The sequence below is a fragment of the Elaeis guineensis genome, chromosome 5, assembly GCF_000442705.2.
Source record: "Elaeis guineensis isolate ETL-2024a chromosome 5, EG11, whole genome shotgun sequence".
NCBI classification, from domain to species: Eukaryota; Viridiplantae; Streptophyta; class Magnoliopsida; order Arecales; family Arecaceae; genus Elaeis; species Elaeis guineensis.
In genome coordinates, this window is record NC_025997.2 from 29,920,364 (window position 1) to 29,992,452 (window position 72,089).

Consider the following 72,089-nt stretch of genomic DNA (forward strand, 5'->3'; position numbering starts at 1 on the left):
GTCGACAATGAGTGACTAATTACTACAGCACCCGCACCAAAGCCAACACCTCCTAACTTGAAGAACCCATGCTTGAACAAACTGAAGCATCCAAATCCACCGAACACGATAGGCGAACTCCGAATTGGGAAGTATCATGTCAACTAGCAAAAGTAACCGAACCTAGGACTCTGAAAGACTTCAGCTACACTACCAATGTATCATGCAACTTCTTACACCTTCATCATCAATAAGATCGTTCCTTCTACTGGAAAGCCTGATTGTAAGATTCGGCTAAATCGAGCACAGTCATCGGAACAATATCGAAGACCTTTAAAGGCCTCACAAACTTCTTGTGCATGGGTAAGTCGAGCAGGGGTCAGAGATAGCTTTAGATCGATACTAAATGATGTCTCAAAAGTCTCTCACAACAATACCGAGATGAGCACACAAGACATGAAAAGAGAATGAAGGAGCATTTTATTAAGAAAAAAAGTTTCACTATAAGATAACTTCAACTAGATGAAGTCTATTATAATAAAACAAAGAGACCTACAAGCATGGCCTCCGTTTGAATGCAACATAGGGTTGATGAGATATGAAAGCTGAGAAGCTCGACGATGCTAGCCTCTCGGCTCTTGGAGGCATGATTGTTGGATAGGATCTGGTACCGCTTGTTGCAACAAGAAGAAAAAAGAGATACAATAAGAAACACAATCAAATATATGAACTAGATCAAGATCTACCTCCACGAGGCATGCAAGCTTCACTATGAAAAAGAAACAAGTACAAGAGAAGACCACACACTCTCAACTCTCATACATCAACCCTCTCTCTTAACAAAAAGTACTCACCCTCACAAAAGCTCTCACAAAATCTTTCAAGAAGATCCTCTCACTCATAGACCTACCATACCAGGGTCCTCGACGACCCTGGCTGCTTCCTGTAATGTAAGCCACTACATCATACTGCAGTCTCTACCCCTACACCCACCCACGGTCACTTCCATGATAGTTTCGAGATAGTCTTGACTGGTCTGCCTACTGCTCACATCAAGCTACTTTTCTATCGCTGTTGTTGATGCCCTGGACGTTCTCAACCACTCACAGTCTCTCTTAGATGCACTGAGATGCGCTCACAAATCTTCTTTGCCGTCGGACATACTTTATAAGCCCCAAAACCCAGTACAGATTGAAGACACACTTCTGATAGAACTCCAAAAATCCAGCTACTGTCTGATCGTGCCTGTGAATCACCGCCACCGTCGGATTGCACACAGATTATCCCCAGGACCACTAGATCGCACAAATCAGGACGTATGCCATGATTTTTGATCCCTGCACCACTTCGATCCATGGTTGGCTCATAAACTATGAGAAACAGACATGAAACACCCTAAACCACGACAGTCGTGGGGACCACGAAATCCTGTGTGGTCCACCGTGGACTGCATCACACCATGCGCACAGGCCCCCACTGGCCGCACTCGCACCTGGGCTGTGGGCTTGCACCTAACGTTCGTGTTGGGCCTAGGTCATGCGCCTATGGGCCTTGCACACCCGTGGACCAGCCTGCGGGTCTCGTTGGCCCGCACGCTATTGGCCCCATTGTGTTGCATGCTTTTGGGCTCCTCGCGATGTGCTCTTCAAGCTGGACTTCTTCGTATCTAAATTTTCGCTGCTGTAGATTGAATTCGAGACGTCAAATTCTAACAATCTCTAACTTGACTCGACATTCAGCCTCCACTTGACTTTAAGAGTTTCTAGATGATCTTGCCCCCATACCCTGGGGTAAATACCTGCTACTTATGGATGGACAAATATGAGAGTCGAGCCAGGTCACTCCCTTCTCCGTTTCACATAACCTGATCAGACTGGCTTGGGATAGCCTCCTGACGACGTCATGTATCATCCTCTCGAGTCTTCTGTCTCGTATCTGATCTACCTCCATCTATAGCTCCACCTCACATTGGGCTTTCGCTGGCATCTTCTATTGTAGATGCCTCCTTGTACAAGAGAGCATCAATTAACCCTTCACAGTTGATCTCTAGCTTGATTGCGCTTATCTTCTCCATCTTCTTTAATCTTGATCACCACCGCCGCAACCTGGATAACTGCATGCTCTGGTACTAACTCCACTCTGATATCATTTGTTGGAGATCTGGTATCACCTTATTGTGACAAAAAGAAAGAAGAGCTGTCAGAAAGCTACACCTTTGGAGAGGTCTGAACTAGCCTCGGAAGGATCCAAAACCCTCCCATGGAGTGACATCCCAGAACTGCCCCAGCGATCACCACTGCAACTCAACGAGTGAAGTCGTAGAAATTTTCAACACCTCCCATGTCAAATAAAGACACCACCTGATGTGATCCCCTCCAGTGTGCTCCCTTGAGGTGAACTTTGGCTATGTACAGGCACAAGAAGGCTACATCAGGTGGAATCAGGCGACAACGACACTTAGGCACTTGGAAAGATGGCATCTTGGAGAGAAGCTTGGATGGTTTCAACTTTGAGCAGCAGGAGGTTTCCATTTATAGAGGAATCACACACTAGCGCCTCCAACTATCCCATTGGGCACAGGACACGTACCACTGGGGGAGAGGTCATGAAGGCTGTACCACCAAGAATCGAAGCACCAGCTACCCCTTTCAATACATCGCCACCATCAAAAAAACATCCAACATTAAATGCCTAGAGGAATATAGCCCGCCATTGCATAGTCTTTCAGAGAAGGCCCAATTCCGACTAAGACCCATAAAAGGGATAGGGGAAGGTGTTCGGCATGTCCCCAAATAGGATAAGATATATTCAGACACTCGTGCGAATGCCAGTGATCAGGTTGACAAATCAACCCCTCGAAGACACCCCGACCTGGATGCCACGACATCTGAACACATGTCAGTGCAATGTCAAAGATGGAAGGATGCCCTAACCCTAGATGGAACTTTCCACAGATGGAAACCTCAAGAGCAATCTAATGACAAACAATCAAGGTCGAGACAATCGACAGAGATAACTTGGCGGTAGTATGGTTTTTCGGTAGTATGGTTGAAAAACCTGCTTGGGAATCACCTCACACATCTTTATCGAGCAAATAATGATTTTCAAGGAAGACCTAACTATCTTAATTGTCCACCCAATGACAAAGATCAAGCATACTCCGAAGTCCACAACTCCATGATTTCATAATCGCATAGCATCGAAGGCTTCGGCAAAAGACCATGTTCTCAAGAAAGGATGTAACCATGAAAGAGGTATATGTGATAAAAGTTCTTCTTTCATTCACAAAATATTTGCATAAAAATGGTGCCAAAAGGGCCCCGAACAAAAGAGAGAGAGAAGAACAAAAGAAAAGGATGAAGATTCAATCCTCATTCGAGGAGAACATCCCCACTTCCTCATCGCTATTTCCCAGACGGAGGTGGTGCACATCTAGCTATAGCATAATGTACTGTAGATGGGCCTAACAGTTCTCGAACCTCGAGATAAAATCAATGGTGGAGGCGTCGAGGAGCTCTCCCTTGAAGGCCTTCAATACCTTATACTCCACAACGCAGTAGAGCCGGACTTCGACGAAGGTCTCCTAGTAGACTGCTACCCTAGGGACGAAGGACCCGTCGCCTAGGGCCCTTAAAGGAAATGGCACCCAAAAGATGTTTGGAGGCTCAGGTGAGGCGGTCTTTTCTCTCTTGGGCAGAGGCTTCTCTCTTAGGAAAGCTATTTTCTTCTTCACAGCCTATTTCACTGATCACAATGATGGCTCCCTCACGATAAAGTATCAAAAGATAAGTGGGAGTTCTCTTGTGGATTCATCTGCTGCAAGGGAGCAAGCATTATACAGGTTCCAAGCGACGTGAGTCTAGCCAACAGGCAATCATGTCGCACCATGCGGCTATCCAAAACGTCAAATATCGTGGCCATTAATTATACCCTCATCCATTCCAAATTTTGAGGAACAACCCTTGAAATGCTTCAAAACTTACCTTAATCCGCCATATGGCAGGCTGGGGTAGGCCTGGGGTGACTCCCCAGTGTGTTCCTTCAAAGAATCCCCCAGCCCTAATAATAGTGAATGGAGTTATGAAGTATCCCACAAACAGATGCCTAGAAGGCCCGATGAACAGATTCGCAGCTCAATTTCCTTCGAGATCCTGACCAGAATGACATCAATCATCAGGATTTTTGAAACACATCCGAAGAAAATCTGGGGCCTCCTCTAAAGTTCAAACCAAAGTCTCCAAACCAACTAAACCTAGGTCGACGCCATAGGCCCCGAAGAGCCTACGGTGGTGATTCACATCAAAAACTCTTCTGGGAGGCCAACAATCCAAAAAAATGTTAGGATTCCAGAGAAATTTCATGGAACCACATCGATGTCCATCCAGCTGATCCTTTAGGCCGTCGGTGATTCAAGACTTGGAAGGATATCCACCAACTTCAAAGTTGCAACCTAAAGATGAGGAAATCGAAATCCATCGACCCGCACTTCGACATTGGCGAATGCCCAAGCAGATCATTATTGATTTAATAGCAAGACCTCTCACAACAGCTGACTCATCGGATGCCAGCTCAATGTTGGATGAGGCCTACCTGCTATAAGCTTTGCAGTCCTCATCAAAGAGATAACGAAAGACCACTAAAGAGGCCATGCAACCCTGCGGCCCCTAGCAACACCACCATCCTGGTTTGGTCACAACTATCGCTCTGGGATGCCCGAAGTAGTGAATCCCTCAAAAAACCATAAAAGTTCTATTATGGAATTGCATCACCTCAGCAATGATTTTTGAGACTCACTTACAGAAATCTTGGAATAGTAGCAGGATAATGACAAGTTCCTCCAAAGATGCCACAACAAAATAATCGCATCAACTTGACAACACTCCGATCCTAGAGTTGAAGCACCCGACTCCTCCATTGATACTCTATCTCCGATGAGGATGAAGCTTGGTCGCCATGCTCCAATAATCTCGACTGTGGAATGCGATAGGATGATACCTCAGTCTCCTTCTTTGAATACAAGTGGCACACTACGACATGTGATGAGTACGGAGTGACACGCGATGGCCCAGCATCCGAGCATGTGCCACATTGAACACCAAACGATGGTCAGACCCAGGAGCACCCAACGACTGTAGACACTAGCCGAAGAGTTACTTCAGCAGAAACCTGACACAAATCATCGCCAATCCAAGTCATCGCATAACTTTCATCACCTCGACACCAGTATAAGAAGAAGACCTACTTCCTAATGTGAAATACTTTGCCCAATTTTTGAAGGGAGGGCAAAGTGTTATACCATATTTTATCCTCTACTAATGTGCCCAATTTTTGAAGGTATGGCGGACACTTGGCATCATGAGTTGATGGTTTAAAGCACGTGATCTGAGCAGCATTATGTGATCCGAATAGTGTCATAGATATCATCATCTGAGATCAGTAATGCGGCAATATCTATGTCATTGAATTTTCACCAATCTCATACCACTTCCATCCTGACTCCTTACAAGCCGTCTTTTAGATCAGACGCTCTCGGAAGCACCTAATCCATGGATCTCACTGGGTCGGTATTCTGCTATATAGACCCACGATCCCTCCAGACATGAATGGTAGGCTCTGTGGCAGTTTGCTAATACCCATTCTTCTATCTCTGACAGTCACTACTCTAACTCTAATGGCATCCACCACCCTGGATCTGACAACCACGATTTTGACACCGACGAACACTAATGGCTTGGCAGCCTCTCCCCTGCAAAAGGAGAGATAAAGAAAAAAATAAAGAGATTCTTCATCTCCTCAATTTGGGACTTTCATTCCCATCTTCTTCCTCAACTGTTCCTCCTCTCTGGCTACCGCTGACTTAACCATCGGAGGATCTCCTGTCGGAGAACCCCCATCTTGTTCTCCAGTATGCAGACTTTTTTTGCAGGAGTTCGAGTCTGATCGGTGCCTACCTACTTCTGCGTGCAGTCCTTGATCTGAATTGTTCAGTCTAGCTACTCCAGCTGCTTCTGCTACTTTGACCTAGCTGGAGAGAGGCAGCAACAAGGCCTCATCTGAACCAATTTGGGGATCTTGTCTTCATGTCTTGCTTAGGGCACATGGAATAAAACTTCAGCCTAGGGCCACTGAGCCAGCCTTGCATCCAAACTCATAAAATGTCTGATAGCAATTAAGGGCAGAAAATTACTATAATAACAAAGTTCCTCCTGCAATAATTTAGACAGCATGCATTTATAATAAAGTTTCACCATGAAATAAATAGATAGCATATGCATTATGAAAGCAGCTTTCTAAGTCGCATACCTGCAAGAATTGTACATAATGAAGCAAGTTGGACAGACACTAGTCATGTACGAGTTATCGCACTGGAATCTGCACTAATTTTGAAGTGTGATTGATGATCTCGACGGGGAACAAAATTGTCAAGAAAATAGAATCAATCAAGCATTTGTTTCAATGGAAAGCATGTTCAGAAAAACAATGTCATATGTTTCCTGAGTCATGAATAGAAAAATGACCGCATCCTTAGGCATGACTGCAGAAATAATTCACCACCTTAAGGTGAATGAATGAAAAGAAAGAATGGACTATGGCAGTACTCATATCATCTCTGATGATTGCATTGTAGGATATAGTTGCTGTGGATTCTAAACTCAGAGAACGAAAGCAACAAGGGCATGTAAGACTTTATCAGCATGACCTACCCAACGTCTCTCAGACAAAAGCAAGGGCTTAATAAGGATGGATGGAACACTAATTTGAAAAAGGCTATGAAGCATGTTAAGTGAGGCCATTTTGTGATGAGCTTTTCCAAGACACAACTTTGGATTGTGTAGTTGACTTGCACCAATAGATGCTAAGAAGATCCCTTACACACTTAGCCATGAATTTTGGTTAGTGATCCCATTTTGTGATGAGCTTTTCATAGATGCAGCTTTGGATTGCCTTGTTGACCCTCGATCCAAGCATTAACGGCGATGCTGTGGAGATTCTTGTACAATTGGGCTGAGTGCCTATTACATTAACACATGCTCTCAAAAAGCCACAAAGTTTTTACAAAAATTTGATACCTACGGTAGTATCAAGAACATTTTTTTGTAGCAATGCAAAAATACTCGCATACACAAAATTGGACATAAATAATATCAAGAACAGAGAACCAAATCCAAAAAATATATAAAATTTATCAAAAAAAATCAAGAGAAGAAAAACTATTTTTTTGTTATCCTAGGATAAAGAAAGTTAGAGCGAGACGGTGATAAGGCTTCCTAAGATCTTTGATCAATCTTTCTTGAATCACGTTCAAAAAAAATTATAAACAAAATAATCAAACTCGAGAGAAGATGAATTTTAAAAGCAAACCTCTCTGACAGTGGTGGATAAGCAGCCAATTGATGCTCGGGAGAAGAAGAGGAGCGACTGGAGAAAGGGGACGTTTGGAGACTAGGCAGTGCGGAGATCAATCGGAGAGAGGGGGCGTCCAAAGGAGAGAGAAGGTGTCCAGTGAGAGTGGGAGTCCGAAGAGAAGGGCAATCAACTCTAGAGAGGAAAGACTTCTAGGATTTTCATTTGAGGATGAGAGCAAGGAATAAATGGTAGAGAGAATTGAATTTTATCAATGTTGAATTTTACTGATGTTTCCATGGTTTCCATTGATGCTTTTGTGCGTATAACTTACCAACGCTTTAAAACATCGGTATATACTAACATATTTAAAAAGCATCAGTAAATATGTGCTGTATTTATAATTTTCCGACACTTTCTCCTCGCGTTGGCAATATTAAGTCGCCATTTCCCTTATTTTCTGTAGTGGTATTAAGCCCATTTAGAGATGGCTAGCATATAAGTATTATACTCTTTAGTTAAAATATGAACTAATAGTCTACATCGTTTATTTTTATTATAATGAGAAGTTAGATCAATCATATCAAGCTCATCAAATAATTTTATTCTTTTAAGAAAATATTGGAAGATTGTAAAGTTATCTTATTTGAGAATACTAATCTCATTTTCCCAAAATTAAAATCGAGCCTAGTTAGTCTTCGAGTGGAGAGCAACAAAAATACTCTTATTTTAAATATGATCTAAAATAAATAAAATAATACTAGAGATAGAATCCTATTTCAAATAAGACACAAAAGAAATAATTAAATAGAGTCATACCAGAAATTAGGCACACACTGATTCTCAACATGATTTGCATTATATATAGCCTGCTTTAGTAATACGTAATCTCTCTTTTATTATTTCTTTCTCATCAGTAATCCTGAGGTAGATGTATTGCATTTAATTATTTGCCTTTGAATCAATTAATATAGCAGGATCTAATGGTTTTAATGTGTATTCCATTGTGTCTCTAGTGGTGTTTGAGTGTTTGCCAAGCTCTGAGAGTTTTCTTGCCATAACTTGGTTAAGAGGTGTAACTTCATGCAAAGATAATTTGGTGACATACAAAAGGCATATGAATGCTACATTCTATCGTCAACATTTTGGAGCTGTATAAGCCCTCTCCGCCACCGTTTTTGTATAATTTCCCAATGAGCACGAGTTATTAGCAATTCTTTGATGCAAGATTTGAACTCCATGTACTGGTCCATCATTTATTGCTGTACGCATGATCAAACGGTTCAGATCAATTATTCTGCTATGTGTTGCCCAGATTCAATGCAGCGTTTGTGGGTCATTATCAAAAAGTTCAGCAAATTTTTCGCTTTCCTTTTCTTTCTACGACAAAGGTCAAATGACATGAGAAACATTCCTAACACCGGAGCACGTAGCAATTAGTAATTTCAGTATCCATAAATTATCTAATCGATAATGAAATGTAGGCAGTTATTACACTATAGCTAATTAATCTCATCAAATGTCACATTCTCAAATTTGGTGGTGCAAAGTTCTTCAGGTCGTTGCCGTCTTTGCAACCTCCCAAGAAGATATCGTTATCCGGTATGCCGAGGTTGATTACAAGGAATTGTTTGGTTTCTTAATTGTATAGTCCAGTGCAATTACTTAGTAGAGTAACAATTTTTCTCCAAAAAGAAAAAAAAAAAAAAACATGTCAAATTTTTAGTACTAAGCTCGTACATGTCAAAACACAATGTTATATATTTTTGCAAATTAACGTGAAGTACGTACGAGTATTTATTTAGTTTTATGTTGGTTATTGGTTAAAAAGATCTTTGATATTTATATAAGATCAAAAAATTTAAGTAATACTTTTTCACTAATTTTTTTGGATAAGACCTTAGGTTGTTACAAATGATATCAAACCTGACTCATAACTTATATGGATTAAGAGATATTATAGCATTGACTCGTTAGGCTAAAATAGATATTTGAATTTAGATTTAGTCTGGTGACAATATCAACGCTTAAATGAAAGAAGTCAGAATCTGTGCCAACTAGCTAATTTTTTTGATAAGACCCTGAGTTGTTATAACTGATACGCAGAAATGGCCTTAGTTGGAATCTAATGAATATGAAAAGCAGTTGCATGGATATAATTTCATACCGGTTCATATTGTGGTATTAGTTTTGCCTTAAAACAAAATTTCACATATTCTCTATCCAGATCGGATCCACTAACTACCCAAGAAGAAATGGTGTAGTTCATCTTATGACCGAATTAGCCTTAGGTCTGTTCCATACAAAGGCCAGTGGTCAGTATCTTTCTCCAATAGTCTTATTTACTTCCCACTTCTTAATAGAGGTTCGGTCCATGAAACGAAACGAGAGCGTTCGCTTCGCATAGCTCTAGGCCAAGAAGAAATGATGGAGTTCATCTTGTGACCAAATCAGCCTTAGCCCTGTTCCGTAGGAAAGCTGGTGATCGGTGTCTTTCTCCAAGAATCTCCTTTACTTCCCACTCGTCAATAGAGGTTCGGTTCAAGGAACGAGAGCATTCTTCTTGTAGCTCTAGGCCGAGATGATGGTTCGTCACGAGGAATGGACTGTTGAGTGTTTTGATTCATTCTTTGGGGAAGGGCGAAGGTTCAATTAGTCCCACATCGAGTCTTTACAGAATATTTATCGCTTTAAAAGTAAGAGTTCTTGCGCCGCTTGAGCTTCGATCGCAAGGGCTTATAACGCTGTTATTATATAAGGGTGTTGGATCCTGGTCGTTTTGATCCAACTCATAAACCGAAGAAGGCATACTTTCGCAAACGAGCACTTTCTTTCATTTTTATTTTCAGTTCATCAAAATTATTTTTATTTTATAGTTTTTCATTTACATCTTCTGTACAAACCGTCAATGTTTATTTCTAATATTTACTCACATCTAATGTAGAATCCACACAAAAGGTACTCTTTACCTGATAATTTTTTTCTAGCTCTACCAGTTTCAATTCATTCAATTTATTTTTTTTTTATAACTCTTTTATTTCATCTTGTGTAGAAACCATCAAAGTACCCTTCTTTATTTCTGAAATTATTTATTTACTCATATCTAGTATAGAAGCCAGATGAAAAGTGCTGTTTTGAAAGATAAAATTTCTTAGGTTCAGCAGTAACATAATATTCACCCTTTTTTTTTTTTCCTTTTTTTTTTTTTCATACATACTATACAAATATTAAGAATTCGACTTATACATGGCACTATGCCTTAAAAATAAAACGCAATGGATACTGTTACCTGCAAGATTAAAATTTACAGTACTTTCAAAAATTATAGGAAGACGAAGATGCTAAAGACCTGCAAGATAGCAATTCCAGGCACATAATGTTTCTATTCATTTTTTTAAAATGAATTTGTATTTTATTGTCATTTATTATATATTTAGCTATAAAAAATTGCTAAATGCTTGCAAAAGTTACAAGCCAGAATTGGCGTAGTGTCAACTCGGACCCAATTCTGGCCTTGGGTTCTTGGGTCCGAAAAAAGTTTCATAGGCCCCGCCTAACTTGACCTGACCTCGTCAGCCGACAAATTGAGCCTGGTCCAAGATCCGGACCCAAAAAGTAACCATGCCAGGTCTGGCCCGGTGTCCCATTTGCAAAACATTAGTCAATGTGTTCTCTTGCCAATGTGATGTCCAATTCCAAATTCAGCAAGGACATAATTGCATGTCATCATCCCTTATCCTAATGGAAACAGGTTGTATCTTTCACTCGAAGGAAGGTGAAACCTCCCTTCACACGAACCCACCTTTCGATCACCTACCGCACAGATCTAAAAGCTCTCCAAACTCCAATCACAAAGCGAACAGCTGATGATCCACGATGGATTCATGCGAAGGAAGGTGAACCCTTCTTTCGTGCAAAAGATGCACCCCTGTCCCTACCTTGACACAATTGCAGAAAATTCAATCCCTAAATGATGGTATAATCCCTTTTTGCATAGCACTTTGAATACTAATCCTTTCTAGTCATGCATACATTGCACTCCCATAGACCAATGAGCCCCCTATCAATTGTTGGAGGGCCAAGGATCTCAAATGAGTACCAATCAATGGTTCGTGCGTCCAATAGAATGTGTTATTTGTAAGTCTAGTGTCCAATTTTAGACTTGAAGGACTTCACATTAGAGCAAAATAAAGTTCATTACTTTATAATCTTGTAGACCCACTTTGCGAACAAAACATCTGCATGCTAATATAAGGGCTAGATCATCTTCAGCCTTTTACTTGATGTGCAATCATTTGAGCAAAATCAAGCAATAAATAAAACAGTAACAAACTATGAGGCCAAACTATCATCATGTCTCTTTTCGGTCCGCCATTATGAGGGCCACTATGTTCCTCCATCCCAATGATTCCATCACCTCTTTCCCACCCATGTCTTGTGGAAAATTTACACACACCCCCTTGTTATGAACCCCTGTCCCCCCTCCTTCCTCCAACATCAGCTTCTTTGGTCACACTAATTGTGACAATGGAGACCATTCCTGTACCTGTCTCACCTATCGAAGACCATGCTACCAACTCCCACCAACCCCTCACAGTCTTCTGATCACCATCGGTTGGTTCCGATCAATTTCTACAGGGTAAGATGTTACGATAGCGGCATGCCATTAATCAATACAAGTAGTGTAGGGTAAGGGTCTAATGTACAATACCTGCCCCATAACAAAATAATTCTGGTGTACCTCAATGATAGCCTGCTAAACTTTCCAGAAAATGAGCTCTAAAGTGAACCCAATTTTGTTGTTTAAGATTAGCTTTACTTTCTCTTTCATGCCTCACTCTCTTTTTATTGTCTTTAAAGTTTTTATATCTGTAGGCTTAGTCATGAACTATGATAGCATTTCTTAAAAAAGCACCAGAAACCCCACAGGAATCCTGCATACCACAACCAACATGTATCAAATAGTAATCAATTAGATGTCATGAAAGGCCCCCCAAGCCCCCCACTAACCCCAACCCCCACTTTAGGCCTGAAAGATGGAAGAAAGGCATGGCTGTCCCTACCTTTGTCTTCTTTTATTCCATCATTTCTTTGAATTCTAACTCCCTAATAACTTTGAATCTACGTATAAGCCACTAAACTTTTGACAATTAACACCTGTAACCTATTTCTATTTTTGTGAAAACCTAATCATCTTCTTGCCTTGACTGAAAACCCCATTCTCTTATCTGATGAATGATTGCGACATTGTCACTATTTGGCTCAAAAATTATTTACAAAAAAAAGAAGAAGAAGAAGAAGAAGAAGAAGAAGAAGAAGAAACACTATCTGTTAAAGACTAGCTTGCCTGGTGTGCATTATTTTCTCTTATTTTTCTCTTCTCCATCACACTAATCAAACAAACAAATAAACAGGCATTTCAATTTATTTGAACCAATTTACTTACGATCTGAAAACCTAAAGTTGAATATTCATACTATATGAAAAAATAAAGAAAGATGATTAAAAAATATAAAGGAAACCAGATCTGTTTGGAAAGCAAAAGGGAGCTTAGAAAGTGACACCAATAATGGTTTAGCCCAAGTGGTTGGCAGCTTCATCTGTTTGGTGGAGATCACAGGTTTAAATTCTGTTAGGATGTTTCAGTACTCTTAAGTATTGCAAGATTAAAGGGAAATGTGGAAACAAAGTAAGATGATGTGCATGGTGTGGAAACATGGAGCTAACTTAGATAAAGTGTAATGCGTACAGTGACCCATGGGACATGCATGTCGAGCATTTAAGGCTTAATTATCAAAAAAAATGCAGAACTTCAAAGATTTTAATAAGGTGAGGAGAAGAGATGAAATCAAAGCCAAAATCAACAATTGGTCATTAAATGACAAAACTAAAATTATTTGCACTTACAAGGGGAAAAAAATCACAACTTTAACTGGAATTTTTTTAAAGAAGGAAAAAAATCCCCTGAAACTTCATTTACTTCCATTGGTTATTAACTAGTTCTGAAGTCTCGTTAAGAAGATTAGCAGCACATGCCACCATTTATCATGCATCAAGTGGCATTACCAGAAATGACTTGACTTTTCATAGGAGGAACCTTCTTAGTAAGTGATTAAACAAGGAGTTGGTCTCTAATATAAGTTTGTAAAGGGGCTTCTTTGACAAGATCGGCATTTTAACTTTTACCTTTCTTCCATTTCTTCTATGTAAAAGGATAAGTCAGCCAAAGAAGCCGTCCTGTCATCAAGTACCCAACTGTTGTAAGAACCTTTTTCTCTCATCAAACTCACAGCTTTTCTCCAGAGTCTAACCCCACACCCTTTCATAAGAGTCACGCTTCCCTCCACCTACACATTACACTCCTGAAAGCGTGAACCTGCACACCCTCTTTTCCATCCAATTGCATCAGAGTTTATAACAGTGCTCTTCCTTCTAATTGTGAGAGAGAGAGAGAGAGAGAGAGAGAGAGAGATGGGGGTTGCTACTGTTACTGAATTGAAGCAGAGTGTTTCAGGGAAAAGAACATTTCGATCAAGTTTAAGCACCCGGCATGCCGTCGAATGGTAACACTATCTTCTTCTTCTGAACTTCTTCTGAAATTAATAGCCTTCCAAGTACTAAATATTGAGTTTTCTATTCATTTTCCCATAATTGAGTTGTTTGTTCTGGTATGTAATTTAGTTAGCATCCCAGGTGTAATTTGTTCCATGGACTTGTTTACATTGAGAAAGGCTGTTAGAGGGAATTTCTATTCCATGATCTCTTTATTCTTTCAGGGAAATAGTTCTCTCTTTTCTTTATTTTTCTTTTTTTAAAAAAGGTGACAGTCCTATCCATAAATTGTGTGATGAGATGTTTGTGTGTGTGTGTGTGTTTCTGTCTGTCTTAATGCAAATATTACGAATATTTATATTAAGATATGTATAACAGTGAGGAAACATTGCAGTCCCAGGTAAATAAATCAATATAAAAAAGTTCAACTGCTATCAGAGATTTATTAGAAATTACTATGTGATCTGATATCTCAGCCAACTAATATATTGTGTTTCATCTCCTAAGCCATCCGCCAAAGGGTTAAAAAGTACGAGTTGCATGCTACATCTCATGGAGTACATTCAGTGATTTGAATCTTCTAGCACTTCCAGATACTTATTAGAAGAGAGAGAGAGAGAGAGAGAGAGAGCAGAAAAAATGACACTAATTAGACAGATATTAATCAAAAGGAAGAAGCCAATCATTACCCGAGATTTCCCCCAAATTCAGGTGGAGTCCTATGGAACATCAGAAATCAACTGCCTTCACAAATTTTGTTGTTACAAACTCCACAAGCAACCTGCATTGATTTGCAGCATTGTTAGCATCCTACATACAGACAACAGTTCATAGCATAATGAAAATCTATAGAAGTAACAGATGGATGAGACATAAAGCAAAAGTTCGACAAGTTTTTATAGAAAGAAATGGTTAGACAAAACAATGAATTAGAGTGGATTTCCCTCCCTTGCCTTAAAAAAGACTGATGCTAAAATTTATAACTAATACAGCCATGCATCTTTTGGTCACTGAATTGATCGTCACCATATTACTTAACAAATGGGCTAGAAGAACTCTTGAATGTACTTTACTTTTTTACATACAAGATCTTGATGGAACTTTTTATTTATCAGAATCTAATGCAGATTTGGTTAGGATCATATGTCAAAAAATGGTTTTATTTGAGTCTTGCCTCTTCACATAACCAACTTCATCATCATAGCAAAATCAAGTTTGTCAACCATGCAGTTGTCAAATGATTCGTACTAATTATAATTTCATATATCTGTTCATCCACCTTACAGGCCCCTTTCAGATGTTTCTAGTGATCTCACAGTTGAAGTTGGAACGTCGAGCTTTGCTCTCCACAAGGTGAGAACAAATCATATTAATTCTTCTCTCTTCTAGCAAAAATCTTCTGCCTGATTTGTAGCTGTTCTTAAGATCCCACATAGCTTTAGTTATATCTCCAATTAAGCATCTTTTGTTACTACATATTCTACAAAGACCATTAATGAGCAATAATGTCCATGTTATCTTTTACCAGGGAAAGTAAAAGCTTTAGTTATATCATTCTTTTAATTGTTGGTGCTTTTACCTAGATCACATCCACACAATAAAGGCTACACTAGATAAGGGATTCTTTATAGATATAATATGAATTTTACTTATAATGTTCCCTGAGGCACTATCATTTCCTAAGTTCTTCAGAAATCATAATTCCATAATCCTTCTGTCTTTGGATTCAAGATATTCAGTTTTGATGCACTATTAAAGAAAAATAAAAAATAAAACTGCAGCTACTGCCAAATTTTAATGCTAAATTGTTAGTGTTGTTGAAAAATGCTTACCACAGTGGCCATTGTTCTCTACAGTTCCCTCTGGTCTCTCGTAGTGGAAAGATTCGAAAGCTTTTATCCGAAGCAAAAGATTCAAAGGTGACACGCATAAATCTCCAAGGCACTCCAGGTGGAGCAGAAGCATTTGAACTAGCGGCCAAATTCTGCTATGGTGTGAGCATAGAAATCACACTCTCAAATGTGGCCATGCTGCGATGCACAGCTCACTATCTGCAAATGACTGAAGAATTCACAGAAAAAAACTTGGAACTACGGACTGAAATCTACATAAAAGAAACAGTCATCCCAAACATTGCATACTCTATATCTGTTCTTCACCGTTGTGAGAACCTCCTTCCACTAGCAGAAGAGATTAATTTGGTCAACCGAATCATAACAGCGATTGCAACCAATGTCTGCAAAGAGCAGTTGACATCTGGCTTGTCCAAACTTGAGCATAACTTACCCCTTAAACCAATGACAGTAGAGGTAGAGCCCCCATCAGACTGGTGGGGAAAGGCTTTAGCAGTGCTAAACCTAGATTTCTTTCAAAGAGTCCTCTCTGCAATGAAATCAAAGGGTCTCAAACAGGACAGCATTAGCAGGATCTTGATCAATTATGCCCACAACTCTCTCCAAAACCTCTTGGTTAGAGACATTCAAACATCAAAGGGGAGCTTCTCAGATGCGGAAACACAGAAGAAACAAAAGGTCATTGTAGAAGCTATAGTCAGCCTACTTCCAGCCCAATCGAGAAGGTCCCCAGTGCCAATGGCATTTCTTTCAGGTCTTTTGAAGACTGCAATGATGGTCTCAGCATCAACCATCTGCAAAGCAGATTTGGAGAAAAGAATTGGTTGGCAGCTAGACCAAGCTATTCTTGAAGACATACTAATCCCAGCCAACTCTCACAATGGGCATCATTTGTTATATGACACAGATTCAGTATCAAGGATCTTTTCCATCTTTGTGAATTTGGATGAGGAAGAGGATGACGGGTCTCAGTTGAGGGAAGACAGGGATGGTTGCTATGAGTTTGACAGTCCAAGTTCTCCAAAACAAAGCTTGATACTCAAGGTATCAAAGCTTATGGATAGTTATCTTGCAGAAATTGCACTGGATTCTAACTTGACGCCATCAAAGTTTATTGCGCTGGCAGAGCTACTCCCAGATCATGCACGAGTAGTTAATGATGGTCTGTACAGAGCTGTTGATATCTTCCTAAAGGTAACATTCTTCGCATCAGTGAGTCATCTTATTCGCATAATAGCAAATCTGGAGTTTAGTTATTTGAATAAGCTTAACAATACTCAGTTTCCTTGAACAAGCCTGATAATGCTCAAACTCTTGTTGCCAACATGTATATAAGCTTAGTTTCTCTGATTTAATTTTTTCTGTTCAATTGTTAGCTTAATTTCATCAGAATATATCAGAACTGAATCCATCTACTGTTCTAACAACAAACACTTATTTTCTTAATCCCTATTGTTTTAATTCTACAAATCAAGTCTCGCAGACCATCATCTGTAATCAGAAATCCAAAGTCTTGAGCTTCCTAGAAATGCTTGATTTGATAATAGGGCTAATTACCTCCATTCCAAGGTCTCAGTTCTCATCACTTGTTGCACATATTCCATGTGCTTTTCTGGAATCCTTTTACCACTTAAATTTCATGAAATTTTTTTGATGCAATACAGGTGGGACAAGGATTGCAGGTTAAGGTTGCCACATTGGAAACCTATATCCAGATTAACCCTTACAAGAAACTAATTTGCATTAGTAAAGGACTCAACTGATGATAAGCTCTTGCCAAAACAAATAAAACAAGAATTGTTGGTTATGATTTTTCTTTATATGGTTTGACTGCTGCCCTGATAACCAGCAATGATCATATTGACGAATTTACAATTTTTGATTATGAACTAACTTTCAGGTTCATCCCAACATCAAGGAATCAGAACGCTACCGCCTATGCAAAACCATAGATTGCCAGAAGCTGTCTCAAGATGCATGCAGCCATGCAGCTCAAAATGAGCGGCTACCAGTGCAAATGGCAGTACAAGTTTTGTACTTTGAGCAGATCAGGCTTCGAAATGCTATGAATGGGAACCATGATCAGCTCTTCTTTGGTTTGGTACATGGTCAATATCCTCAAAGATCAGGTAGTGGAGTAGGGAGTGGGGCCATCTCCCCAAGGGATAATTATGCATCAGTGAGGAGAGAGAACAGGGAACTGAAGCTTGAGGTTGCAAGAATGAGGATGAGGCTGACTGATTTAGAGAAAGATCATGCCTCGATGAAACAGGAGCTTGTTCGGGCAAATCCTGCTAATAAATTACTCAGATCATTCACCAAAAAGCTAGGTAAGCTGAATGCACTGTTTCGGATGAAGGATGTCAAACCTATACGTGCAAAGGCTGCTTCAGATGCCCGGTTTCTGTTTCAGAAGAGGCGGCGCCACTCCATTTCTTGAGGCTGTGAGTGCATGGGTTTTCAGTGTCTAAATTTGTGGTTGTGTTGATTTCTATACAGTTGATGATAAATATTTGTTTTGCATGAAATTTCTATTCTGTTTCGCACTAACACTCTAGAAATGTAGTCAATTCTGTATTCAAAAGACTATGTTCCAGAAATAGTTAAAGGATTGGATCTATGTACAAAGTAAATATCATCTTGCTGCATCTGTCATGGTAATCCTATGTGATTTTTGGAAGAGTATCTAAAATGGAAACTTATTTGGAAAAACAGATCTAGTTTGCTGCAAATACGAAACATCCCTAAATCTGAAGAAGAAAATGCTAAATGATCAAAGATATTCATGAAATGGAGATCAATTTTTTCAGGGAAAAACATATGTAAAGAAATGGAATCATAGTAAAACACAGTAATTTTGGTTTAGTCATTGTAGAAGGGATCTGGCTATCATGAGATACAGAAGATGATAACCTCCTTTTTCTTTACCTACCAAAAATGCAGAATATAACCTCCTTTTTCTTTACCTCAAGTAATTCACCAACCCCACCTAATTCCAACAAAATTATTCCCTGATCAAAAGGGAATAATTTAGGAGTCCTTTTTTCTTCTTTTTGTTGTTTGGGGATGAACATGTCAAGGAGTTTGGAACTATAACAGTTGTTGCACCTCAGCTGATGGTTCACAATGGGCAGTCTCTTAACACATTGCAATCACATCAATGTAGACCCACTTTTCTAGCTGGAATTAGCAATGTACTGATTTATCCTACACGGCATGTCGCTGAAAAAAAACAAATGGAAAGAAAAACCTCCATGAAATCACCAAGTTTGAACTTTGAAGTTATATAAGGAGAGGAGAAGTACCAACAGAGATGAAAGTTGTGGTGACCAAGGCGAGGATGTTGGGAAGCATCCCAACTGGTAGAGGAACGGGGAAGGAAAAAGGTAGGGTAATCTGATAGGTTCCACCGAGACTTGAACTCGGGCTATCGGATTCAGAGTCCGATGTCCTAACCACTAGACCATGGAACCGCTTACAATGAAGTTGGCTTGAGAAATCCTACAATATAAATAAACCAATTCGAAAACTTAAGCGCTAGAGGAAGGGTTTGAACCTTCGACCTTGTGGTTAACAGCCACACGCTCTAACCAGCTGAGCTACTCCAGCAGCTGGCATGGGGGTTGCAAATTAAACTTATTCTAAAAGAAAGTTCAATAATAGACCAATTTAGGTAAAGCTAATCATGGCCAAGTTTAAATACAGAAAACATCAAGTTTTAAATATGCTCAATATGAAGCCCAATCAAAAATGAATATAGTTTAGGCTTAAGATCTGGCCCATGATCAAATCTATTTGTAAAGGTAGATGTGTTGGGGTTGTTGCAGCGCCATGATATTTTTTATTGCTTAGTCTATAATATTTATTGTAAATTAAATATATACAAGAATTTGTCTTACTTATGAGCTTTTTTTTTAGTAGAAATACTTATTAGGCTCTTTGATGTAATTTAATGCCACTCAACCTATAGCTCAAAATGCATACAACTAGAATTGCAAATGTATTGAGTTATATTAGATTAACTCACTAGTTTATACAGTGAGAGACAAGATTAGGGTGCTGATTTATCCAGAGAGTTAGGAGAGGGTTGAAGATGAGGTGGGAATTTTCACCATTAGATCATTGTCCTCAATGAATCCATGTTGTTGATCATCTATCATCACTATGCTGTTAATATTTTTGGATCTCATGAACCATTTTCATATTGGATCTACTTTATGGATGGCTTGATAGAAATTTTAAATATTTTTATTTTTGAATTTCAACATATGTGTTTATTTGAGATTGATTTAATAAACTTCAAAAAAAAAAAAGAGGAAGATAGTAATGCAAGAGCGGTTGGTGCTGTAGAAGGCGAGGTTGCTTCGGACACCAAAGAAAAATAGATGGTGACGCTAGGCGGCGCAGAGAGAAGAGAGATATGGTGCCGAGGATGGGACAATGGGATTAGTAGCAAGCTAGGTGGGGCACTTGAGAGGAGAGAGATAGTGGTGGCATGTTAAGGGTAGGGCAATCGGATTAGGAGGCAAAGTTCAGTAGAATTAGAGATGAAAGAGATTATGGCATAGAAAGTAAACCCCATAAGGTTAGGAGGTTAGTCGAGTGGAGCAACTATAGCTCATCACATGGACTTTTGGGTATGGGATAATTGGGACGTCATATAAAAGCCTCATACAATTCAAGTTGTAGTGCTTCTCTTTATCGTCTCTAAGTACATGAATTAGTCTATATTTGCAGCTGGAATTACATGCAATTCTACCTACAGGACTCCAAATAGCTCTTTAGTTGAGCACCCAATAGAAACTCCCACTACATTAAAAGAAAGCTATAGGGTAGTAACTAAGTGATTGCATTCGAAGAAGTAATTGATATATCATTAAGCCATCAAACTAGCTTTATCGACTATATGCTGCATGTAGACTCATTGGAATTCATCCATCAACTTAAAATAATTCTTTAAACAATTGAGAGATAATCAAACCTAGATTTTTCTTGCAATAAGCTAACCACCAAGTGATCACTTTTATATAATGTACCGATATCACTACCATTAGCACCTTCTTGATCACTTAGATCCATAACTTTTGACCACCATTAGCACCTTCTTGATCATCCAAGATCGTATATAGATAAATAGAGTATAGAAAGTATAAGCTTTAATTTGTATTGATTGATCCAGATGATAAAGGATGGTAATAGGGCAGGTATAGGTTAAGTATGCCATTTAGGGGTGGCAAAATATTTGTCAATTCAAATCCAACCTATTTATTAACCAAGTTAAAAAATTCAAATATGAATCTCACTTTTTTTTTTTGATAAAAGTTGGGACATCATGCCACCCAGGTTTATTAAATCAAAGTATGTACTGGAGTAGAAATACCAAAATAAACCTTTTAGCCATCCACAGAGGATCGAACGACTAAAATTCCAAGAGCTAGAAGAGGAGAGGGAAGTGTAGGGGAGAGATCGGTGAGTAATTCAGCCAATAGAAAAGAGAAAATACAGATGGAGAATTTATAGACCAACTTCAGCCAAGATCTAATGAAGGCTACCCTTCAGATTCCATTTGTTTGAAGAGAATCAACTTTCGAATGTAGAAACAAAGAAGCTAAATGTAGCAGTTGGAAGATACACCTCAAATCTAAAATTCTTCTATTTTGCACCTTCCAAATCATCTAACAAACCCAATGCCATGATGGTAAACGAAGCTTTGATTCCAAGCATTGAGGAGTTGGAAATTATCCTTCTTCTAGAGCTGCGAGATCTTTTTCTGATTAAATTGGAGATTAATTTTGCTCGTACCTGATGCCAAACTGTTGAAGCAAAATTGCATGAAACAAATAAATGATCAATAGATTCTTCTTGACTTGCCCATCAAGGGCAAGAGAAGGGTGCAAAAATGTGTCGCTTGCTTAGGTTTTCTAAAGTTGAAATCTTATTATGGAATAGCAACTAGTGGAAGATTTTGATTTTTAATGGAATAGGGAAAGCCCAAATCTTTCTTGCAAATGAAGAACAAATACCTCTATACGATAAGAAATTATAGCACTGTGCCATCATAAAAGGCTCATTAGTTGACCGTCTCCAAATTGCAATGCCTAATTCATACCCAAGAGAGAATGGCTGGGTAAGATTCATCAGTTGTGCAATTCTAATTTCTCCATTGGTGTTGATAATATTTCTGAAAATGGCTCTCCTGTTACCTAATGAAAAAAAGTTTGTAACCAAAATTTTTTGGTCAATTGAAAGAAGAGACAATCTGGAAAGCATTCTTTGAGAAGTTAAGTTGTTATCTATCGGTCTATTCAAAACGAAGTTACCTCGCCATTACCTACAAGATGGTTGCGACTTTCTCTAAAGAATCTTTGAGTTTTGAGGATGCTCTTCCAGATCGCTGAAGCTTGAGGAATGTTATTAGGTTCTTGATTGCTTGGGGGTCTACTACTATAGTATATATTAAGAACAAATTGATGATTTGGGCTGTTAGGCTCGTTGTAGAGGTGTCACCATCTCTTAAGAAGTAAGCAAATATTGAACATCTTGAGGTTGATGATTCCAAGACCTTCTAGAGCTTTTGGTCAATATACTTTATCCCCGCTTACTAAGCAATAAGCATCCAAGCACTTTCTATCTCCTCTCCATAAAAACTCTCTTTTGATTGATCCTATGAATTACTTGATGAGGTAGTAGGAAATATGACATCCAATAGATGGGGATGGAACTTAGGATAGTGTTGATCAATATGAGTCTGCCAACTAGTAAAAGGTGCTTTCCTTTTCAGCTTTGCAAATTTTTCTCAATTTTGTCTATTAAAAATGCCCAGTCTCCTACATTTGGCTTGGATTATTGGAGTGAAAAATCCAGATATTGGATAGGTAAAGTAGATGTTCCACAGTCTAATATCTTTGTGAAGCTATGACAAGTTTTATCAGAAATGCCAACGACTGTAATGAGCTCTTCTCAAAGTTGATCTTTGAACCTAAAGCGAGCTTGAATGAGTACAAAATGGACTTAACATTGGAGATAAATGTCTTGGAAGCTCTCAGAAGAATAAAGATATCATCTGCATGCTAAATGCAGCAGTGATACATTCCAAATGTTTGAGGCAAACTGATACCCTCAATTATCCAATTGTCAGCAGCTAATTTTAAAATGTTTTATAGAATATCTATCACTAATAGAAAAAGTAATAGTCACAGAGGATCGCCTTGCTTGAGTCCTTTACGCTCTTTGATCCAATTTGTCTATTTACCATTAATAATCAGAGCTAGCTTGGTGGTTTTGAGCAAGCTGCTAACCCAAAAATAGTAAATGGGGCCAAAACCTCTCTCTAAGCAAAGTTAACAGAAAGTTCCAATTAACATTATCAAATGCCATCTTGAAATCTAGTTTGAGGAGGAGACCCTTGTGTTTTGATTTTTTTTTTTTTCAATCGGCCATTACCTCGGTGGTCAAAGTGAAGCTGTCCAAGATTTGCCTAAAATGAATGAATGCTGATTGATTGTTTGAAACAAGTGCCCCAATGACTCTTGATAGCCTCTTGGCCAAAGCTTTTGAGAAGATTTTTAGAATCTCATTCATCAAGCTTATCAGTCTAAAGTCTTTTATGCTTGTACTGCATTTTTTCTTAGGGACAAGGATAATGTTTGCATAATTAAGTCTATCGATGTCAGTAGAGCCCTCATGTATTGCAGCAAAGAATTGTCTTCTTTGAACATGAACCAGAATCTTTTGGAGAATAAGGATGAGAACCCGTCAGGCCCTGTTGATTTGTTCAAGGCCATACTGAAAACCACTTCTTTAATCTCCTCCTCTAAGAATGGCTTCTCCTAAAAACTTAGATCAACACCATGATCTTCCGAGAAGAATGCTTTCCAATTTATTGAACACTATTGTTCAACAAAATTTTCGATCAGAATAGATGGAGAAGAATCTCGCTTGTTTATTAAACTAGTAAACTGAACCGGCCCTTATAACTTATTTTGCTAAAAAAATCGAATAAGATTAAATGGGTTAAATAAGTTAAGTAAATTTTTAATAGATTAAATATATTTAAATAAATTAAACAAGTTAATCGGGTCAGGTTAAATAAGATAAAAATAGGATAAGCATATTTTAAATAGGTTAAATACTTTTTAAATAGATTAAATGAATCAAATCATGATCCAATCCAATTGTTAAATAGATCAAAATAGGTTAAACATATTAAAGATCTAAAACAAAATTTAGCCTATTTAATAAAGGAGTCTAAATGATTGATCTATTTATGATCCAAACCTATTTATATTAAAATTAAACTTAAAGTGGATTGTTTGTTGGTCGAATTGATAGGTTAAGATATAAATTACTATACCTAAAGTCATTATATGCATGCGAGGAATCATGTATCTGTACCTATGCCATAGTTACCTCAGGATGAAGCGGGGCGGGGTTGAGTTAGAGTGAGTTGGGATGGGTCGAGGCAAATAAAACTGCAAAATTAATTTTTTTACATATAAATTAAATAAATAAAAAATATAAATCAATTCTTAATATTTTACATGACATTGGATAAAATAAAAGTCAAAGATATGGAATGTAATAAATTAAATTTTTTTATAATAAAAAAAACAACAAATAGATATATTACTCTTTAGAAAGGTAGATATTTCTTAAATTAAGAAAAACAATCGTCTAAAAAAAATGAATAACTTAGTCTTTCACATGACAAATTTTTCTCATAACAGATTATGGTACTTTTTTATCATTATCAGCATAATCATAAAAAATAGTTTGACTTTTGCTACCTTATGGTATATAAGAAAAAGGAAGAAAAATAAACTCCCTGAATTAATAATGTAAAGAATATAATCCGGATCTAAAGCACATAGTGAGGACTGAGGAGGGACCACTTAGTGAAAAAGGCTTATCATAATCCGGTCAGGTTGGAGGCAGTTATTATCAATATCCACACCTGCTCCAGATCCACTACGGATTTTAGAATAAAAACCATCCTTGCCACTAACTCTAAATGGGTGACACAAAATTCTTTTTATTAGGACCGGATCAAGTCAGATTGGATGCCTAATGGGATGGAGTAAATTGCCACCACTGATGCAAATGATTTCTTCACTTAATTTCTGACCTTAATAAACGAATGAGCAGGCAGAATCTATTGTTAGGCACAAGCCCTTCACTGGCTTCTCTATAATCGAACAAATATTCTTTGAGCCATAACCTAGGTCATTCTTTCTGTTTAATCAACAAATATAAGCCCCTTCAATTGTAATTTTGTTTCTCTTCTTCCAAAAATTCAAAGGAAGCGAGCGAAGACAGACATAGCCGGATATACCTGTCGGCAGCCTTCCCAAAAGCCATAGTCTTACCAGCCTCTATTAACATCGAGCTCGTTTTTATTTCTCGCACAACTCGAAAATGTGTTTAAGCTGGAGTCATTTCCTAGCTGCTTACCCACCAGAGGCTGAGACGTTCATTAACAGCGCAGATCGTCATCTCTAGAATTTCCGAAAATTATTACGAGGATTAACACAAGCAGTTGATCTTACCCGATCATCTGCTCCGTACTATTAGAAAAACACAGAATAATTGCGCAATTCCCAATCGTCTGCACTGAGAACAAAAATACTACCAATAGATGGCATGCATCGGGCATAGGATCCATCACTGATAACATGTGTTGGGATATACCGATCGATCCTCCCATGCCGACTGACTATCGGGTCCGTCTGACCAGCGTCCGACTCCACCGACCGACGACTGCCGACGTCGCCCGACCGAACCTATGTCGGCCGGGCCGACTCTCTCTCCCCCCGACTAGCCGGACTGGGGAACCCAATATCCGACTCTTGCAAGGCGCCCGACTGACCGTCGGAGGGTCCCTGGGTGTCCGTCCGACTGACCATCGGAGGGTCCCTGGGGGTTCGCCCGACATCCCTCAACTAGGCACCGACATACAATCAGTCGGCTCCTTCAAACGTCGTACGACTGCTGGAGACTATCGATCCTGACAACGGCATGCGGCACAGCCGCCTTGGGGCATTATCCCACCTAAGGCATGGGTCAACCCTAGCGATTTGACAGCCCCACAGTGATTTGACAACCTCACGGTGACTCGACAGTCCTCGATGATTTGACAATTCTTTCATTGTCTGCACCATTAATGACGGTGCCATGCCGCGCTCTACTATAAATCGGGGAAGGCAACAGTGTTGAGCAGATTTTTTCGGAACCCTTGAACTCTTCCTCTCTAGCTCTCGCTCTCACCCTCTCTCGTTGAGCCCCTTGATTCTTTTCTACTGTTGCCTAGTCTCCTCTCTGACTTGACCGTCGGAGGGCCCCGCCGGAGTCACCTCCGTCAGTGCGAACTTCTTTTGCAGGCGCTCGTTCCCGACGACCAAGCGATGAGGGGATTGACCGCAACAGGTTTGGCGCGCTAGGAAGGGGGGTAGGACAGCACCAGGGATTACAACCCCCACGGAACTCGAAACATCTGTCGAGATGACAAGAACAAGAGCTCAGCGGTCGAGGGTCATCGGATCGGCGAGGCGCTCTTCCCGCGGGAAGAGGCCTCTCCTCCACCCTCCATGGCGGAACCTAGCTCCCCGCATCCCGCGATGATCACGGAGGCACAGATCGCGGCGATCGTGCGGCAGATGACCGTGTTGACGGACGTGGTCAAGGGCCTTCAACAACAACCGATCCGGTTGCCACCCTCGCCGGCGGGGCAACCGGCGGTACACCCGATGCCCTCCAGGAGTAGCCACCGGTGCCCGCATCGGTCTCCGTCACCTCCTCGGGAGTACCTATCACAGCGCTCCCACCGAGAGGAGGAGAGGCGGCCACGGCATGATGCCCGTCAGTCCCGACGACCGTCTCCTTCCCAGCTGGAGCGAGCAAGGAAGGAGAAGCGACCGCGAACACCGTTCGCCTCCCTCTCGGATTCATCAGGAGACTCCACCCCTGGGGTCTCTCAGCACCGACGGTTCGACGACTACGAATGCAGGTTCAAAGAAATCGACCGTCGGCTTGCCCAGCTGCAGGTGGATGGACAGAAGTCCTCGAACGACATTGACTTCCAGACCGTCCAACCTCTCTCCCCACTCATCCTCGACGAATCGATCCCCAATCGGTTCAAAATGCCACATGTGGAGCCTTATGATGGCTCCACCGACCCAGTCGACCACTTGGAGAGCTACAAGGCTCTCATGACGATCCAAGGGGCGACCGATGCTCTTCTTTGCATCGGCTTCCCCGCCACGCTCCGCAGAGCTGCCAGAGCCTGTACTCTGGTCTTCGATCAGGAAGCATCCACTCCTTTGGGCAGCTCGAGCACTCTTTCGTAGCCCACTTCAGCACCAGCCGGAAGCCACCGCGAACCTCGGACAGCCTTTTCTCCCTCAAACAGGGAGAAAATGAGACGCTCCGACACTTCGTGGCGCGATTTAACGCGGCCACGCTTGAGGTCCGGGACCTCAATGAAGACATGGCCATCTCGGCCATGAAGCAGGGGTTGAGGGCATCCCGATTCACATACTCCTTGGACAAGATCCTCCTCCGGACGTATGCCAAATTGCTGGAGCGCACATACAAGTACATGCGTGCGGACGAAGGAGCTTCCGACCGACGTCTGACTGAATCCAAGGGCCCGAAGGAGAAGTGAAGGAAGGGTCGGGCCCCTGTCGAGCCTAGCAGGCCCCCGACCGACAGTCGGGTCTCACCCCCGCGACGGAACCAGAGGTCGCCCCGACGATGGAGTCCGAGACCGACGCGCCCCAGGTATGACTCCTGTACTCTTCTCTCTGCTCCTCGTGCGTAGATTTTGATGGAGATCGAAGGGGAAGAATATCTGCGACGGCCTCCGTCTCTAAAGGCAAAGGGCCTCGACCGACGAAAGTACTGTCGATTTCATCGGGGCCACGGCCACAACACTGAGCAGTGCATCCAACTCAAGGATGAGATCGAGGCCCTCATACGCCGGGGATATCTCGACAAATTTTGGAGGAACCCACCGACCCGATCCGTCACCGACCGACGACCCCAGCCGACTGAAGAAGCAACGACTAACCAACCTACGACCGGGGTCATCAATATGATCTCCAAACGACTGGACCCAGGAACGTTTGCTGGAGGGGAGTCGACGAAGAAGCTGCGCCCAGATGGCGAAATTACTTTTACAGATGAAGATATTCGGGGTATACAAACTCCCCATGACGACGCTGTTGTTGTCTCGACAACAATAGTAAATTATGATGTAAAAAAATCTTTGTAGATAATGGAAGTTCAACGAACATTTTGTTTTACTCGACTTTCTCCCGGATGCGGCTGTCATCCGATCGGCTCAAGAGAGTCTCTACACCCCTGATAGGCTTTGCTGGAGATGCTGTCATGGTGGAAGGGGAAGTTACTTTGCCCGTAACGGCTGGAACCGAACTCCGACAGAGCACAGTCCACTTGACCTTTGCGGTCGTCCAAGTGCCTTCGGCCTACAATGCCATACTTGGAAGGCCCGGACTAAACGCCCTCAAGGCGATAGTTTCGACGTATCATCTCCTGATTCGGTTTCCGACCACAAACGGAGTCGGAGAGATGCGCAGGGATCAGCAGCTCGCCCGGCGATGCTTTCAGATCTCTACTCAAAGCGACGAATCAAAGAGCTCCCTGACGGTCGACAAGTTGGACCAACGGAAGAAGAAGAACGGGGTGAACCGGCCGAACAGCTCGTTCCCATCTCGATAACGGAGAATCCCGAACGAAAGATGTGGGTCGGATCTCAATTACCCGACCCCAAGCGACGACAGTTGGTAAAGCTACTGAAGACCAATGCCGACGTATTCGCTTGGTCGGCAGCGGATATGTCGGGCATCCCCCTGGAGACAATGACACACCGACTCAACATCGACCCAGCAATGAGGCCGGTGAGGCAGAAGAAGCGGTCTTTTGCTCCCGAAAGACAGAAGGCCATTGACGAGGAAGTGGATAAGCTACTCGAGGCGGGTTTTATTAGAGAAACTACCTATCCCGACTGGCTCGCCAATGTCGTTATGGTGAAGAAAGCCAACGGAAAGTGGAGGATCTGCATCGACTACACCGACTTGAATTGGGCCTGTCCGAAAGACAGCTTCCCACTTCCGAAGATCGACCAGTTGGTGGATGCGACGTCCGGTTATCGACTGCTCAGCTTCATGGATGCCTTCGTCGGGTACAATCAGATCCAGATGGTGCCTGAGGACGAGGAGCATACGGCTTTCGTGACCGCCAAGGGCCTTTACTGTTACAGGGTAATGTCCTTCGGTCTGAAGAACACCGGGGCTACTTAGCAGCGACTTATCAGCAAGGTCTTTAAAGACCAAATTAGGCGCAATATGAAAGTGTATGTGGACGACATGCTGGTAAAGAGTGCGCAGACTACAGATCACGTTCGAGACCTCGAAGAAGCTTTTCGCACTCTACGACGACACCGGATGAAGCTGAATCCGACTAAGTACGCCTTTGGAGTGACTTCGGGAAAGTTCCTCGGGTTCCTCGTTTCTCAACGTGGAATCGAGGCCAACCCTGAGAAAATAAAGGCAATCATCGACATGCGGCACCCAGACACCAAGAAGGAGGTCCAGCAGCTGAACAAAAAATTATCACCCTCAGTCGATTCATCTCTCGGTCGGTTGAGAGATGCCTCCCGTTCTTCAAGACCCTGAGGTAGGTGAGGGGCTTCTCTTGGTCGGATGAGTGCCAATGAGCCTTCGAGGACCTGAAAAAGTACCTAGCTTCCCCACTGCTGCTGGTGAAGCCAGAAGTCGGAGAGACGCTGTATCTCTATTTGGCCACTTCCCCCAAGGCGGTTAGCTCGGTGCTCGTCCGAGAGAATGAGAGCCGAATTCATTAACCTATATACTACACCAGCAAAGTGCTCCGCGGCGCTGAAACTCGGTACACGGAGATGGAGAAGATGATATTCGCCCTGACCGTGTCCGCACAATGACTCCGTCCATACTTCCAAGCGCATGCCATTGTGGTCCTCACCAACCAGCCCCTGAGGGCGATATTGCGCCGACCCGACACATCGGGACGACTGGCGAAATGGGCGATGAAGCTCAGTGAGTTCGACATAAAGTACCGGCCACGACCCGTCCTGAAGGCCCAGGTCTTGGTCAACTTTATTGCGGAGTGCCCGACAACCGACCAAGGGTCGGAAGGCGGGAAGCCCGGAGGAGCTGTAATCCCCGAGCCTGACCCCGGGTCCACCTGGGTACTGCACATCGACGGAGCTTCAAATGCTCGGGGGAGCGGGGCCGGACTCCTGCTCACCAACTCGGATGGGATAGTCACTGAATACGCCCTCCGATTCGACTTTAAGGCTTCCAACAATCAAGCCGAGTACGAAGCACTCCTTGCCGGCTTGAGGATGGCGAAGGAGCTTGGGATCGACAGCCTCCGGATCTTCTCCGATTCTCAGCTGATCGTGGGTAGGTGAAGGGCGAATTCGAGGCGCGGGACCCGGCTATGGCAAAATATCTCCAGAAGGTGAAAGATCTTGTGGCACACCTCGGATATTTTGAGATCTCCCATATTCCTAGGTCGGAGAACGCTCGGGCCAACGCACTCTCCAGGTTAGCGACTTCAGCTTACGACGCTTTGGGCCGAACGTTCGTAGAGAATCTCGAGCAGCCGAGCATCGACAAGGCCGAGGAGGTGCTACAACTGACGGCCGAACCAAGCTGGATGGATCCGATTGTTCGGTACCTGACCGACGGGATTAGTCCTGAAGATCCCGCGGAGGCCAGACGGCTCCGATGGTCGGCCTCCCAATACGTGATAATGGATGATCGACTCTACAAAAGGTCGTTCCCCCTTCCTTTGCTCAGATGCTTGGGACCGACCGACGCGGACTACGCGCTTAGAGAAGTACACGAAGGGATCTGCGAAAATCACTTGGGGGGCAAATCCTTGGTCTATAAAGTCCTGCGACAGGGTTACTACTGGCCCACTATGAGGAAGGATGCGGCCGAGTTGGTTCGGAAGTGTGAGCCATGTCAGAGGTACGCCAACATACAACACCGACCAGCCAGCCAAATCACCCCTATTGTCGCCCCGTGGCCCTTCGCCCAGTAGAGGGTCGACATACTCGGTCCCTTCCCACCAGCGTCTGGCCAAAGAAAGTTCATAGTCATCACCATCGACTACTTCACTAAGTGGGTGGAAGCCGAGCTCCTAGCGCAAATTACCGAGCGAAAGATGGAAGACTTCGTCCAGAAATCCATCATCTTCAGGTTTGGATTGCCGCACACTATTATCACCGACAACGGGCAATAATTCGACAACCAGGACTTCAGAGACTTCTGTGCGAGGTTTCACATCACGCACCGACTGACCTCGGTCGGACAGCCACAATCCAACAGTGAGGTCGAGGTGACCAACCGGACCATTCTGCATGAACTAAAAACCCGACTGAATGAAGCCAAAGGCCTCTAGGTCGAGGAGTTGAACTCCGTCCTATGGGCATACCGGACGACACCCCGTGTCCCCACCGGAGAGTCACCTTTCAGTTTGGCCTATGGGACGGAAGCGATGATACCGCTCGAGATCGGGCTACCGTCGACTAGAGTCGAGCAGTATCGAGAGCCGGACAACTTTGAGTGTCGGAGGGCCGACCTAGACCTCCTCCCCGAGCTTGGAGCGAGGCCAGCTCCGCATGGTTTCTTACCGACAGAAAGTAGCCCGATATTACAACGCCAAGGTCAAACCAAAGCTTTTCAGGCCTGGGGACCTAGTCCTAAGAAAGGCAGAAGTCTCGAAGCCTCTAGACCAGGGGAAGTTGGCTCCGAACTGGGAAGGACCCTACAAGGTAGCGGACACCTACGGGCCGAGAGCTTACCGACTGAAGACTCTGGAGGGAAATACCATTCCCCGGACCTGGAATGCCGACAACCTAAAGTTGTACTACCAATGAACTCTGTATCCCCTCACTCGAAATACGTATTTGGTTTCAAACTTAGGAGTCTGGAATCTCGACTCTTCGACTGTGGGTCGGCGCTCGCCAAGAAGTGCGAGCCCCGACGTCCCGACTTGAACCTAACGATCCACTGGGGACCAACGGTCCGATCGCCGATGATGCATCAGATGCTTACAAGGGCCGATATATCCACAATGATGGGAGTTACACTCCTTCTACAGTCAAACTCCCGGGCAAAACGATCGGCTGACTCACCGACTTAGCCCCGGCCAAGAAAGGCAAAACGCCGACGCGACCAATGTCGCGTTCACGACTTACCGACCAGGTCACGACCGGTCGAAGGATATTCGGCTTACCACCGTTTATCACACGGCGTGACGTAAATACCCGGCCTAGGTCTGGGTAATGGGAATTCAACTTGTCATCGTTTTCCCGACTAAACGCGTCGGACGCCATTCGACTGAATGCATCGAACGACATTTGACTACTAAACCCTATGAGATGATCCGGCCATCGAGTTATGCCCGGAGGTCGGTCGACTTTCGACTCGACATGCCCGACTCACGACCGGGCGACAGATGTTCGACTTAAGCCCCCGATCGTCGGGCTATACGACAATCGGGAGGCTAATCAAAAGTCAGGATTCGTTCTGCCTTTGCAGTGGCGTGCGTTACCGACTACCTCGAATCATTATCTGGGATCCTACCGAACGTCCTAACTAGTGCACTGGGTCTACGACCTACGCATTCAAAAAGTGCTTCGGCGAATCACACAAAACACATCCCACGACATACAAAAGAGGAAGAGTTCAAGTTGAAAAGACTAACTTCGATTTCATTAAAGATTCGGGCCAAGTTTACAAAACTAGGCCGAAGCCCGAATACAAGTATGATAAACAGAAGTAAAGAAAAATAAAAGACCGACTAGTCCTCAAAATCGGCTTCTTCCACAGGGCAAAGATTGGGGATGGTCGGCGAATCTACTCGGGCTTCGGGAGTCGGAGCCGCTTGACCTTCAGTGGCCTGCTCCGCATCTGCTTCGGCTTCCGCTGTGGTGGTGCGACCTCCCGACGATGGGTCAGCCATCTCCTCCGCAGCTGGGGCCTCCGACTCTGGCGGAATGATGCTGCCGAGGTCGAGCTCTGGGTACAAGCTCCGGACGGCCTCCTGAGCATCCTCGTACCCCACTCGGTACGAGAGGAAGCCGCTCTCCAGAAGTTCCTCCCGGTACTCTTCAGAGTCCCGGAAGTCTTCTACAGCCCGACCCATGGCCTCCTTCGCCGACTCCGCTTCCGCCCTTGCGATGTCCGCGTCGGCCTGAGCAATGGACAGACTTTCTTCGGCCTTAGCGAGGTTCCCGAGACTTGCTCGGAGCTGCTCGCGTTCGGACTTGAGCTCCGTGGCGAAGCTGTCCCTCTCGTGACGCAGCCGACGGACGGTTCGGGACTTCCGCTTGGCATCGTCCCGGGCCGACTGCAGCTCGGTCCCCAAAGTCGCCAAGGTGCCTGTGAGTCGGGAAACCTCCTCGTTGAGACGGGAGATCTCCCCCTCAAGCCGGGCCTCCCGGTCGACCGACTGCTGCAGCTGGTCGACCAGTATGACCTTATCGGCTTCGACGGCAGCGGCCTTATCTTTCCAGGCCGCGTGCATGTCGCCGAATCTTCGATATCCGACCTCCAGCTCGGATATGTTATAAATCAGCTGCACAAAACGAAGCCGACCGTCAGAAGATCGAACTTACAACAAACAGTAGTGAGAACGGAAAGGAAGAAGACTTACCCAGATCATAGTCAGGTAGAACGAAGACAGCATGTCAGAGACACGCTGATTCTTCATGGCCTCAATGTCGGCCGAAAGGATGAGCGCTTGGCATAGCCTCCTGGCCAAGTCGTGGTTGGCCAGGGCCGATGCTCCATCGGGCAGTAGAGAGTCGGTCGACGCCCCACCATCGGCCGACCTTCCTTCATCGTCGGGCGCCATCGGGGCCTTCCCCCGTGCGGATACCCAGGCCCTGATATCAGAGAAGGAGGGCACGCTTGAGCCTGACCGAGTCCCTCCTGAAGGTACGGCAGTAGCAGACGCGGGTTGCTCGGGCTCGTGCGCCTCCTCCCGAACCTCCTCTGCCGGCTGAGCTGCCGGCACGTCCTCGACCGATTCCTCGGTCGTCCGCCCCTCGGGCGAGGCTGCTCCCTCGACCGATGGTCCCTCGGATGGGACTTCGACAGGCACCGTCGGCGCCGACAGTGCGATGACAGGCTCCGCCTCCACCCCAGCCAGCTCGCTCGGTGGAGCTACTTGAGGCCTCTTGGGAGGCCGCGATGGTCCGGCCCCTTGCGCCAGCCTCTTCCGCACAGCGTACTGCCGGACGTCGGCTGCCATCAATCTCGCCCTCGGTGGCATATCTGCAAACGGTGACAGATGATCAGCACCACAAAAGAAAGGAAAGAAGAAAGGAGGAAGACGGAAAACGAACCTAAGCGAGGGACCGGGCTGAGACCGACATCGTACAGGACCTGCTCGGTGACGAGCTCCCTCTGCTTCGGCACCGAGATATCTTTCAGGCGGTGGAAGTCTTCCCGATCCCTGGCTTCCACCCGACTGTTCTCGTTCGGCTGGGTTCGGAGATTCCCCCAACGGGCAGGGAACCCCCAAGGAATAGAAGAAGAGGCAAAAAAGAACTGGTTCTTCCATCCATGAATCGACGATGGAAGACCGGTGATGAAAGAGAGCCCCTTCCGAGGATTGAAGTACCACCACCCTCGGACTTTAGGGTGGGGTCGGAGGACAAAAAAGGCTCGGAAGAGTGAAATCCGAGGGATAGTCGGCAAAAGCCGACACAACAGGACAAAACTGACTATTAGCCGAACCGAGTTCGGCGCAAGTTGCGCCGGACATAGCCCGTAATAGTCTAACACGTTCCGGACGAACTCCGGTAACGGGAATCAAAGACCGGCCCGGAGGTTCTCAACGTAAAAGGCCACCTGGCCCTCAGGCGGGTCGTTGACCCGACCGTTGGCCCCAGGGGCGAACAGTCAAAATTGCTTCGAGATACAATATTGCTCCCGGAGCCGATCGACGTTCGGCCCCGAAAGTGAAAAGACCTCCACCTCCGGAGTCGACCGAGGGTCGTCAGTCGGGTTTCCTGACCGACCTCCTCTTGGAGATGTTCTAGCCATGAATCAAAACAGAAGACAGAAGATAAGGAGAAGAGGGAAGAGAACGGTGAGGAGGCAAGGAGGGAGATGGCCAACGGAGAAGGCTCCTAGAGAGAAAGAGATACTCCTAAAAAGAGGAAAAACGGAGACAATTACCTGGGGCAGGGGACCACACGGGCAGAGTTTCGACAGCAAATGGAAAAAGTGAAAATCCGGATGCAGGCCACCCTGTATATATAGTGCCCCCCGACGGCCGAGATGAAAGCACGACTGATGAGGATCTCCCAGATCGCGACACGTGGCGACATCCGGACCATCCTTCGGCCCGATGGTTCGACGCACCCGTCCTCAGATCGAGCCACGTCACCCCCATCCGCTCGAACGGATCCGGCCCAATGGCCGCCTGCCACGTGGCGGAAAGGCCGTGACGTTTCGCATCCCCGAGGAGACGACGGGAACGACGGTTTTCATTCCCAACGAGACAGAACGTCTGACACCGACGGAACGGGACGTCTGACGCCGATGGGACGAAACGTCCGACCCCGACGGGACGAGGCGTCTGACACTCACAAGACACCTGACACCGGGCCGAGCAATGGTACGATTATCAGAGTGAGAATTTAATACGATGGATATCCACTCCTCTCACCTGACGATGCCGCCCATGCAAGGATGTTGGCCGGCACACCATCCGACTCAGGAGTGGAGGGGGGCAACTGTTGGAATATACCGACCGATCCTCCCACGCCGACTGACTGTCAGGCCCGCCTGACCAACGCCCGACTCCGTCGACCGCCGACGCCGCCCGACCGAACCTATGTCGGTCGGGTCGACTCTCTCTCCCCCGACTAGCCGGACTGGAGAACCCAATATCCGACTCTTGCAAGGCGCCCGACTGACCGTCGGAGGGTCCCTGGGTGTCCGTCCGACTGACCATCGAAGGATCTCTGGGAGTTCGCCCGACATCCCTCAACCAGACCCGACATACAGTCGATCGGCTCCTTCAAACGCCGTACGATTGCTGGAGACTGTCGATCCTAACAACGACATGCGGCACAGCCGCCTTGAGACATTATCCCACCTAAGGCATGGGTCAACCCTAGCGATTTGACAGCCCCACGATGATTTGACAACTTCACGATGACTCTGACAGTCCTCGATGATTTGACAATTCTTCCATTATCTGCACCATTAATGACGGCGCCATGCCGCGCTCTACTATAAATCAGGAAAGACAATAGTGCTGAGTAGATTTTTTCGAAACCCTTAAACTCTTCCTCTCTAGCTCTCGCTCTCATCCTCTCTCGTTGAGCCCCTTGATTCTTTTCTACTCTTGCCTAGTCTCCTCTCTGATTTGATCGTCAGAAGATCCCCGTCGGAGTCACCTCCGATCAGTACGAATTTTTTTTGCAGGTGCTCGTTCTCGATGATCAGACGAAGAGGACATTGACCGCAACAACATGAATCACCTGGACCACCACATGATCCCAAGTAGGAGTTCGCCAAATGAAAAGCATAGATAAATCACATTTAACAAGTATAGAAAAGACTGCTGGATTTATCAAAGCCCGAGAGAATTATGGAGCCATGAAGGAAACGCTAGCGTGGTTGTCAAACTCGTTAGGTAACACAAATAGTGCGCAGTATTAAAAATGAAACAACTGTCACTTCACTGTGCAGAAAGGTCATGTCACCCATACTATCCAAAAATCTTTATCATGATCATACGTGGTGACAGGAAATCACGAACTTTTGCAATCATGTTTATTAGTGGCTCTGCACGACCTTTATTAATGGTCGTGTTACACCGTCCAAAATCTTTGTTAGTGCTACTGAATATGTTAACCTATACTGGGTGCCTTCAAACTTCTGCATTTAGAACCTCGAACCCAAATAATATTTTCCAAAGAAATCGAGATAGAGCCTCAGAACTGACCATTTTCGCCATCTGCTTGGCGCACCTTCATACCGTATATAGTTATGTATTTGCATATGAAATTTTTTTCCAAGAATATTCAAAAGAGAGATCTCACAGAAAATATACACCGAATCTGGTGTCTAATATCCCATTTGTATATGCAAAGTCTACTTTTTCTGGGTTCAGATTTCTTTGCTTGTCAAGAAATTCAAGTGGGGAAGAGGAAGGAAAAATAAAAAGGCCTCGGTATGAGCAGAATTCCATCATTACCATGACCATTTTCGCTCCACCTGAAAAAAAAGAAAAGAAAAGAAAAGCCAGCAACTAATATAACGGAACTAGGATTACAAATATAACGTTCTTCTTTGATGAGAAGTGAGGGCAAAATCCACCCAATTAATTAAGAAGTACAAAAAATACAAGAGATCGCTACTAAAAGCTAAACATGAGAGCGAAATCTATTTATACAATCACACATATAAAGTTGAGGATAATTATATCACCTCCAAAAGATCCACAGCAAAAGAACCTAGTAATAGAAAAATAAGGCAACATAAGAATTAAGACTGAGATAAGGTACAAGATGAATCCTAAAAAAAAATATAGAGCCAGCAAACATGCGATGAAGGGTAAAGCTCGGCACGGTGATCAAATAGGCAATTTAAGATGCATCAAGACACATTTATCTGTTGCTGTCCACTGGTAATTCAACCCCGCAAACTAGATAGTCATTCTTGAAGCCATCACATTTTAGCAAGCAAATGTCACACCATTGAGCCTGCCTCAAATATAACTTTAAATACAAAATTAGCGAGCCATTCAGCAGTTTAAACATCTTTGGGTTCTGCGGATTAAGACTAAGAGAAAGCCCCTGATTTACCTGGATTTTGAGTGCAGTTTCATTGATGACATTCGGTATTGCAGGTTTCCTCCCAATATGAAATGCGGCCATCTGCAGCTGATATACCTGTCTTGGTTAGATTCACCAGCTCCTTATATCTGAATCCCATTGATCCAGGCAAGCTAAAAAAAGGAATATCTCTACTCATCTTAATAATCAAAAGAAATCATTACACAGTACTTTTTTATGTTTGGGATGCCTTTTTCCATTAAAAATTATGGGAACTGCAGATTTCCATTTTTACCTGAGATGACAATCAATGGAAAATGATTATGCTTTTGGACTATTGTATAACAGCAAGAATCTTATGCATGTTTATTTGTATCTCGATAATCCAAAAGACTTGGACCCAGATCCAGTGATCCAGTATTTCTTCATGATGATTTCCTCCAACCACACATCCTTTTCCATGAATCCAGCAAGAAATGTTATTTCTTCCTTGATAGAAAAGCAAGACATTCCAATTTAATTCATTTTTGCTCTTGTGTCAATACGTTAGTATTTAGAAAGTAGAAAAAAAAGGGAAAAATTTAAATAATATAAACTTTCCTAAAAGAGAAGATAAGTCGTCAAATATGAGGAATGGAATAAAAGGTTTTGGATCACAATGCTACCCAAATAAGGATAATCAAAAATAATCATTAAAAATGTTGTGATAATTGAGAAAAAAAATTGAGGAAACTTCTTTAATTTATTACGTGAGGATAATTCTTGGATGGTTTAGCATGGAGTTAGGAGAAAATGCAGCCAGGCTCACGGAAGTTACGGAGAATTTGTTTAGTAGTTTAACAAAGCAAAGGGCTTCATCTAACAGGAAAAGTAGTAAGACTTTAGGAGGGAGAGTAATAAGGCCCTATTTGGGATTGCTATTGGCAATAGAACTCTGAAAATTTTTGGAAGTAGAGCTTTTAAGAAGTAGACCTTTTACAAAATGCTATTTGCTATTTGGTAACCACATTTATAAAATGCTTTGGAATCTTAATATATGTTTGATAACTAAAATAAAAAAATACTTTTAGTATGATAAAATGACAATAAAAGGCATTGCATAGTATTGTGTAGTAGAGAATAATATAATATAATATATTAAAATATTATTATACTATATAATATTATTATCATATAACATAACATAATATTGTAATATAACATAATATTATTATAATTATAATATAATTTATAATGTAATATAATATATTAGTTATAATCTAATGTAATAATAGATTATAATATAATATTATATAATATAATATATTATTATAATATAATAATGTAATAATAGATTATTATATGTTCAAAACATAAATATTATTACATTTTAAAATATTATTTTTATTGTATAATATTATTATCATATAGTATAATAATATAATATAATATAATGGATCATAATCTAATCTAATAATAAATTATAATATAAAAAATTATATTATATTATTTAATATAATAATATAATATTAATTATATTTATAGTATAATAATATAATATGATATAATTATGAGATTTGTTAGTGGGTATTTCTGTCATTAAAAAAAATTATTTAAATCAAAATAGCTTCTCGATATTAGTCAAAAAGTACTTTTGAAAAAAGCTTCAAAATAGAGCTTTCTCCTAATAGACATTTTTAGCTTTCTAGTAAAGCCAAAACAGCTTTCTGATTTTTTATCAAACATCACTGTACCACCCCAAAATGCTTTGGGAAGGCCAGAAAATACTTTCTGACCCTCTAAAAGCTTAGCCAAATAGAGTCTAAAAGCTTAAATGTAAAACCACAAAGAAAGCAAGGTTACTTGCTTAAGTACATTGTTACGTACTATAGAGAACCAGGTAGATATATAAAAAATGGTCAAGATGTCGTGGATTGAATTCGTTGCTTATTTTGAATATCAATCCATGGTCAAGTTTACAAGATAATAATCAATGAAAAAGAAGATATCTTTCCTTACCGGTTTGAATTTTCTTGAACACCTTTCTTCTAACCTAGGTCCGGCCATTTGATAGACCCACTTCTCTGTTTTCTTGTACTTGATGAGCCAATATTTTCATTTTCATCATGCCATACCATCTCCATCTGGTAGAAATTAAATGACATTTCTTAGAGTACAATTTTTCATAGGAACTATGGTACTAATGTAGATTATATATAAATTTGTTGACTTCAGAAGACTCCAAAGACTGGTTAAATGTAAATGCAACATGAAATATGGAAAGAACTGTACTCCAAGAAAATATAATTAGCTGTTGTGAACAACTAATAAGCTTAAGAACAAGTACAATAGGGACTACAAGCATACCTCACCCACAATCACGGTGTCACCCTCTTTAACTCCACGCTTAATTAGAGATTTGTTCACACCACATGCCTCCAAAGCATGTTGGAACCTTCTCAAAGATTCTGCATATCTACTCCAACAAATTTTCCGTTCAGTATACAAAAGTATCAATCAAGTAGAAAAGAAAAATATAATGAATCCAAAGCCAGTATTATTTCTTGCATAAAGATCTAGGTTTAATAAATAAGCAAATCTGACCAAACTTAACATGTCATAGTTGACCCGATGAAATACGAGACATAATCTAGAGCCAAAGCAGAAACATACACAATTGACCTACAAAATAGTAATAGGAGCCAAGTTTCAGCCATAGAGCAAGAAAGTGCACTTGCGAAAGAAGAGCAGGTTGACAAGGCCTACCAGAGATACGTACTCATCTATGTTTTTTGTTCATGAAGGTAATTTTAAACAATTTATCAAATTTGTTCCTTTTATTAACCCTTTCTCTAAGTTGATCAATCCTCATTGCATTCTTTATCTTTTGTTTTATTTACTTTCATATCTAATTTTTTACATTTTCCTTATACTATCTGCAGAACATAAAAAACACAGCTATATTACCAGCCTGTTTGTTATAAAATATGTGTCCATTCACCATGCAGTAAAATGCTTAAACAAATACCAGTATTTTCTGATGACCATCATAACATGAATATGCCCAATGTGCATAGACAACTTATTTCCGAGCCAAATTTGATTTGCCAATAAGAAGAAAAATAACAAACATGTTGGACAAAGAAATTGAAGTATAATTTTAATGATTAAAGTTCATAATTAGTATCCGTTGGAGGTAATAGATACAATATTGTAGCTACAAACTACGAAAAGAATTAATTCTAATACAGAAGATAATAGGCACAATAATAGATAAAATGGCTAAGATTGCAACAATAGATATAGAACAAATTATAGGTGTGAAGGAAGAGAAGACATACTGCCAATTGGTCATTTGAACAAAACGTTGTATTCCAACTCCAACTACATGCCATGTATTGGAGCTGCTATCATGAAAGATTTCAAAATCATTCATTGAAGAGCTTCGTTGCTTTTGTATCGTGTCCGCAACATGATTCAGACTTACAGGATTTGTCCACTCTGCAGCAGTGAGATATGGAACTATCAATAAAATGATTATACAAAAAATCATAAATTATGAATAAGATCATCAACCAACTTCTAAGGAGCAACTTCACCTTAAATTTCCAGAAAAAATATGAAGAAATAACTAATCCAATTTTAGAAGCTGACATACAAAGCTCTCTGACAAAGAACAACAAAAAGTATAACAGACTTCACATAAGTAACTTATGTATCATCTCAGCATTTATTTGAGATCTCAGGTTTTAGCATTTGTTTTGAACTAAATTCAACAACTAAATGGCAGAAAATACTGATATTAAATAGTTCAAAGTAGGGCATAAAATTCCAGCATCTGATAATGCGGATTGTACTTTGAAGAACAAGTACGTCACCACATCACTTCATGTTCTCCAAGAACAATAGCACCTTAAGTGATGAAGCATTTTATGAAGCGGTCAATGAATGACTGCCCTTGTCCCTTAACAGCACACCACCACCCCTCACCAGGGCAAAAAGAAAAAGGAAAAAAAAAAGAACCTTTTCCACAAACTAGAAGAGGAAAAGAAGCCCATGCACTAATTCTTTTTCCTCTTGTGCATAAAGAGATTTACGTGAGTCATTAATTTAGTTGCAAAGAGGCCCAAGATAAAACTTGTTCTGATTTTCTTAAGCCAACAACCTAGCTAGCCCGCAAGTTTTCAATTAGATTGAGTAACTTGAGTAAAACAGTGTTCTGAATCTAGACTTATTAAAACAGTGGAGCACAAATTGAACAATATGGATATTGACGAGAGAAACAACTTCAAGTCACATCAGCATTGTAGCTAGCTAAAAAAGTATGCAAATCAATCTGCCTGCATATTTAACAGGTAATTATTGCAAATATAATTATGAGATTAAGTCAAGTTACTTATGACAGATTAATAACCTTCAAGTTTCTTCCTTTCCTCCCTTTCTTTCTGTAAAAGTTCATAGGCAGCGTGAACAACATCATGTGTCCCCTCTCTGTTCATAGCACTGATGCAAAGAGGATGAATGCCACGAGCTTGTAGATGTTCCTTGAACAAATTCCATCTCTCATATGCTTCTGGAAGATCCATTTTATTGTACACAACAATGTAAGGCTTTTCTGCCAGCTCCGGGCTAAATAATTCCAGTTCCAACCGAACTGCATCAAATTCATACTCTGGCTGCTGCCCAGAACCATCAACGACGTGCACCTAAGTACCAACAAGGAGTTTTCTTAGATCACTTACAAAGGCATGGTATGCTAAAAAGAATTACAAAAACAAAAAAAAAAGAATTATCATTAATACATTATTTATCCTACATTGAGAAATCAATTTAGGAAATTCAGGTTCCTAAAAAAATGGGCACAAGGAGTTTCATTAATATGATTGACAGTCTTGAATGACCTTGCAAGGCTGAGATGTCACACGAAGAGGGCAATGTTTAAGTGTGTTAAACTGAAACATTGTAAACAAGACAGGATGCAATAAAAACTTTTATGCAAAGATTCTCTCTGGTTTACATGCAAACTCAGAATAATTAACCCAGCAAAAGCAAAATGCAGAAGAATAGACATAAAGCAGAATGACAGAAATGGATAACAGCTATAATACCAAGGCCTTGCAGTCAGCTTATGGACTCATTCATCTATAGTAAATTAAGCTTAATTCATGCAGAACAAAGCTATCTGCTATTTTCGCCAGTTTTCCTACGGTATAAGACTCACACACCCACACTAACAATCATTTAACAAATTTCACAGGGTTTATTGATTTTCCTTGGACAGAAAAACCATCTACTTTCTTCCATCTTATAGTTATATGTTTTCGGTTTATCTTTCAGAGTGGGACTATCTGATACCATGTTTCAAGGGGCAGAAAATTTTAATGCGATGAATAGAACACATTCAATAACTTCAGCAAAAATGCCAAGTGCACCAGCAATCAAAAGATAACATGCTCCACTACATCATCCTTCAAAATTTTGGAATGACTGAGAGACCATATAACCTATCTAATGTCAACCCCACACATTAATGCTTACAGTTCCCTGTTCACCTCACATTCATGTTTCGATATTTTTTAATCTACTAATCCAAAAATGAGCACACCATACGAACTCCAATAACAAAGCCTAGGAAAATGATCATGGGTGGACTTCCAAGCAGGCAACTCTGCATAAAAAAGAAATAATAATTTCATCTTTTAATTTCAGCATCAGAATTTGGAACTAAGACTTCCAGCTGGATGACCTTATAATCACTATCAGTAACAGGGTCTTTGACCAGGTTCCTATAATTGCAATTTGACTATCTGGCTTCTGGGTCTAAGCATGATGATATATCATCATTGCCAGGCCTAAGGGGGGCATAGAAATGTGAAAGTTCAATTATATGGGCTTTTAAACCTGTCCTTGCACCTAACTTAGATCAAAGCTTGTCAAATTTTAACTTGGCCAAAGTGGATGGTGACAAATGCACCCCCCCACCCCCACAAAGATTTGCATGCATAAAGATGATGAAGCATGTCGGACTAAATTCATTGTATCATAGATGTATCTAGCAATTACCTAAGCTTGATTTAGCATTTAAGTGATGCTGAGGAGTCATTATACATGGCAGCCTAAATGGTTCCTTTTTTTTCTTTGTTTTTTGAGTAAAAGCCTCAATGGTTCCTCTAACTGACAATCTGACACTTCTTTAATTATAATATTTTGACGTTTTAGGTCCTATAGGATAGACCTTTGTCACTAAATGAGAGTACCTCTTTACGTGGTGTCCCTTCTATCAATGACCATAGTTACAAGACTTCAAAGCCACGCTACCCACTAGTTCCCTAATTGCATATTCAGCTCTGGTCTAGGGACCCTATACTAAAAGGAAAATCACTTCATATTCATGTTTTTAAAACCTCATATTCAATTCATTGAATTCCTAAAAAATCATGTCCACTGTGCTCAAATTTGACAATTCTAGCACATTGCAGGACCAAGAAAGGCCCTGAAGGAACACATAAGGTTATTTTGGGCAAGTTCTACCTTAAGCTAGATGTGAACCACCTAATTTGCAATCTTCTAATGCTTCTCTCCACAAGCTTGATATAGAAAATTGTCAGCATGTATCCTCTGGTTTACATATTTGTGTGTATGCATGTGTCTATATACGTATATGTATCTATATATGTAAGCAAGAGGCTTCTGCAGCCAAAGTCCCTTCCATATCTGGAGTCTTTAACTAAGGGGAGGGGGCTTTAGGAAAGCGTACTAATAACAGATCAACCAGCCTCCAAAGTCTTCCTGATTTTTCCTTTTTCACATCTCCTACAGAACTCAGGAGTCCTATGAATAAAGAAAACTGAAGAAGCAATCTAATTAGCATCTTTCTTTCTCTCTCTTTTTTTTCCTTTTCATGTGCCCCATAAATGATGATCTTAAAAAATCTTGAGAAAAGAGTGAAATCAGCTCCTGATTATTGGAGACAACAATCATGGCAAACCTTAATTCTTCTCATGAACAACCATGCAAGGTTAATTATGTGCATGGATTTATGAACACCCCCTTGACTGTATATGCATTTGATTTCGTCTTCAAGAAAATTTGATATATGAACAATCACCTCATGATACCTCCACTCATAATTATCTATTTTCTCTATTTAGCAGGTTTGGCACCTTCTATGCATGTTATCTCTCACCTCATATATATCTCCTCTTGTTTTTTAGTAACCTACAGTGAGCATCCTTGTAATGATGGACAGATGTAATATAATAATTCTCAGCTCTAAACCCAGTTAAATGTCATGGGCAAGGTTCAAAACTATTTTCAGTTTGATTTTGGCCAGATATAATGAGTTTTGGTTTCAGCAATTTTGATGGTTTTAGTTCCTATTGAAATTATAAAAACCAAATTTAACAATTCTCACAAACAGAATTATGACACTGTAAAGGCCTCTTCAAGCTGCTTTTTAGTTTAGAAGGAATGACCAAACACTCATTTCCAAGCTGGTTGATAATGCCTTACTGACAAACAGTTCAAGAAGGAAAATAATAGGAAACATAGCAAATAAATGAAATGGTGAAAAATTAGGCATTATGTCAAATCATTTTGTACTATGTGTGTTTTTTAAATGTATCATCTTGACGACTATGCATTGAGACCATCAAGTTGTATATTTCAAGAAAAAAATATGAAGAAAAAAAATTCATTCCCATAGTCTAATATATTATACAATAGTTTGATGGCGATTTATAATACGATTTAGAAGCCTATAATATCTGAAGTTTGGGAATAATCAAACTTATGTCAAAAATTTTATTTGCCCCTAAATCTCCTTGGAATATATATGTTGCAATGTTTACAAATATATTCAATACCAGAATCTAAGTTTAAGCTGGGTAAAATGTGCATCTACATGCAAAGAATGAAGAAAAGTCAAAAAAGAATGTCACACATAAGCAATGTTTATAGTGACTGTAGCCTCATAGGCTAGTTTTGAGCTAAATACTATAACTGGACCCGATTCACATAGCTTAGCATTTTGATTTCAGAGTCTCAGCCAATCTTCAAACCTCATCATGGATTTCTAGGATCTATCCTAATTCATAAGGAATGGCAAAGTAAAAGAGGAGCAATCAACAAGAAGTACTATATCAAAAATTGGTCAGAATAAGTAAATATAAAAACAATATGTTGTATTTCTTATCTTTATATTAGATAACCACAGGATTATTATCTCTCCAATTCAATTGGTCCTCCCATTAATTTTAAATTTAAACCATTTAGGAGCACTCTCTCTCCAAATATGTCTACTCCACTAATTTCAAATATATTTTTTCTGGGAATACTTTCTCTCCAATCCAAGCCCATATTGCTCAACTGTCTCCTCAACCTTGATTTTGGTGGATGAAATTTATTGCTTTCTTATTTTACATTTATATTATATTTAATATAATTTAATTATTTATAATTATACTCTTACTTTCTTTACCATTTGTCTTCGCTAAACATGCACTAGATGTGCCCAAGTTGCTAGTTTAATATAAATGTGTATGGGCTTTCAGGTAAAGATAATTGTCTGGATAAAATAATGTGATAGCTCAATCCGTTGAATAATTTTCACTATCTCCATCATAAGACCAGACAAGGCCTCTTGAAAAACCTGAATTTCTAGATAGTTTTTTTTTCATTAAGTGGAATATTTTATACATCATGTTGGCTAAATTTATCTGATGACAAGCAGAAAGTAGATCCAAGTCAAGGTAGCAGAAAATAATGGAAATTCCAAATGCTATAGATACAAAAGCAAGAGTAATAAGAATTCTCAACATGAAAAACTACTAATGAGAAACATTATAGTTTCACTGTGTTAAATAATTTCGTATCTGATGACAAAAATTATAATTGAATAACCCAATTCATGCTGAAGAAGGTAACCAAAAGCTGAAGAACAAGAATTCTCAGCATACAAAACTAACACCTAATGTGAAATGACCACAGTTTTACTAACGGCCTGTTTGGATGATTGGGCTGAAAACCATATAGGATTTATGTGTTGGGCCAATAAAACCAGTAAAGTGGTATAGTTACAGGCTGGGCTAGGCCTATATTGATAAATACCCAAAAGTGGCTTTGGAGTGGGCCGAGCCCAGACTATAATCTTATAATTTTGCTGGTTGTACTAGCCTAACCCATAAATCCCATAGAATTTTCAGCCCAATTATGCAAACATGCCCTAAATGTTAACATTCCTGAGATAAAGGAAATCAAATCATTTTTGAAACCAATATTGCCATACATATAGTAAGTTCACAATTATAAGCTTTGCCATGTAGTTGGGGCCACTAATATTTATGAGGGTCACTAATATCTATGAATAATGACTTGGCTTGTATAGTCTCAGCAGATGCAGCAGCAAATGTTTCCATAATTAAAGGGGGAGTAAGCCTACAAGATAGGTCAGATGGATGCCAACAAAGGTAACAATAATGACTCACATAATAATTAGCAACTCAACCAGTCATTGTAACAATTCTAAAATCATTTGAATATGTAGTATTGTAAAGGTATTGATTTAACATGAAAGATTACATACCAAGACAGAACATCTTTCGGTATGTCTTAAAAACTCGTGACCTAAACCAAAGCCCCGATGTGCACCTTCAAGCAAACCAGGCAGATCTGCAACAATCATGGTGGCATCATAATCCAATGAAACTACTCCCAGATTTGGAAGTAAAGTTGTAAAAGGGTAATTTGCTATTGTTGGCTGAGCAGCGCTTATAGCACTCAAAAGAGTGCTTTTTCCAGCATTTGGAGCGCCCACAATTCCAACATCAGCAACCAGCTTTAGCTCCAAATCCAACCACCTGACCAAACAAACTTTTGATTGATTCATCAAATTATCCAAATCAATAACTATTGATATTAAATAAGGGTTTCTTATAGACTAAAAACAATGGATGAATAACATTTTAACCACGACTAGAAGAAATAATTGAATTACTCTTCCAACCTTACTTGCCAAATTTGATCTAAGAAGATATAAAAGGAGATTGATTTTTATCAGTTGCAAAGGTAGGATGCAGAAATATCAAACCACATAAAGATCGAGAAGAAGAAAAAGATTTAGTGAATTTGGTTCTGAAATTCCTTTTCAGAAACCAAAGAATACATTATATACAGTCATTTGCCTTTTTATATTTTTGCTGCATACAATGCCATAGTTTGGCTTCCTCTTATCCAATTTCAATTTCCTGTATCAAACAATGATACATGGGGCCAGATGATATTAGTACACAGCACGAGCTGCATCCATCAACCCAACAATATGGACCCATTGTCAATCATCTCATAACATTTTTATTTAATTGGCCAAATTATATGATTCAACAGAAACTATGAAACCCACTTATCAAAGCTCACATGAGTAGTTATCAGCAGGTAAATCAATGGAACCTGAACCAAACCCAAACATTTAACATAGACCACTAGCTCACAAATGTGAACATAAAAAACAAAAGAAAATCAAATAAACCATGAAAAAGACAAATAGTATTTGGTGACAAAAGAAAAGGAACTCACATTTCAGCACCCTCTTCTCCATTCTCCGCAATCTTTGGAATCCTGTTAGTCCCTGACTTGAAGGAGGCATTCCCTCTCCCGCCTCGCCCACCAGGCAAGAGTAGTGCCCTCTGCCCAGGGTGCACCAACTCCAGCAACAGTTCCCCCTCCACCCCTCCTTTCCATGCCTCTCTTATCACAGTCCCAGGAGCCACCTTCACCACCACATCCTCGCCCTTTGCTCCGGCCTGCTTCCTCCCCTGCCCATGCCCACCTCTCCCTGCCCTAAAGTGCAGAGTCTTCCGAAACGGGAGCAAAGAATTCATCGAACCATCAACCTCCACATAGACATCTCCTCCCCTCCCTCCATCTCCACCAGATGGACCGCCGTAGGGCACGTATTTCTCTCGCCGGAACGCCACAACCCCATTGCCTCCATCCCCAGCCTTCACATATATCTTCGCCCTATCAAAGCACCTCATCACAGCCGGAACCCCCTTCTCCTTCACCCCCCCCTCCTTAACTTCCTCGTCTCCATCAAAATAACCCTCCAATTCCCCATCCGACTCCGCCTCAAATCCTAAAGATGAGGCCTTTCCCTCATCGCCATCACCAAAGCCCGAGTCTAGAACGATCTCATCGTCTTCCGAATCAAAATCCGAGAATTCTTCATCTTCTTCATCCATATCTTCAATATAGCTCCAACCTTTCTGCTTCCTTTTTATGCCTCCGCCGCTGGGATCGATTAAAGGGTTCTTATTTGCGGAGTCTAACGCTGGAACGGAGGACTCGTAGAGCTTGATCTCGCCGTGAGTTCCAGGCGAGAGCACAAGCGAGGGATCGAGGGAGAAGTCGTCCTTGGGAGGGAGGCGGATGTAGGTGGTGGCCTCGCCGCCGCCGGAGCGATACGCTGGCGGGAGGAAGGGGCTGCCGGAGCCAGGCCGGGATTTGAGATTGGCGCTCGATTTCGACTTATTAGGGGCGGAGGGTTTTCTAGGGTTTTTGGGTTTGGGGCGAGTGCCGGCGGAGAGAGGGCGGAGAGCGGAGAGAGATAAAGCGGCGGACACCATAGCCTTTGGAAGTGGGAGAGAGAGAGAGAGAGTATGGGAGGCTTGGATCGTGGAAGTGTACGTTTTTGGACTAATGCTACGTGGCCTGGAGATGCTCTAGGCTAAAAGGGCGTTCGGGATGGGAAGTAGACAATGGGCAACGGATTGGGCCATCTATTGTACGGTCCAATCCAATACAAAATGGATCATAGCAGATACGATTTATTAGCTACAGTAATGAATCATATCAGATAGGCCCATTAAAAGAAGTCGGCCTGGATTGCGGGTTTGCGGTTCATGGCCCAAATTCGGCATGGCTCATAAAATCTGGACTGACACAGCCCACGGGTCAAACACGGCACAACCCATGTCCGGCACGACCCAGCCTAGCACGGTCCAAGCCCAGCACAGGCTCGGTACGGCCCGCATACTAATCCGATTTTTTTTTAAATTAAAAAAATATAATTTTTTTATAAATTATAAAAAAGTTAAAGATTAAAATTAAAAATAGATGTGGAATTTTTTTTGTAAAAGCAAAAAACCATCTTGTATTGGTGGGAGTTTTGACATGGACCCTATCAATTTATTATAACAATCGATACAAAGGAGGGAGGGGGACTAGGCTTGACCTTCAAATATAATAAGAAAGAGAGAAAAAATTAAAGTGACTCACCTCAATAATTTAAAGGTAAATCTAAAAGTTACAAATATAAGAAATTAATAATTAAAAATCTTACTGATCGTCAATAGTATTTGTACCATCGTCGTCATCAGATATTGTATTATGTCCATCTTTATCTTGAAGTCTCATCTCGACATCCAACTAATCTTTGAAGCAGAATAGCATCTTAATTATTTCACCAGTCATCCTACTCTTTTCGTCCAGAACTCGTCAACCTGCACTAAAAGCAGATTTTGATGCTACTGTAGACATCAGCACAGCTAGGATATCATGTGCAATGGCAGACATTACAAGATATTGATTTTTAACACTTTTTCATCATGCTAACAAATCAAGATTTTCTATTTGATTTTCATCGTATGCAAATTAAAAATCATTTCATAAATAAAATTCAAGTTTACTATTTAAAGATGAAAATGAAGATGAACTTGAAGAAGTATATGTATGTCTCCTATGTGCAATAAATGAGAATACAAATGATGAACGAGAAGTACTAGAAGAAGAGGCGGAGATTTGTGAACGAGAAGTACTAGAAGAAGAAGTTGGTTTACTTCAGCTTTAGCGGGTTCAGGATCTTGATTCATATTTTCACAATATACATCAAGTAAAATCAAAATATTACTTAATTTAATACGTAGATCAAATATAGCAGCTAAATTATGCATAGGACATATTCTGTTCCAATACTCATTCTATTTAGATTCTATTTCATAAATAATAAGCTCTAAAGTATCATTATATCTATATTGTGCAAATTTTTAACTAATAACATATGTTTGTTGTAAAAATGAACAAGAGATTGGATAATAAACATCAGAAAGAATTTCAGTGGCATTATAAAAACTAACTAATTTTTTTTTAAAATTTTAGCTTTGCTCCAATCAATTTTAGTCAATGTAAAACCTAATCTACAATCATTAATATATGTACTTAATAAATTTTTATATGGATATGCATCATGTATTATTATATATGTCGAGTTTCAACAAGTAACTATATCAAGTTTAAATTTTTTAAAATATTTATCATGATTAACATATTTTTGCTTAAATTTTTGAAGTTTTGCTCTTGAAGCGTGAATAAAAAAAATTACATTTCTAATTTTCATAATAATATTTTAAACCATACCCATACCAGATTGAATAGAAAAATTTAAAAAATGATATGCATATCTAATATGTAATAAATTTTTTTTTAGAATAGAATGCAATGAGTCTTTCAATAATCTAACAGCAAAATTATTATTAGATGCATTATCAAAAGTAATAGACATAATTTTATCATTAATACCATATGCACATGCAGTTTAATAAATAGTGTTAGAAATTTATTGTCTAAAATGTGAAAAATTAAAAGTACAAAAAGCAAAAATATATTTATTTAATAGCCAATCATTATCAATATAATGAGCAATAACAGCAATAAAACAATAACTATCAATAGATGTTATCCAAATATCAAAAGTTAATGATACTTTTAAATTTAGGACAGAGAGAGTTCCAATTAAACTTTGTTTCATTACTAAAAAATTAGTTATAGCTACTTTTCTAAATGTATATCTACTAATTCTTCTGTAAGCATATTGTACAGTTAACTGAACATACTCTTCAAAATTAAAAGACTCATATAAGCTAAAAGGTAATTCATCCTTAATTATCCATTTGGCCAATGCTTTCCTTTGATTTTCATGATTATATGCAAAATTATCTACAAGATTATCCCTTTGTACATTAAGGGTGCTTTGAAGACAAGCATCACTCATAATATGGCTCTTTTAATGTCTCTTCAAATAGTCAGTTCTCTCACTATTAGCACAACTATATAATTTGATATATTTTTTATATTTTATTTTTAAAACTCTATCTACCATAACTCTTTTAAAGTCATTCCATACAGCACTAGTTTTCTTACGGGAAGAAGAGGCAGAGCCTTAACCTTCAGTATTGGTTTCAGAAGGAGCTTGAATAGTAGTTTTCTCTCCCTCTAAAATTGAGGGAATATCAAGATAACTCTCTTTAAAAGATGCCGTATCTAAATACGAGTTATGCAAATAAAAAAAAAAATTATCAAACAAAGAAATTGAGTAGAGGTAGGCCGTAGGCGGATACTTGTGAGCTTCCTCTTGTACTCCTCACTCCTCCTCAAGATCTCCACAAAGATCTTCAAGACTCCAATAGATGGACTAATCCTCCTCTTCTTGTATAGCACTTGAACACTTGTTAATTGCTAATTGTTAAATATTGAACACTTGCTAAATATTGCTAGAAAAAAAAAGAGTAGTAGTGGAAAAGGAGAGAAGAGTTGATTTGGTGTGGTGAAAATGGAAGAAAAGAGGGTATTTATAGGAATTCAATATTTTTATTTTTTCAAAATACCCTTCAAATTAACCATTTTATAGTTGTTAGAGGGATTAAAAATAAAAAATCCAAAAATAATCATTATCAATCCAAAAAAAATGGATTTAGCCATTATAGGCCGAGCTTGGCCTGTAATGGCATTAAATGGGTCATGCCAGGCACGGCCCATAATGGTGCTAAATGGGCCGTGCTTGGCACGACCCGTAAAGGGCTTAAAGCCAGGCACGACCTGTTTGGACTGATTTTCTTTTTTTTAAAAACAAAAGGCTGCCCATCAGGCTTGTGTGCCGCCCATTAGGCCCGTGGCCCGTCTGGCCATGGGCCGTGCTTAGCACGGCCCACCAGACCTCAGGCCTAGGGTCGTGCCAAGCCAAGGTTCAGGGTAAACTGGCTGTGCCTGGCAAGACCCGTTTGGACCCTGACCAGATGGGCCTGGGTCGGGCCGTGCCCGACATAGCCCAGTGCCCATGTATAATGAGTAGTCTACCACATCATTTTTAGACCACTTCAAGTTTGGTGGAGGAAAAAATAAGAAATCATCCATAGAAAAACATAAAGCCGATTTAGTCCAGGTGCATGGATCCATTTGCCATAACTCATTTTCTTTTTCTTCATTTTGCCAATGGAAGTGGAGAAATTTCCATTTGGACCCTGGCCAGATGGGCCTAGGTCGGGCCGTGCCCGACACAGCCCAGTGCCAATGTATAATGAGTGGTCTACCACGTCATTTTTAGACCACTTCAAGTTTGGTGGAGGAAAAAATAAGAAATCATCCATAGAAAAACATAAAGCCAACTTAGTCTAGGTGCACGGATCCATTTGCCATAACTCATTTTCTTTTTCTTCATTTTGCCAATGGAAGCGGAGAAATTCCCATCAATCATGATTTTTCATTTAAGAACAAAAGGAGAGATGGAAGGATCCATTTGAATCCATTTGCCATAACTCATTTGCATTTTTTTTACCAATGGAAATGGAGAAATTTAGATCAATCATAATTTTTTATTTGAGAACAAAAGGAGGGGGATGGGAGAGTATTTTTCTTCTGGACAATCAAAGTCCATATAAGGAGTGCAAATGAGTCGAGCCACTCGTAAGCTATTCGAGCTCGACTCGAATCCAAGCTCGATTCGACTCGATTATTATTGAGCGCTAGTAGCAAGATACTCAGCTTCAAAACTCGTAAGCCTACTTAAAGTAATATATATATTAAATAATATTATTTTTATTTATAATATATATTAATATATTATTAGTAGACTGAAGCTCGATTTCGAGCTCAAGTAAGACTCAGTTGATGTTCGAGTCGAGTCCAGTCGATTTCAAGTTTTATCTATTTTTGATCGAGAGCTCGAGTTTGGGATATTAAGATTCGGTCAATCTCGAGCTGAACTACGAGCTTGAGTATTTTGAGTCAAATCGACTTTGAGCTTTCAGCTATTCGACTTGGCTCGACTCAATTGAACCCCTAGTCCATACTATTAGTGAATGGGATGATAAGAGAAGAGAAAAAGATGACAAGACACACAATCAAAATCGAAGCTCAAAGAGGAGTTCTCTTCCTGGGTTCTCTCTGTCGGTAAAGAGAGTTCTCCTTTTCAGATATCTCCACCCGAGCTCTCTACTTCGTCAACCTCTTTCCTTGGCTCCGATGCAATAGAGGCACCGCTCCTTCTCCACCTGACAAAATCTAGCGACCTTTGGTATTTCTTTCTTTGTTTTTAGGTTGGGCTCCTAGCTTTGAGCAAATCACTTCGTCCAAGCAAAACAATTCAAGCACAACTAATTATACTTTATTCATTAGCTCATCCAGTCCTCTCAGCTTGAATTTTGGTGGCAACAACTATAAATATCCTCTTCTAGATTGCGGTGATGTAACTTGTTCCCTGTTTTGAAATCTGAGTAGATCAGATTTAAATGAATTTCATGTAAAGTTTCTCTTCTCCACTTGGATTCCACTGAATTAGATATTCAATTGTCTGATTTTTTTTAAAAAACTTAAGAAAACCTTTGGAATGATAATCCTAAAGTAATTTAAAGAATCAGTTTTTGGGCTCATAAAATATCGTTGTTCTCTCGCTTGCTCAGCATTCTTCCAATTGCTAGTCTTCTCTAAAAAAATGTTTGGAAAATGTATCCATAGATAATATGTCACAACTTCTATAAATGCTAGTGGAGAGATTCTTTTTTAGTTTGCTTGATGAGATTCTTTATTCTATGCTATTGATTATGTAACTAAAAATCTTTCTTCAATTTGTGTTTGGCTCGACATGCTTTACTAGGAAAAATACTACCAGACTTTAGTTTTAGATGGTACCTACTTTTGTGTTCTAAGCAAGAGGTGTGGGGTTTTCAGGTGAAGCCCAAAGAAATTTGATATAGTTGTCCACTAATAGTTATGCTCCTTTGGTTAATTTCAAAATCATTATCATAACCATTTACAAGCACTACTTCATCTACTTATATATATATACCTTCCATTTAAGTAAACTTAAAGGAACCAACATCTAACTAAAAGACTAAATTTAGAGACAGCATTTTTGTCCAACCTACCGGATACCCAACCCGACCCAACCTATATATATATATAACCCTAGCCATCGTCTAAGCTTCCTTATTCAGCTACTCTAACCCTCCCACCCGATTGAGACTCATGCAAATAGAAATCAAATGAAAGATGGAAAAAATTAAAAGGTAAGACTTTTTTCCACATAGATTATCATTTTTTTTTTACTTTTTGCTTTCTTTTTTTTTCATTTCATTCTCCTTTTTGAAGATCTATGGGGAATTAGAGTACCCTAAGAGATTGAGTTTCTTAGATTCCAGTTGTGGTTGGTTTGGAGATTTTTTATCAGAAGATCGAAGGTGTTTCTTCTGATTGCGGTGGGTTTGAGGATTTTTGATCAAAAGGAGTCTGTAACCTCTTCTCAAAAATTGTGTGAAACCCTATCTACTTTGATCTACTTGTACTCTCTATTACCTGACCCAACCCGACCCAAGATAGGTATGGGGGTGGGTATAGGTATAGATTTTTTTATGACAGGGTGGGTATGGGTATTTGTCGATTTGATCGATACCTGATCCATTGCCATCCCTAACTAAATTTTTAAAACTAAGAAAATATATGGTGGTGTTTTTAAGGTATGTTTAAATAAAGTAGTTAGTACAGGTTAAAAGAGACACTCATCTTAACTGAAAAATAAGCAAATATGAAAGCCATATGATCCCTCCCGTATAGTGGTGGAAGTTTTTATCTCACATGTATCTCTAACTGAGAGAAGAAATCCACATATTTTCTAAACTTGAATGGAATCAATGCTCCTAAACTACCCATCACAGTCCCATACATGGCACATTCACCCCCTCCAGCTATGAGTGATGCTATCTAAAAACATATGACTACACCTACATGAAACTACACAATTTTCTCTAATTTGTAAAGAGCACTATCAACTTTCCATTCTCCTACTTAATCTTTATCCTGTTGGATCATCGATCTCGTCTGACATATTCTGCAGCAATCGAATGCATTCCTAAACTTGCTTGCCTCTACTATGATGTCAAAATCTATGTAATTTGATGTAGTCAAATGCCTATATAGTTGGTTTTCATTTCATGAATACTTACAACAATGGAAAGACCACAAAAGAACACCAATATAGTGGAAGTAGCTAGCAACATTAATGAAAAATCTTAAAGAAACAATCCTTCTAAAACATGAATAGTGTTTAAAGTAATTCAGTTACATATGCATGCATATAAACAAAAACATGCAGATACACATGCACATACATAAGAGGAACTTAACCAAAGATATATGATGGCCTGGTCCACTTGATCAGCCCAATTTTGAGTCAGCCCGATCTCCATGTAGAAAAAAAAATAGTCAGACATGTGCCTAGTTGGGAAAGACTTTCAATGGCCTTCATCTATTGGAGTTGGACTTAAAAAGCTTGCTGAGGCTAGAAAAACCCTAACTTCCATCTCTATTTAAGAGACACCCAATCTTCCCTCAAGTCCACCACTAATCAATGCCAGTTCCACTGTCAATTTCGTCATCTTTTTCTTGTTTCCTCCTTATGATAGCCAACACCTCGAAGTTATTGTGCCGATCGCAAAACCTTATTGGAGATAAGGTATGAATCACTCAATCCCTCTTTATTCTTCTTTCCCAACCTTCTTACTTCTCTTTTGAGCCATCACCAGCTAAATTCTCACATGAAGTTACTGAATTTTCACTGCAACCACCCTCCTCTAGCTAGCTTGAGGCCTTAATTGTCGGCAAGTGTGCTAGGACCCAAAATCTATAAAACCAAGAGATCCCCTTGCCCAACCCTATTTTCAGACCAATCTATGCTTTTTTTGCATTGTTGGTTGCTGCCAATTTCCACCACCAACTCTAGCTAATCCTCTTTTGTCGTTGGCCCTCTAGCATTGACCACCATCACGGCCATCAAACCACCTCCTCTATTTTGCTGTTAAGAAAAGAAGAAGAAGAGGAAGAGAATGGTTCTTATCCCTTGTGATTTTTTCTATCTCTTCTTTTTCTCTCTTTCTCTCTCCTCTTCATGATTCATAGGCTCCACTAGTTGGATCTCTTGCAGCATAGGTATAGTAAAGAGATCCTAAATAGCTCCACTATCCTAGTACACAGCAGACATAGCAGACCCATCACCTTAACCCTTATTGAGTATCAATGAAACCTACTACTGATGATTCTTTTCAAATAATATTATCTCTAATTGAATCCCTGCTTTGTGATCCAGTAGTTGATTTGCTTAGTTGATTACATCCTGATTAACAAAATTATTTTCCTATTCAACTTCAGCCTTGTTTTAATCTAATCCATATTTGTCATACCTCAAACCTAAGATATAACACAATTATGCTACTGTAGAGTACTGCCAATGATAACTTGAAGGCAATGATAATATCCTATATACAAATTCATCCAAAAAATAAAAAAAAGACCAAATAATAATCCAGATATATGATGCTATATTACATTAACAAATTATTCTATTCAACTTCAGTTTTTAATCTAATCATATTTTCATACTAAATAAGAATAACACAATTATGCTATTAATATCAATGATAACTTAAGCAATATAATATCTATATAAATTCATAAAAAAAAAAAAAGACCCAAGTCTATCATCTATTAAATAATTAAAGAAATACTAGCATAGAGCATCCAAATTTTAAATTTAAATAGCAAAACTCATAATCTTAAAATTCATAAAGTCACCAACTATAAATTCATAATCAATTTTAAAGAATTAAGATTTTACTATACAATCTTTAAGCTTCCTAGCACAAACTCTAAGCATAGACCATTTTCATTCCTAGTGACCCTATTCATTTAAAAAGCATATAAAAAGAGATGTGAGATATATAGCTCAGTAAGTAAAACTTATACTATCTTATCAATCAACATAATATATATATATATATATATTATATATATATAATATATATATATATATATATATACACACACACACACACACACATCACTTAATGAAAATAATTTTTTATTATAAAATATAATATTTCAATGGATATTCTAATAATTATAAAATAAGGCATCATCAATTATACATGTATAAATCATGAATATCTTATGAATATGGTTTTAAGCATATTACACAAATAAAGTAATAAATCAATTTGCCATTTAGCCATATTATAGTTCAAAATATTACTTACAGATATTAATGCTATGGTCTCTTTATTTTTCTGACAGAGTCCTAATTGATAAAATATCACTTTGTACTTACTGATAGGGTTATATTTTGTATGCCAAATTGATACCCACTGGCTGAGCCTCAAGAAACTATTTTTAGATGTCAATCGACCTCAATTCTAAGATCACACATAGCTATTTGAGAGTCTTTAAAATATAAATATTTTAAGATAAAATGTATATGTAAGTAGGTGGAAAAGCTCTAGATGTTATCATAAGATTTATATTTCATAAAAAATATTTTCTTAGAAACATTTATGGAATTATTTTTCATAATAAAGCACTATGTTCATAATACATATGCTCGATTCTTTATTTTAAAAAAAATAATATCATCAATGATAAATATTATGTTCACATTTTCACACAAAATACAAGCATAAAAAATATTTGATAATTTTGAGAACTAATAAGGAATATAAGAACTACTTATCTCTTTCATGTTAAACCCTCAAAATTTTAATTATACAAATCAGCTAAACCTATTCAAAGCCAAATGAAGTGCAATTAATTTATATTTACTAATTTTAATAGTACTAAAATTTTAGGAGAGAGAAAAAAGAGATGGTTGGTTAAGTGATAATATTTTATAGCCCATAGTATGTTTGATTTAAGCAACTTGATTGGAGGATCATGAAACAGAAACTTAATTATGCCTAAGATTACTCAATAGGGCTCATCAATGGTAGATTTTAGTGATACTCAATAAAGGTCAAGGTGATGGGTCTAACATGCTGCCTAAGTACCAGGATTATTTTGGGCCTCTTCATTGGATCTAACTTGGGTTCATAGGAAAAGGGAGATGGGACCTTCTACTAGGGTCCATAGATTTGCTAAAGAGAGAAAGAGCGACGGGATAGAAAGAGAGAAGAGAGAACAAGATAAGAGAAAGAGAGGAAAAGAAAGAAGAAGAGGAGTAGCAATGGCTTTACAATGATCGTGGTGGAGTACCAAATTAGAGTCTGAATCCTAGCAGGCACCATAGCAGTGATGATGGCCGAATGAAGGGGAGAAAGATATGGAAAAATAGTGGTGGCTAGTCTAGATTCTAGCTCATTTGCCGATGGCCAAGCTCTAGCATGGAGGGTCAAACTTGGACTTAAAAATTCTAGCCAGCGATCTAATATCAAGGGGTAGTGGTGCAGGTGGTTGGAAAAATAAGAAAAAATCAACCAAAATTGGGGTCGTATAGGGCTCTCTTTCAATTGAACTCCAAGAAATTTGAACAAGCAGTAGCGGTAATTCAAGACCTAAGGAGGTAAGAAAGGCAATAAGAAGGAGAATGGAAGCTTTACCTTAGCTTTGGTGAGCACCACGACCATAATTTATGATGGACATAGTGATGGGATGCTACAAACTTGAGTGGGAATTAAAAAAAATGTCATGCTGTATGATGGATGATCATAGATGGAGGGGAGGTTCTTTCATAGAAGAGTCCCGAGGCTTCGCAAGAATCTGGCAACCTTAGGACTCTAAATTCAGCCTAGAGACTTTGGAGAGGAAGAAAACTTCTGATGAGAATCTTTTACGACCCATTACATGTGGGTAAGCTACCGAGTCAAGTTCGAGTCGAGTCAATTAAGTGGATCAAGCAGTGAACAAACCATCAAACTCTTTCAAAGAGTTTCATCCTGAAAACTTAAGGTACTTCCATTCTCAAGCAAATGGGGATACTTAGTATTCATATCTTTTTCAAGCTTGCAAGTAGCCTTTCTCTTTCTTTATATGCGATTGCTCCACTAGATCTTTACATATGGAATAATGTGCCATCTCAAAACTTGTTCTTTCTAGTCAATAATTTGGATGGGCAACTCTTCATAAGTCAAATCTTCTTAAACTTGCAATGGCTTGTACTTTATCACATGACTTAGATTAGAAATATATTTTCTCAATGAAAAAACATGAAAGACATCCTGTACTTTAGACAACTTTGATGGTAAAGCTAGTCTGCAAGCAACATCTCCTACTTTGTTTAAAATTTCAAAAGTACCGGTATAGCATGAACTTAGCTTACCTCGCCTCCCAAATCTCATGATGACCTTTGTAGATGGCACCTTCAAGAAAACAAAATCACCCACTTAAATTTTCAATCTCCTTCTTTTCTTATCAGTCCAACTTTTTTATCTTTCTTGAGTTTCCTTAAGTTTTTCCTTGATCAGTTGACCTTTCTCTCAAACGTCTTAGACTAATTTGGCACATGACAACTTCTTTTCCCCAACATTATCCCAATGCAAAGGAGATCTGTATTTCCTTCCATATGAAGTTCCATAAGGTGCCATTTTTATGCTAGAATGGTACTATTATTGTAGGTGAATTCTATTAGAGCCACATGATTATTGAGTACAACCTCTAAAATCAAAAGCACAAGCCCTCAACATAACCCCCTGAGTCCAGATCATTTTCTTTGTTTGATTATCAATCTATGGTTGAAAGTAGAGCTAATCTTCAATCAGTTTCTATGGCAATGTGAAAACTCTCCCAAAATCTAGACACAAACAATGGATCTTCATTAAACACAATGCTTGTTGGCACACCATGCAGGCACACAATCCTATTGATATGCATCCATGCGAACTTATCAAGTAGAGTATCTACACCATATTATTCTTCTTAACTATTCTTGGAAGTCTAAGGCCGAAATCCATAATGATATGTTCCCATTAACATTTTGATATCCCTAATAGTTTCGACAAGCCAGCTATCTTTGATGTGTGGCCTTCACCTGTTGACAGTCCAAGCATTGAGCAACAAATTTAGCTATTTTCACTTCATACCATTCCACCAAAAATGCTCCTTTAAATCTATGTGCATCTTTGTATTATGCAAATGAATAGAGAAATGAGATCTATGAGCTTCCTTTAGAATTTCTCTCTTTAACTTAGGATTGATCCGTTAGTACACATAGTTTATTACTAAATTACAGAGTACCATGAGTGAATTTTGAGCTTAGATTGCAGCCCTTTCTCTATATCTTTTTTAATATGACAAAAGCAAGTACCATTTAGTTGGCAGCCTTTATCTGCTTAATCAATGTTGGTTGCACAATCAAGTTAGCCAATACATTTTGAACACCATTACCAATCACCTTGATTTGCAACTCAGCAAGGTCCTTCCAAATCTAATGTTGAGTAGAAAGCAAAGCCACCATACCCACTATTGATTTTCTAATAAGAGCATCCACCACTATATTTGGCCTTACCGGATAGTATTTAATACTCAAGTTATGGTGTTTTAGCAACTCATGCCATTTTCTTTGCTTCATATTCAGCTCTTTTTGAGTAAATAGGTGCTTCAAACTCATATGGTCCATATAAATCTCATATGGTTTTCATATCATAGTGCCATCAAATCTTCAAGGCAAATACTATACCTGCTAACTCCAAGTCATGTATCAGATAGTTGTATTTATAGGGCTTAGCTATCTAAGAGTATTGGCCACCACCTTATATCATTTTGCATTAGTATCCAATGTAGCCTCTTCTTGGAAGCATCGATATAAATGATGAAATTCTTTATACTAGATGGTAAACTAAGAACTAGGATAGACAACAACTATTGCTTCAGCCCCTGAAAGCACTGGTCATATTCATTGCTCCATTCAAATGTTGCCTATTTTTGGGCCAAGCGAGTCAAAGGGATTTCAATTTGAGAAAACCCTTATACAAACCTCATGTAGTAATGGCATACTAGGGTTGATATCGGATCAGATATGGATCAAATATAGGTATATCTATATCTATATATATATTTTTTAATAAATATAAATACGGATATGGATATTAATCGGATGCAAAAATTTATATCCATACTTGTTTTAGATGAATGCGGATACAAATCGGATATGAAAAGTATGGATACAAATATGAATATAAGTTAGATAATTAAATTTTATGATCATAAAATTAAAGATATTATGAAGTAGATGATAAATTAAGTTAGTAGCATGTTAATATGGTTATATATTTTTTTAAAAAAGTTAATAAGTGCTTGATATATAGAAATTCTAAGCCGTCTTTACACATTTACATTAGATGTGGGTCAAATCCTGATCTAATTAGGATTTTTCTAATTTATTGATTTGATTAGAATTTTTTTTAATTTATTGATTTAATTTAATTTGATTTTTCTTATTTATAGGATTCTATATTTATTTGGATATTTTCTTATTTTGTTAAGATATTTTACTTAAGTTTACTATTTTTCAATTGTGAGGTTGTAAGCCTATAAATATAGGCTTGTAAGACATCATTGAGATATTTTGATTGATTGAGAATTGAATTAATTTTATAAAATTTTTTGCCTAGCTTCTCTAATTGCTCGTCCCTAATTTCTTCTCTTACATTTGTTCTACCATCTATCTTCTTCACGTTCTTCTTTGTTCTAGTTCGGCATCAATTAGTATCAGAGCAAAATAACGATCCACAGTCATTGTTTGCATCACATAAATAACTCACCACCATCACCGCCACAAAATTTTGAAACTTTTTCCACCATCGAAATTGTTAATAGCCCTTGCCATTGCCATCATCAATTTCAGAAGGTTTCCATCATTTCTTCATCATTAGAATCCAAGCCTCCACTGTTGATCATCCACTTATCATTGTTATCACCATTCTTAGACCCTTGTCACACTCGAAAGGCCCACTCTCTTCCTCTCCATTGCTGCCACTGCTCCTCTAGCCCTTCAAACCACTTGAATAGTTGTATAGCATTAGATTGAGTCAACTTATAATGTGGCTAATCTGAACTCAGGTCTAGATTTGTATCTGTAACCAGATCTAGATCCAATCTGGTTTATGACTCCATATTCGAATCCGATCCTACTTAAAGAGAGAGAATATGTTTGCTATCCATTCTGAGAATTTTGCAACTTCATCAATCTCTTTCAAGTAAGTACGCACTTTTGGATCTTTGAAAACTCTGAAACAAGGTATGCTTTTTCTATACTTGAAATCTATGACTAATTTCATATTAATTGATAAATTAGCAAATTGTAAAGGGTTCTAAATAAACCACTAAAGTCTATCTGTCTTTCTTTTTATTTAAAATCCTACTTGCTTGCATCATATTCACTTAGATTTTTAGAATCTCTTTATTATATTTGCTTGCATAAAAAATTAATTATTATTATTTCTTCCCGCACATCACTTCGTATAATTGCAGTCATTAATTTTGTGATTTTTTTTTTGCAAGAACAATATAGCAATTGGAGAATCATTATTCGTTACAATTTGAGTCCAAAACTAGCATTCATCTTTTTACCCAAACTTCTAAAATTATAAATTATTGAGATTGAAATCACCATGACCATTCGAGACCTCTTCGATGCCTAGAATGCATTGGACAAGTAGGTCGACACCCTTAAATATAAACTTGATACATTCCAAACATCCATGGATCAATTTCGAGAAGAGATGATTAAAATAATTTTTCAATTACAAGTTGCTTTAGATAAATGTCACTCTGAGGGTAACTCTCCAGTTTCCCTAAATGTTGAGCACATTGATAGCACAAGTAATAGGCATAACCCCACAAAGACTTCAAATGCTAACCCAGGCTTGTTACCCACTCTTGTCGTTCCTCCATTGCACCATGTTAGGACTTCTATTATTAGGAAGGGTAGAGCACACACAATAGAAAGAGATTTCTAAAACCCGACTGCAAATCCCCCTCAACTTGCTTATTACAGAGGACTCCTATCTGATTTAGGATACTACTATAAAATAGGGCTACCGTAGTGGTTGAAAATTGCTGTGGTAGCCCAAAAAACCACTACCACTATGGTCGTCACTGTAGGCCTATGATAATAATTTTTTAGAATGTGGCAATGGTTGTGTCAACCACTACCATAGCAAGGTGTGGCAGCTGTTTTATAACTACAGCTATAGCAATCGCTGCCATAGAGGCTATAACAGCAGTTGTGCAACCATTACCATAACTGCTATGGCAGCGATTGTCCAACCGCTGTCGAAGCTAAGCTATGGCAGCGGTTGTTCAAACGCTGTCGGAGCTAAGCTACGGTAGTGATTATGCCAACCGTTGCCATAGATACTATGGCAGTGGTACCGATCAAAATGACTGATAGATAACGGACGGTGGGTGGTCAACGGGAGAGGACAGTCAGTGGTGGCTGGGCCTGCCTAGGTGTCGACGGCAGCGAGCGAGGGCCGATGATGGCAGTAGGCGATGGGGGATGGGCGGCGGTGGTCGGTGATGGCGAGGCTCGAGTAGAGAGAGAGATCATGAAATGCTCAAGCCCATGCTGTTGCTGGTTTATTATTTAAGTCATTATATACAGGCCATTCATTTTTTTCACAATTGACATGGGACTATTACAATCAATTATAGGTTGGATCTACGATAGTGGTTATCAATAACCACTGTCATAGGCTACCTATGGTAGTGATTATCGATAACCGCTACCGTAGATCTAATCTATGACAGTAGTTGGTGATAACCGCTGCCATAAGTAGATATATAGAGCGGTTATACCTAACCACTGCCATAAAAATGATATAACAACAGTTAGTAAATCGCTACCATAGATTTATAGCAGCAGTTATTATGCAACCGCTGCTATAGAGGCAGAATATAATTTTTTTCTATTTTTCTCTGAATATGATATAATTTTAAAATTTAAAATCCATCTTCATTATTCATTATCTAAATAATTATCATTAGAGTATCATCACAAAAGACCGCCTTGATCCAGCAGCCCTAGATATGTCGATCATTAAAATTTGATTTCGATGGTCACAAATGATCACGTGATGATCTGATAGATAGAGACCATCGATGGATTCAAAAATTTATAATAATGATCTCAGTGCTATTTATATTATACTATCAAAATTTTACTTCAATAGGATATTATTATCATGGTCAATTTGACACGGGATGATTTGGACCGTTCAATAAAAAATGAGTAACGAAAAAGCCAAACGATGTCTGATTATAAGATAATTTTTTAGATAAATGATCTTTGTCACCACTTTAATCATTTGTATGATGATGATCATAAAATTCAAACCATACGTATATGAACAATCTAAAACTATATGTCGCCTGCTACTCATTCTTAAATTTCTTAAGTAATTATACTTATGCTTTTGTAAGATATGCTCAAGTAGATTCCAACATATATGTACAGTTTGAATTTTATGATCACTATCGTATAAATGATTAAAATACTAACAAAGATCATCTATCCAAAAAATCACCTCAATCGGATGTTGATTGGCCTTATGATCACTCATTTTTTATTTAATGATCAAAATTATCTCATGCTAAATAGAGCATGCTAATGATATTCGATTGAAGTAAAATTTTGATAGTATGCTAAAAATATCATCGAGATCATCATCATAAATTTTCAGACTCATCGGTAGTCTCTATCTATCAGATAATCATACGATCGTTTGTGATCGTCAAAATCGAATTTTAATAATCGACAAAACTAAGGCTACGGATCGAGATAATCTTTTGTGATAATACTAAAATGATAATTATTTAGATAATAAATGATGAAGATATGCTTGAAATTTAATTTTACTATTACAGGTTCATGTAATCATCCAAAATTATTTGTAAGTATCGACTAAATTTCTTTAAAGCTCCAATTTGAGAAGTAAAATGATGTTTTGTCATAAAATCATCATTGTAGCTACGTAGATCTAAAAAAAAATCACTAAAATCTGACTTTGGGATCAAAAATTATAGAATGATAAAATTTTTATCTACGACAACTGTTATAGTAACTGCTATCATAGGTCTGACCTACTGCAATGGTTATTCAAACCTACGACAGTAGTTACGAATAATCACCACCGTAGGTCACCTACGACAGTGGTTATTCATAATCATTATGGTAGGTACACTGCTGCCATAGGTGACCTACAGCGGCAGTTATTCATAACCGTTGCGGTAGGTAAAATCTATGGTAGTAGTTACGGATAACCACTATCGTAGGTTCTATGATAGTAGTTTTAGAAATCGCTGTCATATAAGCATTGCTATAGCCCCTCTTATATATATAGAAGAGAAGTATCCTTATCTAGAGGATGATCTAGGAGCCTACCCCATACCTCAAAATTTCTATGCTAGGCAGCATGATGGAAATAATAAGAGACCGCAAAGGTACTCCCCTCCTCAATACAACCACAATTAGTAGAAATATTATCCTAATAATTTAGGGGATATCCTAAGATGGAAAAGATTAAGGCCTCTAGTTTTGATAGTAAACTATATCCCAATACCTTCTTAAACTGGTTAAAAGATATGGAGGATTTCTTTGAATGGTATAATATGATCAATAGTCAACGAGCTGATTTTGCCAAAATGAAACTCATTAGCTCTGCCAAGCGGTATTGGTATTGGAGTGCATATGAACTTATACATCTAGGATGAGATCCTATAGAATTATGGGTTGAAATGAAAGAGAGATTGAGAGATAAGTACATCCCCATTTATTATAGGACTCAATCGATGGAATAAATGCTCACCCTTAGACAACTATCTTTCAGTGTGATTAAATATTTATCTAAGTTTGAGGAGCTACTCACTAGATGTGATAACGATGAGCAACCATGGGTGTTGGTCACTAGATTTATCACTAGATTGAGGTCAAAAATCAAAAGAAAGATTAGTCTTTATTCACCTGATTCTCTTCAAGAGGCCTATCATAAGGCCTTAGAGAGTGAAAAATTTTATAAGATGTCCATCCAAGGTGCATGACTTCTTAAGTCGGGAAGTCATCTCATGCTAGAGTTACTAGGAGTACTTTCTCTGGCTATGTTGCTATTAGGGCAAGTAACAGTCTTGCTTAGAGGACCTCAATATATTAGGGTAGAGATGCTAGTGTTACCAACCCTCAACATAATATCTCTGACATTGAGTGCCATAACTATTATGATAAGGATCATATCACAATCCAGTATCCTCATCGTACTCTGACTTTAGACCATGACACTAAAAACCTATCAACTGAGGATGACATCCAAAATTTTGGGGCTGAGGAGCATGTCTTCGAGTATGAGGATGACAATGAGGAAGGACAAGACAATGATGACAAATTTTATGGGATTGTGGGGTGTATTTTGTCTGCCTTAATAAGCATCGATGAATGGAAGCACGCTTGCCTTTTTCATGCTTATGTGAAATATGGGGATGCAGTGTACAAAGTCATCATTCATGGAGGAAGTTGTATGAATGTGGTTTCAAGGTCAACTCTTAGAAGGCTGAAGTTGCAACCTAAACTACATCCCCAGCCATTCAGAATGGCATGGGTTGATAAGACTTCCTTGCTAGTTATTAAGCGATGTTTAGTTATTCTACAAATGGGTGATTACTTGGATAAAAATTGGTGTGACATCCTTGCTCTGAATGTGTCTCATGTCTTGTTAGGTCGACCTTGGTTATATGATTTAGATGTTACTCATTATGGGTGAAACAATACTTACGTATTAAGATTTAAAGGTAAAACCATACGGCTTCAATACACCAAACCCTTGGAGTTGGATAAGAAGATGGCACGTAGGACTCTGACACCCAGTATCTTTTTGCATGCTGTGAGTTCTTTTTCTAGTGCACATGCTTCAAGTTCTTGCTCTTTTTAGGAAGTTGGAAAGAAATGCCTTCATCTTCTGACTCGTAGAGAATTTAAGAAAGAGGGCAAAAAGTTGCATATTGTTTTAGCTTTGATAGCTAAAGAGGTTTCATGAGGGTCATCTCAGTCATGAGTTGACCTTTCCCTAGAGGTCAACCAGTTGTTTTATGAATTTGAAGATGTCACACCTAAGGAGCTTCCTAGTGAGCTATCACCTATGAGGGATATACAACATGCCATTTATCTGATCCCAAGATCCTAGCTACCCAGTTTGCCTTATTATGGGATGAGTCTCAAAGAAAGGGTAGAGATTAATTGGCAAGTTAATGGACTTTTGGAGAAAAGCTTTGTTCAGCCTGGTCTTAGTCCCTATGCTGTTCTTGCTCTATTAACTTCCAAAAAGGATGGCCTTGGTGAATGTGTGTTGATAGCCATGCTATCAACAAGATCATCATCAAGTATAGGTTTCCCATCCCTAGGTTAGAAGACATGCTAGACTTTTTGGTCAAGGCTAAATGGTTCACCAAGATTGATCTACACAAGGGATACCACCAAATCTAGATTAGATCAGAAGATGAGTGGAAGATCACCTTCAAAAATCAAGATGGGTTGTATGAGTAGTTAGTCATGCCTTTTGGATTATCTAATACTCCTAGCATTTTCATGAGGACTATGACTCAGATTTTAAAGCCATTCATAGGCAAGTTCTTGGTGGTATATTTTGATGACATCCTTGTCTATGTGAATCAAAAAAGAGTATTTTAGTCATTTTTTTGGCATTAAGAGCAAAAAAGTTATATGTCAATCTCAAGAAATATTTTTTCAAGTAGACTCAAATTCTCTTCTTAAAATTCATTATTATGGTGCAGGGCATTTTGCTGATCCCAAGAAAGTAAGAGTTATTAGAGAGTGGCCCGAACCAAATGTTGAGAACAATGCCTCAAATTTGATCTACAATAGTGAAAATCCAGATGTGGAGAAGCCCAACTCGAACAGCATGTCATGAGGAGTACAAAGATGCAGACTAGCAGGACCTACAGCATGTGGACCAATGGGGCCTGTAGCCTGCAGGCTCGAAGGTAGGCCAAGGGGCCTGCAGTGTGCCTCCCAACGTGCAGGCAGGTGTGGCCCAGCACGTGGGTGAGCCCTGGCACGCATAGGCATGGTCCAGTGGAAAGGCGCACATGGGCACACGCAGGCCGGTTGCAGGCGCATGCAGGTGCATGCAGGCTGGTCGTAGGCGTGGCCCAGCGGGCACGTGCAGGCGGCCCTGACGGGGCACGGTACATGGCGCTCCATGCACCTAGGGGCCATTTCCAGCACATTTCACACGATCCACCATGAATCAAAGGTCGTTTTCGCAATGTTTCTCACGGTCTACCATGGTCCATGGTGGTTGTTTACATGATCGAATGAGCTGCAGGGATTTGTGATCAAGATTCAACATTCTAGAGGTTGTTTGGGTGCTATCAAGAGTCCTGAGATGCTTAAGACATGTTTTGGATATGGTCTAAGGCCTTTAAGAGGCCCAATGGGCAATAGAGATTGGTGTGTTCGATAGAGAACCTGTAGCCAGTAGAGCAGATGCAAGCAAAGCACTGACAAAGGGTCGGTGGCAGAGCAAAGCATTAGGCAAAGTAGTAACAACAGTCATGTGAGTGGCCGTGAGGTATGATGTAGTGATTTACATCACAGAAAGTATTTCAAGACGTCGAGGATCTTGGCACTTGCAGGCTTGTGAGAGGATCTCCTTGAAAGATTTTATGAGAGTTTTTGTGAGGGTGAGTGTATTTTGTTGAGAGAGATTTATGTATGAGAGTCGAGAGTGGGTATTTTCCTCTTGTACTTGTTTCTTTCTCATAGTGAGTTTGCATGTCCTATGGAGGTAGCACTTAAGCTGATCCACATACTTGATTGTGTTCTTATTTTATTTTTTCTTTCTTCCTACTATAACAAGCGATGTCAGATTTTGTCCAACAAGTAGTATCAGAGTCAGGTGGTACCAGAGTCTAGATTGCGGCGGTGATGATCAAGATTGAAGATGATGGAAAAGATAGATGCAATCAAGATGGAGATTAACCATGAAAGATTGATCGATGCTCTCTTATGCAAGGAGGAGCCATTTATAATAGAAGATCCCAGTGGAAACCCAGTGTGAGGTGGAGCTCCAAGTGGAGATGGATCGGACACGAGATGGAAAACTTGGGAGGCTGATAAGCGATGTCGCCAGGAGGCTATCCCGAGTAAGTCTTAGGTCATTAGGATGGAGATGGGATCGAGCAGCCTAGATCGACTTTCATGTTTGTCCATCCATGAGTAATAGGCATTTGCCCCAGGACATGGAGGTGAGAAGATCTAAAAACTCTCAAAGTCAGATGGAGGTCGAATGTTGAGTCCAGATGAAGATTATTGAGAAAAATATCTTGAATTCGACCTATAGTAGTGAAAATTCAAATGCAGAGAAATCCAACTCGAAGAGCACATCGTGAGGAGCCCAGAGATGTGAAACAGTGGGGCATGCAGCACCTAGATCCACGGGGCCCATGGTGTGCAGGCTCGAAGGTAGGCCAAGGGGCCTGCAGGCTGGCCGCATGGGCACGCACAAGAGGCCAAGGCAGGGTGCAGTGCATGGCGGTCCACGCACCCAAGGGTTGTTTCCAGCATGTTTCGCACGATCCACCATGGATCGAAGCTCATTTTTGCGATGTTTCTCATGGTCTACCACAATCCATGGTCATTGTTTGTGCACAATCGGATGAGTTGTAGGGGTTTGCGGTCAAGATCCAATGGTCCAGAGGTTATTTGGGTGCTATCAAAAGTCCTGAGATGCTTAGGACATGCTTTGGATATAGTCTGAGGCCTTTAAGAGGCCTTGTGGGCAACAAAGGCTGGTGTGTTCAATAGAGAACCTGCAGCTGGTAGAGCAGATGCAGGCAGAGCATCGACAGAGGGTTGGTGGAAGAGCAAAGCATCAAGTAGAGCGGTAGCAACGGTTGTATGAGTGGCCGTGAGGCATGATGTAACGGTTTGTATCGCAAAAAGTGTCCAGAGATGTCGAGGATCCTGGCACTGGCAGACCTGTGAGAAGATCTCCTTGAAAGATTTTATGAGAGCTTTTATGATGATGAGTGCTTCTTGTTGAGAGAGATTTATGTATGAGAGTCGAAAATGGGTGTTCTCCTCTTATACTTATTTTTTTCTTATAGTGAAGCTTGCATGCCCCATAGAGGTAGCACTTGGATTGATCCACATATTTGATCGTGTTCTTATTTTATTTCTTTTTTCTTCTTACTACAACGAGCAGTACCAGATCTTATCCAACACCAAAGACTCTTTCTGAGGTTTGTAGCTAGTTTTCATGGATTGGTCACCTTCTATAGGCAATTCATTGAGGATTTTAGTACTATTATGGCTTCCATCACTAATAGTATGAAGAAAAAAGAGTTCAAATGGACTAGCATTGCACATATAGCCTTTAAAGAGATCCAGCAAAAGATGATTGAAGTACTCATTTTAAGACATTCTGACTTTTTTAAACTCTTTGAGATTGCCTGTGATGCATCTGGAGTAGGCATTATAGGTGTTGTGATTCAAGATAGACATCCAGTCATATGTTTCAGCAAAAAACTCAATGAAACTAAGCAGAGGTATTCCACCTATGATAATGAGTTTTATGTTATTGTGAAGTCCCTGAGGCACTGGAGGTACTACTTGTTATCCCAAGAATTTGTGTTATACTCTGACCATCATGTACTCAAGTACCTAAACTCATAAAAAAAGTTAAGTGCCAGACATTCTTGATGGATTGAGTTTTTTCAGGAGTCTGCATTTGTTCTTAACCATCGTTCAGAGGTTGAGAACAAACCATCTGATGCACTTAGTCGAATGATACATCTCTTGCATACTATAAGTGCTCAGATGATAGGGTTTGCAAGATTAAAGGGTGATTACACCACTTGTCTTGATTTTGGACTGATATATCAGGAGATCATGGATGGTTATCATCATGACCATATAGATTTTCTCATCAAAGATGGTTACTTGTTTGGAGGTTTTAGGCTATGCATTTCCCGTACTTCATTTAGAGATTTTATTATTTGGGAATTACATGTTGGTGGCCTCACTGGTTATTTTGGGTGTGTTAAACAATAGGCATGTTATAGGATTGATTTTATTGGCTCTTTTTTAAAAAAAAAAGATGTTGCTCAGATTATATTTTGTATCGCACTTGTCAATTAGCTAAGGCTAGAAAAAGAAATACTGATTTATATACACCACTACCTATTCCACACATACCTTGACAAGACCTTAGCATGGACTTTATTCTCAGATTGCCTAAGATTATTAGAGGTCATGATTTCATCTTAGTTATTACGGATAGATTTTCTAAGATAGCCCATTTCATACCTTGTGCGAAGACAACTGATGCCTCACATGTAGCTAAATTATTCTTTCACAAGATTGTTCGACTATATGGCTTGTCTTCTTATATAGTATCTGATATGTCAAGTTTGTTAGCTAT

The 72,089-nt window shown here is 39.8% G+C and overlaps 2 protein-coding genes, 1 long non-coding RNA gene and 2 other non-coding genes across 14 annotated transcripts; 1 reads left to right on the forward strand and 4 right to left on the reverse strand.

The window, feature by feature from the left end:
• The first annotated feature begins 13,273 nt into the window (after window positions 1-13,273).
• On the forward strand, window positions 13,274-18,392 carry LOC105045302 (BTB/POZ domain-containing protein At1g03010). Of its 2 annotated transcripts, none has more exons than XM_073257825.1 (4): window positions 13,274-13,886; window positions 15,162-15,232; window positions 15,664-16,922; window positions 17,629-18,392. In XM_073257825.1, exons 1-4 carry the CDS (start codon window positions 13,795-13,797, stop codon window positions 18,166-18,168), a joined length of 1,962 nt encoding a protein of 653 aa, XP_073113926.1. In that variant the 5' UTR covers window positions 13,274-13,794; the 3' UTR covers window positions 18,169-18,392. The 2 variants fall into 2 exon arrangements, with proteins under 2 accessions (XP_073113926.1, XP_019706078.2); XM_019850519.3 differs by having other exon boundaries at window positions 13,280-13,886; window positions 15,162-15,228; window positions 15,732-16,922; window positions 17,629-18,386.
• Window positions 14,291-16,157, reverse strand: LOC140858138 (uncharacterized). Its single transcript, XR_012141482.1, has 3 exons — window positions 16,017-16,157; window positions 15,708-15,926; window positions 14,291-14,656 (listed from the first exon to the last, which is right to left on the reverse strand). It is a non-coding gene; the product is annotated as an uncharacterized lncRNA (long non-coding RNA).
• Window positions 18,393-19,129: 737 nt separating the features above from the next.
• TRNAQ-CUG (transfer RNA glutamine (anticodon CUG)) lies at window positions 19,130-19,201 on the reverse strand. The gene has a single exon. It is a non-coding gene; the product is annotated as a tRNA-Gln (tRNA).
• A 62-nt stretch (window positions 19,202-19,263) lies between these two features.
• TRNAN-GUU (transfer RNA asparagine (anticodon GUU)) lies at window positions 19,264-19,337 on the reverse strand. The gene has a single exon. It is a non-coding gene; the product is annotated as a tRNA-Asn (tRNA).
• A 17,753-nt stretch (window positions 19,338-37,090) lies between these two features.
• Window positions 37,091-49,272, reverse strand: LOC105045242 (probable GTP-binding protein OBGC1, chloroplastic). Of its 9 annotated transcripts, none has more exons than XR_003800913.2 (8): window positions 48,148-49,272; window positions 47,159-47,432; window positions 41,990-42,281; window positions 40,917-41,076; window positions 39,943-40,051; window positions 39,595-39,719; window positions 37,627-37,698; window positions 37,091-37,275 (listed from the first exon to the last, which is right to left on the reverse strand). XR_003800913.2 is itself a non-coding variant. In XM_073257826.1 (7 exons), exons 1-6 carry the CDS (start codon window positions 49,194-49,196, stop codon window positions 39,624-39,626), a joined length of 1,980 nt encoding a protein of 659 aa, XP_073113927.1. In that variant the 5' UTR covers window positions 49,197-49,272; the 3' UTR covers window positions 37,091-37,698; window positions 39,595-39,623. The 9 variants fall into 9 exon arrangements, 2 of the variants coding, with proteins under 2 accessions (XP_073113927.1, XP_010921754.1); XR_832026.4 differs by having other exon boundaries at window positions 37,091-37,524; XR_003800912.2 differs by having other exon boundaries at window positions 37,091-37,539.
• Window positions 49,273-72,089: the final 22,817 nt, after the last annotated feature.

Excerpts from the sequence above, each read along its gene's own strand:
- LOC105045302 (XM_073257825.1), top strand. The coding sequence starts at position 13,795 with ATGGGGGTTGCTACTGTTACTGAATTGAAGCAGAGTGTTTCAGGGAAA. Across the intron at positions 13,887-15,161 it reads ACCCGGCATGCCGTCGAATG|GCCCCTTTCAGATGTTTCTA; the intron begins GTAACACTATCT and ends TCCACCTTACAG. Across the intron at positions 15,233-15,663 it reads CTTTGCTCTCCACAAGGTGA|CAAATTTTAATGCTAAATTG; the intron begins GAACAAATCATA and ends TGCAGCTACTGC.
- LOC105045242 (XM_073257826.1), bottom strand. The coding sequence starts at position 49,196 with ATGGTGTCCGCCGCTTTATCTCTCTCCGCTCTCCGCCCTCTCTCCGCC. Across the intron at positions 47,433-48,147 it reads GGAGAAGAGGGTGCTGAAAT|GTGGTTGGATTTGGAGCTAA; the intron begins GTGAGTTCCTTT and ends TTGTTTGGTCAG. Across the intron at positions 41,077-41,989 it reads GGAAAGGAAGAAACTTGAAG|AGTGGACAAATCCTGTAAGT; the intron begins GTTATTAATCTG and ends TCACTGCTGCAG.